This window comes from Aphis gossypii, chromosome X (assembly GCF_020184175.1).
Source record: "Aphis gossypii isolate Hap1 chromosome X, ASM2018417v2, whole genome shotgun sequence".
In the NCBI taxonomy this organism is placed as follows: Eukaryota; Metazoa; Arthropoda; class Insecta; order Hemiptera; family Aphididae; genus Aphis; species Aphis gossypii.
The window spans coordinates 748,424-820,512 of NC_065533.1; the positions used below are offsets into that span (position 1 = coordinate 748,424).

General features: G+C 29.8%; 3 protein-coding genes and 5 pseudogenes across 3 annotated transcripts; 4 read left to right on the plus strand and 4 right to left on the minus strand.

Moving 5' to 3' along the window:
* Positions 1–15,033: 15,033 nt before the first annotated feature.
* Positions 15,034–15,911, minus strand: LOC126551718 (uncharacterized; annotated as a pseudogene).
* A 434-nt stretch (positions 15,912–16,345) lies between these two features.
* LOC126551719 (uncharacterized) lies at positions 16,346–16,849 on the minus strand. The gene has a single exon (XM_050205755.1). The coding sequence runs from the start codon at positions 16,847–16,849 to the stop codon at positions 16,346–16,348; it is 504 nt and encodes a 167-aa protein (XP_050061712.1).
* Positions 16,850–20,821: 3,972 nt separating this feature from the next.
* LOC126551720 (uncharacterized) lies at positions 20,822–21,645 on the plus strand (annotated as a pseudogene).
* A 2,352-nt stretch (positions 21,646–23,997) lies between these two features.
* Positions 23,998–26,261, minus strand: LOC126551721 (uncharacterized; annotated as a pseudogene).
* An 8,758-nt stretch (positions 26,262–35,019) lies between these two features.
* On the plus strand, positions 35,020–35,823 carry LOC126551722 (general transcription factor II-I repeat domain-containing protein 2-like). Its single transcript, XM_050205758.1, has one exon. It carries the CDS (start codon positions 35,020–35,022, stop codon positions 35,821–35,823), a length of 804 nt encoding a protein of 267 aa, XP_050061715.1.
* Positions 35,824–35,997: 174 nt separating this feature from the next.
* Positions 35,998–36,827, plus strand: LOC126551723 (general transcription factor II-I repeat domain-containing protein 2-like). The gene is made up of 2 exons (XM_050205759.1): positions 35,998–36,193; positions 36,301–36,827. The coding sequence occupies exons 1-2, from the start codon at positions 35,998–36,000 to the stop codon at positions 36,825–36,827; spliced, it is 723 nt and encodes a 240-aa protein (XP_050061716.1).
* Positions 36,828–37,642: 815 nt separating this feature from the next.
* LOC126551724 (uncharacterized) lies at positions 37,643–40,193 on the plus strand (annotated as a pseudogene).
* A 19,513-nt stretch (positions 40,194–59,706) lies between these two features.
* On the minus strand, positions 59,707–61,241 carry LOC114127747 (uncharacterized; annotated as a pseudogene).
* Positions 61,242–72,089: the final 10,848 nt, after the last annotated feature.

The window sequence follows — 72,089 nt, forward strand, 5'->3', positions numbered from 1 at the left end:
ATGTACGACTGTCACAGTGCCCCGTCTGTCAAATTTAACCGATAACCAATACTTATAATTACTATACATATTAATATAATATGTACTATACAATATACGTAACTATTATATAGATTTATACATTTCAAATGCGCGTATACGTTTTACTATAAACTATAATTGTTCATAAGAGTTGGCCAGGTAGTTAGACTATTGTTATGCAATGCTACTTGTGACAATACAACAGAGATAGCCATGGGTTGGCACTTGTGTCTAAAGAACATAGTAACCACGGACTATGTAGTATAAGTGATGGTAACGTAACAAACAATGTTGATAAACATTAAACCCATATTAACTATACTAACTTCTTGATAAAATAAAAATTAATGCAATGTTGATACCTTAGAGATGAGAGATAGCACAAAATAAATAATATAGGTACTTATTAAAGATATTTTAGACTAATTTCAAATTATTAGATAGTTAATTTCATTCCTGTATTCACTTTCGTTTAGAACAGTTCAATACGGACATACGGTATTATGAATTTTTAATTTAGATATTCTAATTTAAACACATGTATATTGTGTACCTATGGTATTTAAATTTACGTCTGAAAAGAAATTGGTGTAGAGACCTTCTTAAACAGAAAAAAAGAATATTTATAATTATGTATGAACAAAATGAGAAAAATAAGAAAACATTTACTAGAAAATTATATTATACACAGATTTCATTAAAATGACAATAATTAAACGAAAAGGTATTTAAGTTATAAACAATAGTTAACAAAAATCCAGTTAATTTCCAAAAATCAAAATTAAAAACAGTGCCGTAGCTAGAAATGTATGTACCCCGGTGCAAATTGGCCTCGGTACTCCATAAGTTTAAACACTATTAGAAAGGTTCCTTAGTTACTACTAAGTCCACTAAAAATTTTAGTTTTGACTTTTCAAATTGCGCCTTTGCCAATAAAATGTGTTTATTCCAATTTCCAACATCAAATTATATTAGTTTATTTTGGTATTTGGTATGGAATATATTAGAAAACCATTTTGTTAAACATAAAAGTAGGTAGATATCAAACGTTCAAAATTTAGGTATCTGTAAATTGTAATTACTTAAATAAATAACCATTTTTATAGTTTTCTTTTTACAAATACATGTACCTATTAGAATAAATATACGGAAACAAACACATCTACTCAAGTTTTATATAATTTATTTTAATATCAAATAATTTTAATAAGTTAACATCTTAAATGATATCAATAGTACATTATAATAATAGCTAGATTATATTAGGTATTCACTATTTAAAATTGTAAGATCACTAATGTTAATGATTCATGATTGTATTATATTATATTTATATACACACATAGAAAATTAAAACAAAATAGGTGCATGATATTATCTTATTAAAACTAATACATAGGTACATAATTTAAATTTTATTTTGTACAAATTTCAAAAAAAAAAAAAAAATTATTGAAATACTCATTATTAATACCTAATAAAATTATAGATATAGCTACAACATATATTTATACCACAGATATATAAAAATACTAGATAGCCGACTGCCATACATTATACATACAAAATTATGTCTCCAACAAAATGGCCGATAATCGTTATCTAAGAGGTGACTGTTTACAAATTAAACTGATATGATAAATGATAAGACACTATTTTGGAGGGATATAGTATTTTAAATTTGTAGGAACGAAAAACTTCAGAAAATTTCTTGTCTGAATATTATAAGCTCAGAAACTTTTATTGTAGAAAATGTATTTGCTTGGAACTGAAATTTGGAACCAATTAATATTTTACACTGTATAAACAATTCAATATTTTAATATAATATAATATTTTACTGTATGTATTTGAATAGAACAATAAAATGGTAATTGTGAGCTATTTATAACTATTAAGAATCCCAAACGATTATCAAAATGATAAATCTTAATAAAAATAATAATTAAATACATGCATTGTGTTATTATTTTATAACAATATAAACCTACGTCCTACATGCCAAACATTACTCATACACCATCATGCACATATTAAGCATATTGTTTTTTAATTTTATAAATATAATTGTGATTAATGTATAGGAAAGGTAGGTAGGTACAGTAATTATTAATATTTTTTAAATATATACCTATTACTATGGTTTATTATTGCTGTGCTTGGGGCTGTTCAAATAAAGAATACCAACAGTGGTATTCATTTTTTTGCGTAAGTATATTTATAAGAACTGACATCAATTATGAAACTTACAAACAAAATATTTCTAATATTTTCAGTTTCCCTTTAAAAATAAGAGCGTACTAACAAATGGTTAGAAAATATTAAAAGAAAAGGGTTTGTTCCAACTAAGTATATGTTATAAGTAGGTAGTTATAAACTTACATAATATATCTTTAAAACTTCATCTTCAAGAACACAGACAAAATATTTGATGTGTCCCTTGTAAAAGACATATAGGAAAATTTAATTCCACTCAAAAATTTTTCTAAAATGTTATACAAAATAATAATAGCTTTAAGTATTCACTATAAATTTAATTCTAAAATCTAAATGTTCATACCTAGTATAAAATAATAAATAATAATAACATCGTTCTTATCAATACTAAGAAACATAAACATTCACCTCTTAGATAAGGATGGCGGCCATTTTACTGGCGACAATAATAATACCCAAGTTGGCTATCTAGTATTTTTATATATCTGTGATATATACAGAGCCGTGTTAAAGGGGGACAAAGGGGGAAATTGCCCCCGGACGCCTTAATTTTATAAAAGTAAGGTTTTTTATTTTTTGTATTTGCGATTAATATGCTACCCATGGCCCAAAATGAAATTTTGCCCCGGGGCGCTGAATTACTTGACACAGCTCTGTATATACATACAATATTTAAATACTATTTGGTATAAAAAAACATCGATAAATATCTAAAACAATCCTTAATATCTGATTTCAAATAAAATTTATTAAGGCATAAGACTACTTTACCGAGCAAACTTATTTTTAAATTTTTTTTTTTTTAAATGGGTGTTTTAACGAGTTAAGAACGATGGTGCTAAAATAAATTGGCAGAAATCATTAGTTTTTAAGTTATGACGACTTCACGACTTATAAATTATTACTGTACATCGTATATATGGTAAATACCTCAGTAATTAATTGATTTGGAGATTTTTTGCAATTATTTTTACTGTTTTTAATGTTTTGAATTATAAAAGTAGTACCCTAAAATGCATTTTAACCCAATGCCTACTTGAGGTGGCGTTACATAGCAAGTCGAGGGATATTTTCGATTTGTGCGGAGCGGAACGACGACGCCGAGGAGCGTAGCGACGAGTGCCGAAACACGTGCAGTCACATTTTTTGAATTTGAAAAAATAAGATCGACGGTAAAGTAATTGTTAAAAAAGTGCAAAAATTAAATCTTTGTTCACGAAATTGAACCCTAATCTGGTAGTCACTAGTGTTAGCTAATAGTTACCTATAGACTACGACAATGGATTTTCGAATCACGTAATTATTGAGGTATTTAACGTATACCAATACGATATACAGTAATAATTTATAAGTCGTCATAACTTAGAAACTAATGATTTCCGCCAATTTATTTTAGCATCATCGTTCTTAACTCGTTAAAACACCCTTAAAAAAAAAAAATTGAAAAAATAAGTTCGCCCGATAAAGTAGTCTTGTTTCTTTAATAATATGAGTATTACAGATTATTTTAATATTTAATATATATTATAAACTGTGACACTGTCTTAGAACACAGACTTCTATACCAATTTCTATACTAATATTAATTGTATTCTAAATTCTAATTCTGAAGTCTGTGTCTTAGAAATTAGAATGTGATAATATGGTAAGTAAAATTTTGCTAATTGTTTTACGAATCAATTGACAATTATAATAAAGTTTGATTTAAATGTAACCATGGTCTTAGAAGATATTATCTAAAACCGTAAATAACCATGGTAACCATGGTTCAATTTGATCTATGGTATTAAACTGCCGCGGAACAAATGTTTTGTGGAACAAAATTTCCTTGGAATAAATATTTTGTGGAATAAAATTTCATGGGAAAAGTGGTTTGTGGAACAAATGTTTATTGGAACTAGTACATTATTGAACAAAAATCTAACGGAACAAGTGCTTTGTGGAACAAAAGGTAAAATATGGATTGTTATCTGGTTGGAACAAATATATTGTGGAACAAAAGTTTTGTGAAACAAAAGGTAGTGATCCGATAAATCTTGTTTAGAACTTTGCAGTTGAATGCTTAAGGTCTTGGTGTATGCAAATAAGTTTGCTACTATCTCAAGAGACACTAGAAATTCACTTCTTCTTACACTAGAATTAAAATTTGCTGCCTTATAGGATGTTTCTCTATTAGAATCTCTTTCTAATTCTTCAAGTGCAATTAAAATAAATTTATACAAATCATGAAACGTAATGATAGAGTTATGTCTTTCTACCCAGCGAGTTTCACACAATGCTTTAAGTTTAATTTTATTTGGATGAGATTCAGTACTATCATTAGATATTACCCTAATTAGTGTGTTATTGCGTTTTGCAGATGAAGATAAAAATACTGATACGGAACCTACTATTCCAAACATATTTCTTATTGTTGGTATTTCGCATGCTTTTGAAATTGCTAAATTTAATCCATGGCTAAAGCAATGGGTATAAAGAGCAAGTGGTTGTTCTTCTAATATAAGTGCTTGCACACCGTTATGCACACCTATAACCAATAAGTAACAACTAATAAGAACATACTTTATATATTTTAATAACATACTTTTATAATAAAACATACCTGACATATTAGAGCCACCGTCATAACCCTGGCCTCTCAGATTAGCCAAACTTAAACCAAAATCATTTAACTTTTTCAGTATAACTTGTTTAATAGATATGCCTGTTGTGGAAAATAATTCTGTGAACCCTAAGAAATCTTCTTTAATTACATATTTTTCCATGTCCACATACCTTAATATTAAAAATGAATGTTATTTGTTAGAATTTAATTTTTATAAAAAAATTACACAATATATAAAAACATTTAAACATTATTTACCTGACAGAAAATGTTATTTGCTCTTTGGTACTAATATCGGTTGTTTCATCGCGTAGTATAGAAAAATATTTTGACTTCTTAACATTTGTTACAATATTATTAACAAGAACTTCATGAACAACTTCAATTATTTCATTTTGCACAGTTTTGCTAATCATTGTAGCATTTTTTGTACAATTTTCTAAATGTTCACGTAAAATATCATCTCCAGAATCTAATCGAAAAGCCAATAGGCTGCGAAAAACACCTTGATCTCCAGTTATAGCAGAGTTAATTTCTAATTGTCCATCATCACGATGACCTCTTAGAGGAAGATTATTATAACCACAAAATATAATACTTTTTATTATAGGTATTAAACGTTTTTTATTTTTATCGATAATGGCCATGGATTTTTTATTTAAAATTGTTTTAACAGATTTACTAGAATTATAGTTGTCAATGAAAGCGCTACTTTTCTCAGCAGACAACAAATGGTATTCATTACTTCCATGTTTGTTTAATAATTCAGTAGCCTTTCTATAATTAACAAAAGGTGTTGTAATAAATGTACTTAATTTCTGAAAATTAAAATACATCTCTACTTAGTTTTTAGTATTTTTAATGTAATGTACATTAGAAATTATAGCAAAGAATAATGTTACCTGATGTGCTTTAGAAACACTACTTGGAGCAAAGCACACACAATATTTACAAAATCCTCCATTTTGTAGTTCACTGTAAGCTAACCAATTATAGCGACTAAGCCAATCAAGCTGAAAACTTCTAGTCTGATTCCCTTGTTTAATAGCTGGAAAACTATACTCTACATTTGGAGTCCATGTATTTTTAAGAATCATAAATTTCTCTTCATCCGATATTATATTCTTACCAACACCAAGACCAATATCACTTGCATTCATATTGACAGAAGCAATTTTATTTTCACAAACTACTACCTAATATTTTATAAAAATATAACAATCATAATATGAAAATACTAAATTATTGTATGTATTATATTGATGTAAAATGAATTAATTTATCAATATGATACATTAAAAATACTACAAAAGTTAAAGTTATTACCGAAGGACAAATGTTATTAAAGTTTTTATGTTCTGAATGTTCTGATCCTAAAGCAACTGTGAGTGCATTTTTTTTTAATGGTTCAAAATTTACCAGCTTGAAAATTTTCATAAGCGTTAAATGCAAAGCAATTTATTTTATTTAAGTATATAAAAATTAAAAAAATTAATTAACTTCAAACTTACTTCATTCTGTAACTGTTCACTATCAATATCATTATTCTTTTGTTTTTTTTGGAAATAAGAATGTATAAGATTTTTTCTTTTCTTTTGTTCCATTGTAAATTTTGTATTAAATAATAAAGTAATATTAATTAAGTAATAAATAATAAGTAGCTGGTATAACACAAAAAATGAACAAAATATTATTTTCAAATTTATGATAACAAAGCAATATACAAATAATACCGCGGATTTAAAATAATATAATCGGTATTCGGTATTCAATGAAAACTACTATAGGTAATTAAATATTATCTACATCATGGAAAATATCTTTGCTTTAAACAGTGTGACCCAAAACACAATATTTATGTTTGATACCCGTGGGTTGTGATATTGTATCGTTCCAGACTCCAGTCACTTCTGGTTATCACTTATCAGTATTGTTGAGGAAAAAATTATTATTTTATTTATTTTATTTTGTTACCAATTTTGTATAAGGTATAACGTAAACGACCTTCTGAAAAGTACATATAGCGTAAAATATTTGTTTTTAACCAGGTAGCAACACGCCAAGGGGGGTGCTATAGCACCCTAGCACCCCCCCCCCTGAATCCGCGCCTGCATGTTATATTGATAGTCTCTTAATATTGATGATAATGTCTATATATTATTATTTTATTCAAGGAGCAAAGGATACCCACATTATTATATATTGAAAATACTATACATAGAACTATGTATTCTTTAAACTAATTGACAATTATGTATTTATTTGAGTGAATAAACTACCTAGTCTAGCACTCTAGCTAGTCTGATGGCACTACCCAAAAGCTATGTGTGTTTACTTCTCATAATCTGAAGTATATTTTTAAATCCAATAAAAGTGGTGAAATGAATAGAGTTAAATAATTCATAAACTTTTTGCTTTTTCAAGTTATATTAACTAATTATTATAAATTGCATTAACAATAATAATAATAATAATAATAATAATAATAATATGTATTTCATATAGGTAATGATATAAAATCAAAATATTTTAAAGAATATAAATGTTTTAAAGAAGATACATTAATAAAACATGAGCTCTGTTTTTGAAAGCAGGGATTGTGTTGAAAATGTCTGACATAGATTTGTATTATTATTTAATAATTGTTAACAACTAAGAAAATGAACAAAAACAATTAATAATGATAATAGAACAATTAGTAGTAAAACAAGTTATTGGATCGTTATATAAGCTTAAGCACATTTTAACAGCATAACTTTAAGTTAAGTTAAAGTCTTTAACTTATACTATGGCTTATATACTGACAAAGAGTTTGAACATCTAGTAAAACATAATTTTATATAATAATAATGATGTTATAAAACGTGAATCTCATTTAAACTCCAACTAATTAGAAAAAATAATTTTTAAAAATATACAAATAAATTATAAACACTGGACAAGTTGATATAATAAATATATTTTAAAAAAAGAGTTTGTCACAAAATTAATTTTAACCAAAAATTAACAATTAAAACACTAGAAATAATTTAAATGTTAGGAATAAAATAAATTTAAAAAATATTTTATTTTGTAATACAAAAAAAACTAAATACTAAAAATATTAATTTTGATAGTTTAAAAGAAAAATATCTAGATACAAAACCAGAAAAAATGTTCAGCGTTTCAAACTGAGTTTTGAAATAATGCTGTTTAAATTGTACTGTAAGCAAGGCTGAAACAGAAATAAAAATAATAAGTCAGTGACCTAGTATTTAATAAAATAATACAAATATAATTTTGTCATTTTTTTACTAACTAGAATAAGTATGATATTATATTAACAATAAAATATGTACATAAATATTATAGTTATTATAAATTTGAATAATTTTATAAATATGTAAAGAACTGCCTGTTGCAGCTAGCAATCTGCCATTTCGTTATTATATAAATAATACCTATTACAAGCTAAGCACTAAAATACTTGTCTCAAAAAATAATTATGTTTACAAAGTATTTAAAAAACTATAAACATATAAGCAATAACCACAACCTCTTTATTTTATTAAGTTGTTTTAGCATTTGATATTGATAAAACATATAAAATAAACAAATTTTTTTCACACAAACATTTGTGTTATTATAAAGTTACAAAGAAACAAATAAAATTTATTTCATGAAAATTCATTTACTGGATGAATGAACACTATAATTTATTGGTTTACTAAATTATTTGTAATTGAATATGCTACCATTATTCAATAAGCAAATTTTATAATATATAATTAAACGTAAGAAGAATTTAATAATATTTAAAAATAACTTAATTACACTACCTAAGTTTTCAAATATTAAATATGCATACACAATTCATTTTTATAGCTTAGTAAGTTTAAATACTTTCACTAATATTAAAGCTGTTCTTCAATTAAAAATTAAAATTAGAATAGGTACTATAATAATATAATATTTACAATACAATAGTAACCCCTAGTAAGTATTTTAACCCTTTATAGGGCAGAAGGTGCTAGTAGTCCTATTACTTCAAAATTTTGTTTCATATAATGTTAGTGTTTGTATTCTATATTGACAAAAAAAAATTTTTTTATCTATCAAGTTTTGACTTATAGGGTGGTAAAATAATCGACCAATGATCGTCTAGGTCAGGGTTCAACACCTAATGATCGTTGGTAAAATATTTTACCACTTCCTTAAAAATAAGAAAACAATTATTTTTAATGAATAATAACAGTATATTATAATTCAAATAATGAAATTCTGTATACCAAAAAACAAAATCATTTTTAAAAGGTAAATATTAATAAAACAAATCAAAGTACAAAAAAAAATTAGAAAACTTTTAACAAATCTAAAAAAATTAAAAGAGACCATTTTGATAATAATTAACAATTAGTAAGTAGGTCTTTATTTATAAAAATAAATAAATATACTTCTTCAAATAAAATAAGTAACAAATCAACAAATAAACTAAAACAAATGAAATACTTTTTGAGAATAACAATAAAATATTAAAAAAACAAATTAATAAAAATAAAAAATCTTTCTGTATAATCAAGTATAAAATAGAAATATAATAAAAATAATTAAAACAATTTAGTCTTTTCTTTACATTTTATCACAATACTATTATTTATTTTGAACACTGACATGGTAAGGGCCAAAACACTCCTTACACAAAGCTTTATCACAATTTTCACATATTAAATTAGACCTTTTTTGATTTGTCTTTGTGCTACAATAAGCACACCTACGATGTTCCTACAATAGGAATATGCTTACCAACATCAATAAAGTTGAAGTAGTTTTTACTCTTTTTTTACCTAACTGAACAGAAGGTGTAAAATGTTTTCTTTTGCGAGAACTAAAATTACTTATTAACCTATTTGCAAGGTTTGATCTATACTGTAACTGGGTCATACATTTTTCTTTTTTTACTATTTTTATCATATTTATAAAATGTAACTATTGACAATGCAACAATCTAAAATATAATAAAAAATTTTTACCCACCAACGGCGTGACTTCCAGCTTATACTATAAACTGCCAACAACTGGTCAAACTTATCTACACCACCCATACATGCATTATAGTCTGAAATTGATTTTGAGCATGGTACAGACTCACGTACTCCTTTAGTATTTGTACGTAAGACATTCACTTTTTCAGAACCGTTATGCATATTACTTAGTAAGTTAACTGGATTTTTACCCCGGTCTTTCCACTTGGTAACTGTTATATCGCCACACTGTACAAAATCAAGATCACCTTTTTTCATATCTTTATCATTTTTTAAAACTTTTGATGGAAAAAATTTCTGTTTTTCCTAAACGTGCCACAAGCAATATGTTTGGTCAACAGTTTTTTCTATAAGTGGTATGCTACTAAAAAGTTGTCAAAAAATATGCAATATCCTAGATGTTCTAATGCCCGAGTTAATAATAAAACAACCTTTTCTCCTAAACCAAAATTTACTTCACCTCCTAGAGCTTTACCTGTATAAATGTCAAAGGAATACATGTAGCCAGATACAGCACATGCAATAACCCAAACTTTGAAGCACGTTTTATGGGTTTTAACGGCATATACTGTTTCATGGTTGTACGACCAGTAAATGCTATCATACTTTCATCTACAGATAGGTAACGGGATGGAGAATACATTTCTGGGAAAACTCGATTTAAATGTGTAATCATGGGCCTAATTTTATACAATCTATCAAACTGTAAAGATTCTCTAGGTGGCATATTTTGGTTATCATTTAAATGGATAAATCTAATTATTTTTAAAACCGTTTTACTGTCATGATATGGCAAATTTTAGAATGATGAAAGTTATCATCTTCTGACCAATAAAGTCTCATACTAGGCAAGACATTCATACCCATTATAATTAAAACTCCTATAACTGCTTTTAGCTCTGGGACAGTTAAGTTTAACTCTGTGTTCATTTGTGATGCATATAAATTAGATTCACTAACAATTAAATTTAAAAATGTTATATTAAAAAACAATTCAAAAAAGTTTAATGTATTTGAACTGTCAACATTTGCATTGAACCCATATTTTTCTTTAAAATTAAATTTAGCAAATTTAGTTGGTACACCACCTATTTTATCCCACTGGTAGTCACTTGAATTATTTGTAGTTGAGTGTTGTGTATGGGTTGAGAAAGACTATCATCACTATTTTCATCTGAACTGGAAGATATGTTAGCTTGCATTAGAGGACTTGATGGTAGAAAATTGAGGTCTTTATCAGAATCATCAATTTTCTTCGCTAGAACTTAAGTTATTATTTGAAAAATCTATATGACGCTTTGAACGTATAGGACGACTAGTTCTTTCAGTACAACTTGGACCAGCCAGTTCATTTTGTTGAGCACTATAAGTACTTGAATTTGTTTCTGATTGTACAGTTGAAGAATCAAAACTTGAACTTCTTGTGGTGGAGCGTTCGGTAGAATTTACCTTCAGTACTAAATTGTCTTCAGCATCACTATCACCACCAATATCAGAATCAAATGCTTGGTCATCAGTAATTGACTCTAACAAACTATATATTTCAATGTCTTTCATTATGAAAAAATCTAAAATAAAAAAAACCACAAATCAGTTATAACAATATAAGTTATGTATCAATTAATATACAACTATGATCATTATATTATACATTGTCTACATTAATAATTAATAATTATGATATACAGATTAATTTAACTAAAGTTCATTATATTTCAATAAACATAAAGTATATTTTAAAAATAATATAATAGTAACTTCATAATTTTTGGTCATAAAAATGTGTAGTAAACAATTTTTTAATAATAATTATATAAATTGGTAAAACAAAATGTGCCCGGAGACTATTATATTGGATAAAAGTGCAATTATTTGCCAAACCACATATGTTATGTATACATTTGTATATATATTATTACTTGTAACTAATTGTAAGTTGAAAAATCAAAAAATCAATTTGATTAATCTTATGAGTAGTTCAAATCAGAATGTCAAACTTATTAGATCAAAATATATTTTATTATGAATTTTTCTTAAACGTAAAAAAAAAAGTATTTCAATTGAATAAATATCTATTAACTACATACAATTATGTTAAGTACTTAGCAAGTAAAATAAAAACTTACCGTTGAAAGACTTGACACTTCAGACATAGGTGCAACTAATAACATAAGTTGACTTATCACGTTCGCGAGAATGAAAACAGATTGCGAGATATCACTGGTAAAACATTTTACCACTTCAATACATTTCGCGCGAAAACAGACAAATGATAACAATTGTGGCGTTCGAAATACAGGTTAACACTTTTAATGACATTAAATTTCCCATTGAACCGAGTAGTGAAATAAAATAATAAAATCTATTCCGTGGAAAAATAATAAACGCCTTGGTAAATATACATACCACTGACCAAATTGCTTATAAAATCAATCTAAACCTTAACATAAATTATATGGTATAAAATAATTTAATCAATGAATTAAAATTAAAATTAAATTAAAATATTAAAAGCTAACTAAACAGGGTTTTATTTTATAGGAGATTAAATTTCTCGGTATTAATTTTTGGAAAAATCACGATTGGTATTAAACTGATATTTAAATTTTTTATTTAATCGCTAGTAAACGATGTGGGAATTGGAATTTTATAGGTTGGTATGAGCCTTTTTTTTTTCTTATCAGGTTCACTGTTATCAGTTTTTATCAAAATCGGGAAATCTGTACCCGTCCCGTCTACGTACTACGTACAGTGTTGCCAGACATACGAACATGTTCGTTTTTATACGAACACTAGATGTGCCTCGCTCTGTTGTGAAATTCGGTCTAAGTGAAATTCGGTCTAAGTGATATTCGGTCTAAGTGAGTACCCTAGATCGAAGACGGGACTGTAAAGAAAATATCGTAAAAAGTCTAGTAGTCACTATTTTAGTTAACCTAACCTCCGGTGGTTTGGAAGGAGCCGAGGGAGTCCTAACCTAACCTTAGATGGATTCGAGTGAAAATCGTTTTACGGGGAATTCGGTCAGAAATGGTAATCAGGTGTCTAGAAAAGAGATAATTTACTAAAAAAGTACTTAAGTCGATCGTTGTGTTTATAAGTTATTACCTATAGTTAATATACCTAACTGATAGTAGGTATTATCATTGTTATCGCTCTCGGTGTAAAAGTTTATCTCGACATAATAGCCCGGCTGTTTTTGAAATGTGTAATTATATAATAATAAGATATATATTACATATACATAATATAAAAATACAAAAAATGGTAATTTTGATTGTCTATTTCTCCTCAACCAGTGTAATACGGTGTTCGGACGCTTGCCCGGTTCTTTTGTGTTTGTAAAACAAAAAACAAATGAATACGAAAAATTGCAACTGAGTGTCTAGCTATCCGTCCTCAACCAATATAAATCGATACTATTACTCCTCAACCAGTGTAATACGGTGTTCGGTCGCTTGTCCGGTTTTTTTTTTTTTTTTTTAACAAAAAACAAATGATTCCGAAGAATTGCAACTGAGTGTCTAGCTATCCGTCCTCAACCAGTGTAAATCGATACTATTACTCCTCAACCAGTGTAATACGGTGTTCGGTCGCTTGCCCGGTTTTTTTGTGTTTGTTAAACAAAAAACAAATGAATACGAAAAATTGCAATTGAGTGTCTAGCTATCGTCCTCAACCAGTGTATATCTATACCTGTGAAAGTGTGATGTTAGTGCTTAAACACATATATATTATATTAAAAATTATCGACCACATCATATATTGTACACAGGTATTTGAAAATCAAATTAATTAAAGGAATATAAAGTATTTTAAAGGACACTATAGTAAAGTATAATATTAACAAACAATAAATATATATTATTGTATATATAAAATTAAACTTTGCAATAATACGTTTAAATATTGGAGTTTATTCTTTTTATTGTTTGTAATGGTAAATAATTAAGAATATTGTATTTTTTTATGATATATTTGATATATATTTTGAACATGAGACATAAAAAAAAACATACAGTACAATGTGTATTATAATTATTATTACAATGTAAGTAATCAATGAAAATTACATACATAAAACGCTGTACATGGTGTGTGTTATAACAATTGTTATGGTCAACAGTGTCTGATTTGGTTACAAATCAGTAACTACAATGCTTATGTTGTATTATAACAATTAAAATGTTTGTTCAATGAAACAATATCAATCATTACTTAATACTTGTTATGTTTCTTAAGGACATTGACAAACAATATAAATACAAATTAAATGTGTAAATTTAAATGCATGCCCAACATAAGTAGATTATTAATGAAATAAAAAAATTAATGGAATACACAAATAAAGTGCTATACATGCCGTGTAGCAAATTGTTATGGTTAACAGTTTTTACTTTAGTTGCAAATTAGTAGAATGATAGTTTTATTATTATTGATTATGTTCACATTTGCATTGATATAAGAGTTTCCAACACGAATCATTACTCCTTATGTTTCTGAAACAATATAAATACAAACAATAACATACATTTGGTATGATATAATATTCTAAATATTTTACCAACTCATGTGTTTGAAGCAAGTTTAAGTACATGTTTGACATTAGTTACGAATTCACTACAAAGCGATTCGCATCCAGAGAGAACCACGTGGAGGTTGTCAAACTTTCTCTCCGCGAGTCACACTCATGACTGCGCATAAACTGTTGGTCACACAGACCACTTGGATCACACAGATCCCTTTGATCACACAGACCACTTGGATCACATAGATCCCTTTGATAACACAGGTCAGATGTTAACGATTAAGTTCTTGTAGGCTTCATTATGCAGTTGTTTGCAGGACCTCTCTGTATACAATGTTCTTAGTGACGAATCTACCATGACCATCACCACACATACCAACTCTTATGGATTGTGAGTTCCTCACTCGTGAAAAGGCTACGTACAGTTGTCCGTGCGTGAATACCGGTGAAGGCAGAAGCATCCAACTCTATCAACGTTTGTCCCTGTGACTTGTTAATGGTCATCGCAAACGACAAACGTACGAGGAACTGTACTCTTCGCATTATGATGGGCAGGTCATCTTCGCCACACGACGTGAGTGGTATCGCAGGTATGATTATTTCGTCCTGTGCACCACCAGACAACATCTTCGCCTTGGAGTTTATCGTCGTAATTCAGTGACAACCAATCTCGTACCGTTGCAAAGGCATCTCTTAGAATCTAGGTTCCTAAGCAACATAACAATCGAACCCACCTTTAGCGTTAAGTTGTACGGCGGCAGTCCGTCCGGTTCCAGAGTGTTGAGGAACTCTGTCGGATAATTGGCCACTTCGTCAGGGTCATCGACCACAACAGTGTCTATGGCCGTGTAGCTCCGTTGAGCTCCATCGATGCGTTGTAACACCGTGCGATTGGCCTTCCTGCAATCGTCGTTCTTGGGACATAAAATTATTTTCCGAGCAAACTCGTCGATGTTTGCCAACGACATTTGCTGCGGGAAAACAAAATCAATCAAATTAGCGATGTCACATACCATTTCTTGGGGGATTTCGACGCTGTCCCGAACACCGTCGACCGCTGACAACTGGCCTCCCGAGCTGTAGCAACCAAGTAGCAAAGTCCACATCGTTGTCGGCACGCATGTTTCGCGTCAGACTGAACTGTTCCATGTCGCACCACAGAGAGTTATATTTAATCTACGACCTTACAATGTCACTCCTTGTCCCTCTGCGCACGACAGGCAGTATCTGTCTGAAGTCGCCGGCGAACAGGACCGGTTTCCCACCAAACGGTAATTCCGATCCCATGATGTCCTTGAGCAATCTATTGACCACCTTGAGTTGTAGTCCCGGTGACATTGGCGCTTCATCCCAGACGATGAGTGCCGCGTCACGTATCCTCTGAGCACGCAACGACTGCATGGTGATGGTCGACGTTGAATCGTCAGTCAGTGTACCGAACGGCAACCCGAACGTAGAGTGCACCGTCATGCCGCCGTCCATCAGCGATGCTGCAATTCCTGTAAATGCAACGGACAACACGGATCGCCCTTAGTTGCGAAGAGACCATATGAGGCATCCGTATAACGTCGTTTTACTGATCCTCCGGTCCGTCGACGTAGAACATTTTTGAGCAGTTTCTGTTGTCGTTTATGGCCGCCATCACACGATCGAACACTGTCCGTTGTTCGTCATTCAAGCCGTCCAATTGTACAGTCCAGCGTACCGCCGCGTCTATTGCACACAGAATGTCATCGTTAGGGTCTTCTTCTAGCAATGCGACGTCCAATAGAGGTAAACTGTAGTCCGAGAGCGATTTCCCGTGAACCTGAAGTAACTGCGCGATGGCGTTGAGACACGCCGCTCTAGCGCGCTCGGCGTCTCGCAATCGCTGATTAAAGTCCTCCATCATATGAGCTTCGCTGACTTGGTACAACGCCAACGGGTTTGCGGTCTCGCAAAACAACAGTATCGTCACAATAGGTAACGAAGCTGAACTGGAGTGTCCAATGTTGCCGATTCTGCCATGCAAACCCGCAAAGCTCGGTCGTCTTCCAAAAGTCCCATTGCGACGGCTGCAGCCGCATAGGTTGGATGCACCACCCCGTCTACTGTCCTCATATCGCGGAAAGACTGTGAACCTCTCTTGTGCAGAAGTAGCAATCTCAAATGAAAACAATCTCGATCAAGTGGGTTGACGACGTACATTCGAGCCAACGTCTCGTACGTCATCTGTCTTTGCCGTCGCGCCCATGATCTGCGTGTCACGTTCCAAGTGTAGTGTACCGGTATCTCGTGGTACAGGTATTGTCTAGCCTCGACATCGATGGCGTTGAGCGCAAAGAAAGCCGTGAGTTTAGTTCGAGCCAGGGCGGCGTTTTGTACTCGCTCTAATACCTGTCCGGGTTCAAAGTACACGTTGTGATAGTTTTCCAGTTGGACGGGAAGTCTAACGATGGTATGACTTTTGTTATGCATTTCATACGAAAACAACCTCCAAACAGCTTCTGGCGGACTGACGTACCGCGAGTTTATGTAACTGAAATCAATAATATATATTATATCAAAAAATAAATATATTATATTAAAAAAAAAAAGTGTTAGGCAACAACAACATATATTATTATACAATTTATATTATATGAAATGTATATATATAATAATAAGTTTAAAGTGTAGTAGTAGTTAACTAATATGTGATACTGGTATGCCATATGCAATGTTATTGTAGTTGACAATTGTTTTTCTTGGTTTATTTAATACTTTATATCTAATTAAATTAAATTAAATTAAATTAGACATTGCTAATCATAATAATATATTATATATACTATATATATACATTGTTGTATAAATAATAATAACGAAGTTAACGTTACTGGGAAGATTGATACATCTTTACAATATGTTTAGTAGACTGTTCTAAGTGTATTGTATTGAAGTAGAATATTAGATATTTTTATTGCATAATCAAATAAATGACATAGAAATTACCCCAAACCCAAAAAATACAGATATAATACCAAAGTATATTGCAAAATATATACATATAATACGTACATAATGACCATAATGACATAATAACAATAACAAATAAGATTGAACAGTAATATTACCGTTAAATGATATAATAATTATGCTATGTATTCATATAGCATATAATGTAATATACTATTAAGTAAATAAGTATTTGTAAATAGTAAAAAACAAGAAGAACAAATTAAGTTAAAATTATGATAATTAGTGAAATGTAATTTTTACATTTTAAGTTTAATTCACTTACTTCTATCGTTTCATTTCGTCTATCCCGCAATTTCCAAGGTAGCCGCGTCATGGCCCTTGTATACGTATTTATACAAATACATTACGCTCTTCACAGTAGAGCACACCTCAACGTTTATGTGTGCGTCATACTTAACCAGCAAGTACGGGTTGTACGGGACAACAAACTCATTGCCGACAGGGTGACCTCTGACGTTTGCCACAAGTCCATTGTTCGGTCTGCGGTAAGTCGGGTAACCATTATCAGAAATGTACAGAGTCTCTTCAATATATTCTTTGGGATACTTCTTTGAACAACTGTTGTCCAACATACACGGACTGTTGTGGTTGAGTTGTTCACACGGTCCGTGAACCAAGTGCGATTTCACTCTGTTAAATAGTCGTCTTTCGGTTGCCAGTTCAGGCAAGTAGGCACACACAACGTTGTCGACGTCGTCAGCAGTAAGCAACTTGCTATCCTCGTGCAAGATTATTAGTATGTGTGCGTGTGGAAGACCACGTTTCTGAAACTCAACTGTATACACATAAGCAGCTATGTTACCAAACACTCTATGACCGTTATGTCATGCATTAGCTCCTTTAGTTTTGCATGGAACACCCCTCGCCACCAATCGGGCCTGTCGTTTGCCTTCAACCAACATGGAATGTTGTCTACTATTTCTGGCCACTTGGGGTTACATGTAAACATTATGAATAGGTCAGGTTTTCCATACTTACGCACAATAGCCATTGCGTCGTGGTAACATTGTTCATGTACCGAGGACCACCTACAAACGTCGATGGTAGAATCGTCCTGCGGCCTACAGGGTTGATTTCGTCAACGTGGAGCTGTTGGTTTATGTGGTCCACAAGGCCCCGATATGCATCAGCAAAAAGCGCTCTCTGATTGTCTCGAGTGGAGCGCAGATTGTTCGCTTCCATACGGACGTATTGATCACACACAAACTGCTGCAATAAAAAACCACCTGCATGCAATAAACTAAATGTATTACCTTCATTCCCATTGCTATTGTTTTCCAGTGTATCTAATGGCCAGACGGTAACATACAAACTCCCTGATGGTGTTACGAACCCGAACCCGAATGTTTCGGCGGTTGCCCTCTTGTAGTAAGTTGTAATGCCATCCGGTTCTCCGTACGGGAAGAACAGTGGATACAACATTGGATCCGCATGAGACGAACCTGCTAATATGCTTTGCATCCGGTGATTTGGGTTAACCTGGTTGGAGTCATAGATAATCAGATCTAGGTTCCCTGGTGGTTGACCATCTTCACCAACAAAGACGACAGCTACCTCGTTCACATGAGCAGCTGGTTGATTGTATCGCCGTGGATCATTGTTTCTCAATTTACAAATTACAATATTTTACATGATGAAGTGATGAACATTATAACCATAAACATATTTGACCTCATTAACTCAAGTCTCAAAATAATTTCTCTAATGTTTATGCTTACAGCTTACACCTAAATATGACGTCCATTGTCACGTGTGTGAATTTGGGTCCACGTCCATTGTCCATACATATCATTTGGCTACTGCGCTATAATTGTTACATTCAACATTGTAATAATCTATTTAATCTAATCTAAAACCGTTGCACCTGCACCGTGTTCGTAGTAAGTTCTTACTTCACTACTTTTTAGTTTGATCAAAATGGATCGCTATTTATTAAAAAAAATAAAAAATCTGATCAAGTAGTAAGTAATTTCTTCATATATCTAAAATGCATACAAAAACAACGATACACTGTTAACTGTTAATTAACACTGGGACGTTTCTACTTTACGTGACACCTCTTTTTTTGGTCATTTTTTGGGGGGACTTTGTCAAATTTTTGTTGAAAAAAATGATGGCAAAATCAGAATTTGGCGCACGAACTTATTTTTTAGTAGAGTAGTTCAGAGTATAAAAGAATAAAAAGAGGAGATGCAAAACGCCCTAAACATCGTAAACAAACTTATTCAAAGTCATGGGAACTGAACCTTTTATTCTCAAGTTGGTTAAGTCAAGATAAAAAATCAGTAAGTAAGGCAAAGTGCATTATTTGTAATACCACATTGGCCACTGAACTTTCATCTATAAATCGTCATATTAAAAGTAAAAAACATGTAACTAATTCATTAAGTGTAACAAAATCATCTTCTATTGAACAAAGTTTTAATCCAAAAATTACTCTATTATCTGAAAACGTTAAAAATGCAGAAATTAAATTAACAGCTTTCGTTGCTGAGCACAATATTTCATTTAATTCCATGGATCATTTTTCTGACTTGATAAAAAATTGTTTCCCAGATTCAGAAATCGCAAAAAAAAAACCTCAAACGAACCAAAACTACTGCCATAATAAAAAATGTAATCGGAAAGTGTCACAAAGAATATTTAATTGATTGCCTTAAAGATGCCAAGTTTAGTATACTTACTGATGAATCTACTGACATAAGTTGCATAAAACAGGCATGTGTAGTAGTGAGATATTTCAATAAAGATGTAGGAAAAATTGTTGGCCATTTTTTTGAGCTATCCAGTGTATTTGGCCCCAATGATTATAATAAAGCATTTGAAGGTGCAACTGGTAAAAATTTATATAATAGTTTAATTAAAGGGTTTACAGACAATAATATTCCTTCTGAAAATGTGATTGGGTTTGGGTCAGATGGATGCAATTCAATGATGGCTTCTAATAATTCAGTGGCCAGTCGTATGATTCATAATTTTCCAGGTATAACAATTTGGACATGTATATGCCATTCACTACATCTATGTGCTAGTGAAGCTAGTAAAAGTCTTCCCAAACGCTGTGAAGATCTAGCTCGCAGTGTTTTCTCTTTTTTCTCTATGAGTTCTAAGAGAAGTGCACAGTTTGTCCAATTTCAAGAATTCTGTTCAACGTCCATTCACAAATTATTTCACCCTTCCCAGACAAGATAGTTATCTTTACAACTGGTTGTTCATAGGTTATTAGAGCAGTGGGATGCATTGGTGATATATTTCAATGATAAGGTCTTAACTGAAAGACTAACGACAGTTGATTTAATTCATAGTTCATTAAATGATCCACTGATTAAGCTTATTTTTCTCTTTTTGGATTGGATTTTACCTAAATTTACATCCTTAAATTCTTTCTTTCAAAGTTCTAATGTAGTTATCACTCAACTTCACGATAAAATGATTGTAACTTATAAAGACATATTATTATCATACATGAACCAAAATTATATAAATACAACCGATGTTAAAGATATTGATCCAAACAAATCTGATCATTTCTTACTAAAAGCACAAATGTACTTTGGAATTAAAGTTCTCCAAGAATTGCAAAAACCTTTGATTTTTAAAAATAATGCTCTGTTGGATGATTTTTATTCAAGAACTCAAAACTTCCTTAAAATAGCTTGTCTTCAAATAAAAAAAAAAAATATAACTTTAGGGATCCTGTAATGCCAGCAATTAAACTAATGGATCCTAGGACAGCTTTATCTTCAGAAACCAGAAATGAATATAATTCTCTTTTTCATTTGATGAATTTGTTACCTTGAATAACATCTGGAAATGAACAATTGATGCAAGCAATTGACAGCGAATGGAGATCTTTGCCATTGTATGATATTCCATCTGATATTAAAGATCACTTAGACAAACCTGATATTTTTTGGTATAAACTTTCATGTTTAAAACAAATGAACGACGAAGTTCCTTTTCTAAATATATCAAATTTTGCTCTTGGTGTTCTTAGTCTTCCACATTCTAATGCTGACTGTGAAAGAATTTTTAGTAAGATTAACTTAATTAAAGTAAAAACAAGAAATAGGTTAAATACCGACACCATTCAAGGTTGTTTATTTGCTTCAGAAGAAATAAAAATGAATACAAATAATTGTGTAGATTTTCAACCGACCAAAAAAATGATAAACTCCATGACTTCAAAAAATGTATATGAAAAAGAAAATAAAGAATGTATAGAAGATGAATTTGATTTTGAATCTGATTAATTGTTTTTATCTTATTATGTTTCAAGTTTTTCAGTTATTTGTTTATTAATTTTAACTTTATATGTTGGTAATTTTGAATTACATTATTAACAGTTGAGTATTTTTTTTTTTTTTTTTTATGTAATAGTTTTGTTTAATAAGAATAGAATAGATCCTTAACTGTTTTATATTGTTTTAAAGAGTATTAATATTATATTATTTTAAGTGGGTCTAATAGGTGGGAGGGGGGGGGTATTTATTGACTCAAAATAAAATTGCCATAGGTGTTTCAAAATACATCAGTGCCCCTGTGACACAGAGATACATTGCAAACAATTTAAATTTAGACTAGTTTAGAGTATAAAATATCACATTACGATGTCAACATTGTAGATAGGATGGTTGTGTAATTAATATTTTAATGTTAGTTAAAGATAGAGACTAGAGAGACAGAGAGTATACTAGTATTCATTAATAATATAATATATTTTTGTTTATAAGCTCTTAAATTATAGGCACTGAAGCATATAACAGCCATGGTAAAAAGTATATTAATATTTCGTTCAACCCACAATCAACATGTAAATTGTATATTTTTATTATTTAGTTAAATTTTTTTTACGTACGAACATTTACGAACATTTTGAACGTATTTTTTGAACATTTACGGTTAGAAATCTGGCAACACTGACTACGTAGAACGCGTACATAATTCGCAGTAAAGGTCCCCACACACTGGAGCGGTAGCGGTAGCGGTGGCGGTGGCGGTGGCGGTGGCGGTAGCGGTAGCGGTGACGATATCGCCGACTCGTTCACATTGAAGCGGTAGCGGGAGTGGACATTCGAGTATAATAATTATTTTAACGTAAAGACATGCCAAGGGGGCGGAAAATGGGGCAATTAGCCTAGGGCGGCAAAAATTGTAACATTTTAAAGGGCACTAATATGTCCAATAAGGGTGCCAGATATTATTGCCCTCGTGTGCTAATGGAAATTAGCACGGCCACTGCACAGGTATTCGTTCATTAATATTATTAATAATAAAAAAATAATATGAGACATAATTTTCCTCCACTATTTGACTACTTATTTATCGTGCAAATAAAATATTTTTACGACCCTGTTTCCAGTTTCAAGAATTAATAACTCAAACTAATAACATATTTTATAACAATAATAAATAATATAATTATATACATTTACCTACTTCCATTAAATAATAATAGTTTAGATATAATATTATTGATATGTCTTATTAGTATAGACAATATTAAATTATATTAAATTTACTTCTAATGAAATATCAAATTTAGAATTATCAAGAATTGCGTCTATTATATAATTCTGCACATATAAATAAAGTGCACCTGCCTACGTACCTTTACTAGTCTACGACACACGAATATAAACACGAGAGCAGTACTACACGCTATAGTGACTACTGACTAGTGTAGTTAAGTGACTTAGTGACATCATACTTTTTTTAAAAATGAATGTTTACTTATCGGAATCAGACGATGATGATGAAGTTTTGATTTTGGCAGCAATGCTTGCGGACGAAGAAAATGATGGGTAACTTATCTAGATACTTTATAAATATTAATATTAAAAATAAATAAATCAACTATATTCTCATAATTTAGAAAGATAAAAAGGAAATGTTGGGTCCACAATATTAATAAAGATCGTGAATTATTTGGCGAGTACAATACTTTAATGCCACAATTAAGAATGGATCCAGCAAGATTTTATATGTACTTTAGAATGACTCCTGAATGTTATGACGAAGTTTTGAGTTTGATTCAAAGTGAAATCCGTAAAATGCCAACACATTTTCGCAACCCAATTTCACCAACGGAACGACTTGCGATTTGTTTAAGGTACCTATTAGATATAGTATACAATATTAAGGATTTAAAAATACAACACTAATATTTTGAAAATTTTTTTAATAAATTAAATTATTAAAAATATTAATTAATTAATTTACCTAAACTAAGGTATACTGTATAGGTAATATTGCGAGATTGCAATTTGTGTAAACATAAATTGTTTTCAAAATACATAGTTTATTTCATAATATATTTAAATAAAAATTACCTATTATACATAGATTTACCTATTTTATATTTTCATTCAAAAAAATGTTTGATAAACAAATATGTATATAAATATTAAATATAAATACCGAGGTATACAACAAACTTAAATTAAATTAAAATTAAGAGATGCCTTGAGATAAAAAGTATATTCTTAAAAAAAAAAAATGTAATTTTAATTAGGGAGGTATAATAGGTAGTTAATGTTAACCCATACTTAGTTATTATTTATTTATAATAATAAAAAAAATTATAATTGTGTGTATCTATTATCAAAACTGCTATTATTACTGTATTTGTCTCCAAAATGATTTTGTTCAACTGTCAAATTGATTGCATTTTGTTCGCTATCTTGAACAGCAGGATATAAATATGGATCAGGGTCTTGAGAATGTGAAGGAATTCTATGGTAATTTTCAGTATGACTATAATAACGTTTGTTTTGTTCGTTTTCAGCAATTTCTTCAATTTCTAAATCAGAAATTATTTCTGAAATTTTTTTTTTTTGCAATAGCTTGACGTATAGGTGAAAATGTTTTTATAGTTTTAGCGTAACTAAGCATTAACATTTCAACTGGATCGAGTGCTGTATGAGTGATTTTTTGTTTTTTATTTAAATGCTCCAAAATCTTATCAATATTAGATGCTGCTGCAGGAAGTTTTTTATTTTTTTCTCTTTCATTTATTTTCGATACTGAAACTGGAGGTGGGTCGGATAATTGCGACTCTTCAATATTCTCAACATCTACTTGCTCATCATTAGAAGTGTCATTATCATGAGAAATATTTAATTCATTACTTGTACTTTCTACAGGTAGAACATTAGATAAAGTACTGAAAAAAATGTTAATAACATAATAAATTAAAATTTTCGTCAAAATATGAAGTATTGTTGCGAATACATGTACTGCTATTATACATCATATTAAACATATTATACACTCACGCAGCAAATTTCAAATGCGGCCTTAAAAATTCTAGATGCTTAGCCCAAATCCAATTTTTATAAGGATCCAAGTGCTTTCCTTTAGAAGCTCCTGCAGCCTGTCCCGTAGTTGTACTATTTGCCTTTAAATATTTCTGGTAAGAATCCCTTAAGTTCTTCCATTTATTTTTTAATGTTTCTCCTTTAAAAATTTAAAAATAAAATAAATACATTTTAGTGTAGGTGCCTATCTCAATAATTTTATTACATACATTATTCATTATTGAATATTTTAATTTTAAGATATTTAGCAAGTGGTGATTCCCTTTCAACTATTGGACACAGCTATCGTGTTGGTTTTTCAACAGTTAGTAAAATAATTGTAGAAGTATGTGAAGCGATTATCAAGATAATGGGACCAATGTTTATGCCTGAGCCTACTACAGCAATTTGGGAAGCTTCGGCTCGCGGTTTTTACGAGAAATGCAATTCCCTAATTGTATTGGTAGTGTTGATGGAAAACACGTTACCATAAAGTGTCCGGATAATAGTGGATCTAGAAATTTTTGTTACCTTAAAAAATTTTCTGTAGTTTTGATGGCAATTGTAGATCCAGAATATAAATTTATTTGTATTGATGTTGGAGGTTACGGACGAAATTCTGATGGAGGAATCTTAGAAGAGTCTGCAATGGGTAAGCGGCTGGAATCCGGAACTTTAAACGTTCCAAAAAGTACTCCATTACCTGGTCAAGTGGAAAATACGCCAATGGTTCTTATCGGCGATGAAGCTTTTGCTTTAAAAAGTTATTTATTGAAACCATTTCCACGCCGATTATCAAGAAATGACATTAGACTAGATAAATATAATTATAGACTGTGCAGAGCAAGACGTGTAGTCGAAAACGCATTTGGTATCTTAACAAAAAAATGGCGAGTTTATAAAAGTGCGATTGAACTAAAAGAAGAAACTACAAAACTAATAATATTAACAACATGTATTTTACATAATTACTTGCGTATAAAAAATTGTGATATTGATATGACTGCGGATTTAAACGAAGCAGGAGAATTAACTCAAGGAGCCTTATATGAATTTGAAAATACCAATCGAAGAGGAACGAACGAATCCATACAAATTCGTGAAAAATTTGTAAATTTTTTTAATTCATAACTTTAAACAATATTTGTGCACTGAACTTCTTTATTATTATTATCCTATACTACAAGTTTTTTTTAAATTAATTTAATTGATTTTTGTATTTATTACATTATTTCATTATTTATTTATTATTAATACCTAGTTATTTTGTTATTACTTACTATTAGATTTTAGTCGGTGACTATGACAGTTTAACAATTATTTTGATAATACACAATTAATATTAATTCAATATGTAAATTATTACTATATTAATTTACTTACATTTAAATAATGTACCTATACCTACCTTTTTCTCCGTTCATTTCTGGACTTATGATATTATCCCAGATATTATCCTTCTGCCTTGCATCTTTGAATTCCGACAACGTCATATCATACATAATAGGATATTTTTGCACCACAAGAATTAATTTCTCAATATTTTCTTTTTTGGAAAGATACGGCGTCATGATTATAAAAGTAAGGTAAAGTAAGGGTCGGGTATGAACACACAATGACAGTACAACACCGAATGTCAAATGCAAACAAATTGTGTAGGGACGTATCCTAATATTTATAAGAACAAATATTTTTAAAAATATATTATTTCAGAAGTGCAGTTTCTTGTAACTGTTCGTACCTATATTATAACATTTTAATTATATCAAAAGTCCTTAATTAAATAAAAGTCACTATAGATATATTGTGTAGAATTTCTGGAAATATTAGATAAAGTACCTACTTACTTGGTACCTACAAACATAACTTAAAAATAAAATATATACAACATAGCAAACGAATAAGCGGAAATTTCGTTGAATTTTTATAAATAATTAAACACTAACTACATAGACCTCTACTATTTACTAGTATCTATTTATATAACTCTTACTTCATTAGGTAGGTAGTTAATTAGCTACTTATCAAACGTTCAATTTAGTTTTGACAGAAATAGTATTATACTATTTAATTATTATAATACGGTAGGTATACATCACTATAACCATATCGCACCACGGTGCCGGTAAAATTGTAGCATGCAGCAATTTCCCGCAGCGGTATTTTACCGCTGCGTTATCGCCAGCGATTTTCGCTCCGATGTGGGCACTTACATTACAATACATTTTGCCAATTATATCGCTACCGCCACCGCCACCGCCACCGCTACCGCTACCGCTCCAGTGTGTGGGGACCTTAATCCGTGTGCGACGCGACGCGACAGACGAGTAGTATAAACAGTGTTCATAAGTTCAAACCGTTTACTGCACTGTGTGTGTTGACGTTCTGTTCGTGTTCGATTATTAGTTTTTCTTGTACAAATTTTGAATATGGAAAGAAAAAAAAAGAAAAGTAGAAGCTGAAAATCGACAGTTTCTCGCAGAATGGACTGATTTATATACCGGGTCTAGGACATTACGCCGCTACCGATTCGCCGCAGCCATTTCGCCGCGACCGTTTCGCCGCCGGACTATTCGCCGCAACCGCTTCGCCACCGGACTATTCACCGTAGTCGTTTCGCCGACGGACCATTAGCCGCAGCCGTTTCGCCGAAAAGAGAATCTCCTCATGATATATCTCATTAAATATTAATATAGAACAACTCTAAGAACTTTGTAATAACTTTGATATGTTCCTCAATTGAAATCAAGTACATTTTATTACCCCCATGGTCTCACACTTGAATTTGCAGCTTTAATTTCCGTTTGTGCATAAGCAGCCATGCGCTTTGGGGAAGAAGACTTTTTTAGAGTGCATTTAATAGGCTTAAATAGTACTTTAAGTTAGGGGGGGCTAGATTAAAATGTTTTATAGCAAATATTTTTTAATTAAATTATTATTTATTATTTCTAATGGTGTTTACGTGTTTACAACTGACTTGAATGATTATACAATTATACTATTTTATATTGTATTAGGCAAAAATAAAGTTAATACTAATATAAAATATACTAATATTTTATTATATTTTATAGTAAAATAATACTAATAGTACCTATAATAAATATAAATATAATAATATAAATCTATTTCGAAACACGATAAAATACATAAAAATTTAAAAAAAAAAAAGTTAATATGTTAATAATTTTTTTGAGGAGGAAAGCAGGTTTTAATATCCATTAAAATTTTATTAAACGGTTGATCGCTACCAAGGTTTTGTCGCCAAACAAATTCAGTCAGGTATGAATCTAGATGATGGCGAGCTGTTCCCCTATGTTTTTTGTTTCGCCACTTTGCCGATCCCCAAAGGCGTTCAATCGTTTGGGTGTGTGCTCCTGTGGTTGGGTTAACAAAATTGTATGTATGATTGACAGTATAGTGATTGAAGTTGGATGATTTTAATAATTCGGTGTTATATGCACGCCAACAATCTGAATAAATCGTGGTACCTTCCTGAATGTTGTTTTTGATTGCCGTAAGTAGAGTTTCTGTTTTTCTATCAGGTACTTTTAATAAAAATGACTCTTTTGTCTCGCGACAAATTCCTCCGAATATCCACTGTTCGTTAAGTACCCTCCCAACATGATTTTTTCTTTTCGAAAACAAACTTTCATCAATTTCGACAATTTTCCCCGGTCCACCTATTTTCCCTTGTGGTTTATTTTCAATTGCCATTGCACATACTTCACGTAAGTAATTGTTCCAGTCAATAACTGTATTTTCACTTATATTAAGTTCTTGTTCACACCACTTAATACTAGTCATTTCATTTGACCACCCATATATAAATCGCACAGCAGTCGTAAACGATATTCGTGATTTCGCAAACCAATTACCATTACGTATATTTACCTTTTTTTGGCATTTTTTTACATTACATTTCCAAAAAATTTCTTTTCCAAAATACAATTTTGCCAAGTGATTGTTCGGACAAATCCGTGCACTAGGCAACACTCCGCGTTCTTGCAGAAAATAAACAGCCTCTTTCTCGGACGATGGCAAATTAAAAAAATTCATATTGACTGGACGATATGTATAACTAGACGTAGCGCTAATATGGACAATAGGACGATTGTTGAATGACTGACGAAATAAAAACCAACATAAAATGGTTAAAATCAACTAATTGGCTTATAGTAAGTACATTGTACATCGAAGACAAAATTAAATTCTACATTACAATGATATAGATTACAACGCGGGAATATATATTTATTAATAAATTACGGTCTACGGAGGTATAGTCGAGATAGAATGACTGACGAAATAAAAACCAACATAAAATGGTTAAAGTCAACTAATTGGCTTATAGTAGGTACATTGTATATCTAAGAAAAATTAAATTCTACATTACAATGATATAGATTACTACGCGGAATTATATATTTATTAATAAATTACGGTCTACGGAGGTAGTCGAGATAACCCCGGTGATTCTATCAGGTAGTCTTGGAAATATTTGGGTAGTCGAAATAACACGGAAGTACCCTAATATGTTTTATGTTTATAATAAGCACATATACAATTACCCAACAATTCTGGGAGGGCTGAAGCCCCCCCCCCAAGCCCCTCCGAGTTACGCTTATGAATTGTGCATAATATGAACAAAGTCCCGAAAAACAACACTTTTGGAAAAAAAAAACAACATAATAATATATTGTATGTACGGCCTATGTTTACGGCTTAATATTATGGATTTATGTAATAAACACTATGAAACTATTACAGGTTTAATTTTCGTTTTTAAAAAAATGTTTTTAATTTTTAAAATGAAAAAAAAAATGTGGAAAACCTATTATTTTCTAGGTTATAAAAATGAATATTCTAAATGGAATCTAAATTATCACTGTTAAATCATTGTTTAGAACATAATTAATTAGGTATACGTATTTAAGAATAAATTGATTAATGCATAGTGGCATAAAAGACTTCTCTTAATACCAACATTCAACATAGGTAAGTCGTAGGTAAGTATTTATGATTTATATTTGGTGACGAGGTAACCCATTGACCGTGGTTGGAACGTAATGGTATCATAATATATTACATAAATCATTATAAGATAGGTAGGTATTTATAAATTATAAGTAAATAAACAAATGAAAACACAAAAAAGTTATAGGTAGTAAAAACTAATGTTGATGTCGAAAGTTAAAATAATCGCGTCGAACTCGGAACTACTATAATACAACAGAAACTATACTGTTATTTGTTCGACTTAATATAAATTATAATGTATAATTGTTATTTGTTCCTAGTTAATTTTTCCCACTACTTCATATATTATTATTTATTTATTTACTATACATATTACATATACCTTTGAGGTAATTATTTTGTATTGTCGATTATACTATGTTATATAATTATATATACCTAGGTTTATATTGGTTAATTACATACGTAAGTAAATGTTATTAGTTTAAAATTAAATTGTATTTGCTAATAATCATGTACACATTTGTGCAAAAACAACAATAACGTTCATTATTTAGTTAATCGAAAAATAAAAAAAAATTTAATTTTTTTATATACCAAATACATAAATATTTATTTATGTATATTAATGTATTCTCTAAACAGTAAACATAGAATATTAATAATATATTTTATTTATCATACAGCCATAACTATTTTGTTACCATTAAAAAAAAATTTACTAACGATTTTTACGGATAATTTTTTATTATACTTATTCATTTTAACACAATAGTTACTTGTATTTTTCTATGTACAAGGAGTAATTTAAAACTTTCAAGAAGCTCAATTGGAAATTATTAATGGTATTATTGGTATTAACTTTCAAAGTAAGTATAGTTTTTTTAATTTTATTATTTATTTTTGTTTAACAAGGTGTTATAATTTTTAATAGATTATTTATATTTTGTATTTACAATTTAGATACTGAGTACTGACGATGCCAACAATTTAAATAGTATTAATAATTATTTAAAAATTTTTTTTTTTCTGTAATATAGAGATAATTTTTTTTATCATAATTAAAGTTACCTATTTGATTAATTTACACAAATCACAGGAAGTAATCAAAAGAAATGCTTTGTTTAGTAATCTATATATTATATCTTAAATTATTTCATAGATATATCATATATTCAAATTAATCTTTATTATATTTTTATGTCTATGAACTATAAGGTCAAAATTACGGAATCTTTATTTTTTACTTGTTTTGGTTTAATCTCAGAAGACAATCACCATTGGTATGTAACCGATTTTCATTTATTAATTTATTTGCCGGAGGACGAAACTTTAATTGTGATTTTATCTAAGTTTTGTTGTTAGTTTTTTTTTTAGATTCTGAACAGAGTGATGAATGTATTGATTTTACAATGATGTATGTTTTTTTAAAATTTTTTTTTTGTGTCTGTCATCACGTTTTGGAGTAGTAATAGTGTTTTGAATTTTGACTTCAGTCATTCTCTGAAAATAAAAATGAATCTAGTTGGTACTTTGGGGGATCAATAGTAAAAATTTTCCAGTAGTTTTTAAAAGCGTCAGGAAAAACACTAAAAAATTAACGAAAACACCGGAATTTTTACGCATAATCAGTTTTCGACGAAATCGATTTTTTTTGTTTTGCTGTAACTCAAAAACGACTCATTGTATATTACACTTGACATTTTCACAAAATGTTTATATTAGAGTTATCTATTAAAGATTAAATTTTCATAATGTTTTGACTTTTTTTAAGGTATCTATTGACAATTGAAATTTTTAATTTTTCTAAGTTTTTTTTTTTTTTAAAGCCGATAAAGAAATTTGGTATGTTGAAAAATCGTTAAAATTTAATACAAGGTATATATTATAAGTATAGTACCTTTCGTAGTAAAAAAAATAATAAAAAATCGTTAGTCACAATTTTTGTTTATAAGCATTTATAGTTCAAATATTTACGAAATATGTCAAAATTGCGAAAATTTGCAAGGAATTTTGAAGTTGCAAATTTATAAAATTGTTGTTATTTATTCCTTGGGTTAAAAAATACAAGGTTTTCCAAAATTTTTTCTTCAATTAACTATTAAAATACTAGCGTCAATGTAGAAAAATGTTATGGCCTTATGAAATATAATTTTTTACGAAATCTCTTAAAATAACGATATCAGGGGTGAACGCAGGGGGGGTGGAGGTTTTACCCCCTCCTGAAATAGTAGGTACAAAATAGAAAATATCTGACCTACAAATGTATTACTAATAAAATTTCAAAAAAATTAAAATAAATTATTAGTTAATAAAAAATTTCCCTAAAATAAATAGTTAAAGTATAATACAGTATAAATAATATGATATTAATGAATACCTATTTTAAATTTTTTCATAACCCCCCTCCCCTCCCCCGAAATTTTTTCCTGCGTTTTCCCTACACGATATATTATAATATTTAAATAGGTATAGATAAATTATTTAACTACCTAAGGTAATAATATAATATAATATCTTAGATTGACAAATCATCTCCTTTCAGAATCGTTAATCTTATACAATGATACCTTGAAATGCATTCTAATTAAACACATCCATTTAAATGACCTAGGGTTACAACATAATAATATATTGTATGTCCACCTCTTTTTCCAAGTTCTCCTTCACTACAGTCTTCACTTCTTCGTCTGAATTCAGCTTCTTCCCTCCCATACGTCATATTATTATATTAAGCTCTCAATATTAATTTAAATTTTATAAAACCAGGGAGACAGGGACTTAATCGTTGACAATGTGAAATGTGTATAAATTTCGGTATTAAAAATACTGTGAGTATACTAAAAAAAATTAAAAGTAAGAGCAACAAAAATGATTGATCTTACATAAAAATAACTTTACTAAATTGTTTTTAACATTATAAGTTGTTTTCTCTTACTAATAGTTTGATTATTCTATTATACATTAATTGCTTACCTACCTATAAATATTAAAGGCATATTTTTTCATTTTATATATCATATAAATTCTAGCCCTATAATAATTATCATTGCACCTTCACTAACTATTTAGCTGTAATGAAAAACACTTTTTAGATAAATACTTTGTACATAACATCTATAATTATAGAATATATATTACGTTATATAATTTCATATTTAAATTGTATATATAATTTTAAACATCTCTATTATGTAGTTTTAAATGATTCATCGTGATATAAATACACACGAAATTAGCAATTATTCGGACACAGGATTTACCCCGTCGTGTATGTCTTGTCGACGTCATCAAAGGATTTAATATAAGTCCTTAATAATTATAAATAGATCACTGCGATATATTTGTAATATTTAATGAAATAATTTCGATCTCTGATCATTATTGTTTAAGCCTTGGACTTGTACAGATATTCTGATTAAGCCAACGTTTTAAACTAACATTTTATTTAAATTTGCGTTTTTGCTCGAGATTTTGAAATGGAAATTCAGACTAATAGATCAAGAGACGTTATTTGTCATGAAGGATTTTAATATATATTTGATAGAATGAGTGCAGACAAAATTACAAAATACTATAGATGTCGAAGGAGAGATAAATTGTAAAGGCCGAATCCACGTATATAACGGAGAAATTTTATTAAAAGGAAACCATGGTGGTCATGACGAGTCTCCTGTGAATGTAGAGGTAAGTTAAATTATAATCAATATTTAAAGGATAGATCTATTTTATTTTATACATATATTATGTGCTTGATGAATCAGCAGTCGGCACTAAATATTCATTATCTATAATCAGTTAAATTTTAACATTTGTGTATTTCTTTTTTTATGTATTATAACAATAAAAAAAAAAATGTAAATTGTTGTTTTGAAATGAATATAAATTATTTAAACATATATATTTTCAATAATCATAATGATTTTTAGAGATTAAAATTGTTTACTGAAAAAAAAGATTGTAGGTATAACAAAATATTTTCAACATCAAAAATATCAAAACATTTTTTTTTGTCATCTAACTAGTTATGTTTTTACAATTAAATTAAATAAATATTATTTTACACCCAATTACATTTTAAAATTTTAGGTTGTGGTACAATTTCTCTCAAGCAAAGAAGGGCTGGAATTTAATTATTTTTTTCACTAAGTTTAATATAATTTCATCATAGTAGTATGAAATAGCCGATTCTGGATCCCTCCGCACTCCTCTGTGAACCCCCTAAACCCTCCCCCTCCCCCACCTTCCCATCCTATGTACGTCACGTGAATCGGTTGAACCCTCCCCCACCTTCTCAGCCTATGTACGTCACAGAATCCCAGGCCCCTCCCCCAAGTCCCAGCCTGTGTACGTCACGCGGCCGGCCAACGCGGCCCACTGTACGCCGCCGAACCCCCTAAACCCTCCCCCTCACCCAAATTCCCTGTCTACGTACGTCAAGCGGATGGCCCCGGCCGCGGACCGCCGGTGGCCGGCCGCCGCCGCCGTCCTAACCCGGCCCACGCGCGTCACGGGGTCCCGCCGTCCCCCGCATGAGGCTCCCCGCCATGGTATTCAATTTTCATATACTATGTATAATGTATATACTCTATACAGTAAAGTATATACTTTTCATATACTATGTAGTATGTATATACTCTATATAGAGTATATAGTATATACTTTATATATTATATACATACATTATTATATCACATTTGTTTATTTGTATACGCCTACTCATAATATATCTTTATTATCATTGATATGGAATGTGTTTATCAGGCGACGGAACATCCTATATTCCTATACGTATATAGTATAGTATAAAATAGTTTATGCTATATACTGTATATATATAATATATACTATACAATATATGTATTATATATGTATATATAATAATGTTAACTGTGGGACGGGGTGGACGAGTGGGTTAAGGCGTCGGTTATAACGCGTGACTTATCATATACTATACCAGGGGTGGCCACAACGAGGCTCGCGAGCCACATGCGGCTCTTAAATCAGTTTCGTGTGGCTCTTGAACTAAATTTAGACTAAACTTAATTAATATAAAATTTCGTTAGAAACGTTAGATAGCATTTTTATTGCCGTCGATTTCGTTATCATTACAGTCGTTATTACGACCACGTCAGACGACGACGATAATTTCCAGCGATAATTTCCGTTATCGCGTTGCTGCGTTAATGTTTTTAATTTTTTTCTGAGTGCTGTTTGAATACAGTTGTAGCCTAGTGTCCGAACAGTCGCGTCCGAACAGTTGCCGCGTTAATGTTATAAATATTTTTCTGCGTGTAGTTGTTGTGTGCTGTTTGAATACAGTTGTAGCCTAGTGTCCGAACAGTTACGATGTTATCTAAGAAGCGTAAATATGAAGAGGAGAATCGATCTTTTAATACATACTGGGAGGAAGAATTCCTTTTTGTAGAAAGAAACGGTAAGCCAATGTGTCTTTTATGTCAAGTAACTTTGTCACAGTTCAAGGCCAGTAATCTAAAACGCCATCATGACAGTAACCACCGTGGTTTTAATAAAGATTTTCCTGTTGGCTCTCAGTTAAGGAAAACCAAACTGAAATCACTCAAAGAAAAACTTCATGGTCAGAGTAGAGTTATGTCAATGTTTACCAAGGAAGCAGATTTAACAACTGAAGCTGGCTTCATCTTGGCTTTTAATATTGCAAAAGCAAAAAAGCCTTACACAGAGGGGGAGTTTATTAAGAAAAACATGGCTCAAGTTATTTCTGTTTTAGAACCGGAAAATAAAAAACTGCAGAAATTAATAAACGAAATGCCTGTTGCTAGACACACAATAGAGAGGCGAATTTCTGTTATTAGTGCCGATATTTTAAATAATTTACAAACAAATTTAAGCAAGTGTTTAGCAGTAAGCCTGGCACTGGACGAGTCTACTGATATTAAAGATATGCCACAACTTGCCATATTTGTGAGGTATTTGTCAAAAGACTTAGAGGTGGTGGAAGAACTCTTAGAACTGGTTACTTTGAAAAATACTACTCGGGGTTGTGACATTAAAGAAGCCCTGGATGGGGTTTTACAGAAAAACGCAGTGCCCATCGGTAATATTGTCAGCATTGCTACCGATGGTGCACCTTCTATGACTGGTACAAAACAAGGGCTTATTGGACTATAAAAAGCTGACACATCATATCCTGATTTCCTACCTGTACATTGTATTATTCACAGAGAACATTTAGCAGCAAAATATTTTCAATATCCGCATATTATGCAGATAGTTCTAAAAATTGTAAACTATATTCGCTCAAGTGCCAAAACACACCGACAGTTCAAATCTTTTATAGAAGATATGAACAACTATGAGTTACCTAATGATGTATCTTGGTACTGCTTAGTGAGATGGCTATCAATAAGCAATGTTCTTGGCAGTTTTTTTGAGTTACTTGATCCAATCAAACAGTTTATGGAAGAAAAAGGAAAATCTTTTCCTGAACTTAATGAACCCCAGTGGTTGTTACATTTGGCTTTTTTACAGATGTGGTTCAGTATTTACAAACTCTAAATAAATCTTTACAAGGAAAGGAAAAACTTATTTCTGATTTGGCCCAGACTGTATTTAGCTTTCATAATAAGTTAAAGCTTTTTACAAAAGACCTTCAGACAAAAACATTTGCTCACTTCAAATGTTTGAAGAAAATTAGTGAAAGTTTTCCCGACATTCCGGTGGAAACTGAAGAATATATGAATAAGATGTCAGGCCTTGCTGAAGAAATCAATCGCAGATTTAATGATTTAAGATCACTTAAACCTTCATTTTCATTCCTGGAAAATCCTTTTGCTGTTGATGTTGTGAGCGATGGATGTCCTATTTCATCACCAATAACAAAGGATACAGCAGCTGTAGAGTTGGAGTTACTAGAACTGCAAGAAGACGAAGGACTAAAAGGACTTAAACGAAGTGGCGTTTCAACCATAGAATTTTGGAAAAATGTCCCAGAAGAAAAATACCCACAAACAAAAATGTGTGCTATGAAACTTATTTCAATCTTTGGCACTACTTATGTGTGTGAATCATTGTACTCAACTTTAAAATTCATTAAATCCAAATATCGATCTGAACTAATTGATGAACATTTAAGTGAACTTGTGCGAACTGCGCTTACAAATTATTATCAGTAAAAAAAGACTAATTATCATTACCTTCACAAAGCTCACAGAAAAAATGAACACTCGAAAAAGCACTTCTTATAAATAAATCAATAATAATGTTAATAACTATGTCAATAATAATAATGTTTTATGTAGTGTAAAAAATAAACGTTCTGTCAAATCAATAATAATGTTAATAACTTTGTCAATAATAATGTTTTATGTAATGTAAAAAATAAACGTTCCTTCAATTTGAGTTCATTTTTCAATGTGTCTTCATTTCAAAAACATCGCTTTACAATGTGGCTCACCTCAAATTAGCTTTATAAATTTGCGGCTCCCAAAGTTAAGGTTAGTGGCCACCCCTGTACTATACTGTATCATGCTATATGGTAAGTTATAACCGACGCCTTAACCCACTCGTCCACCCCGTCACCCAGTTAACATTATTATATATATATATATATATATATATATATATATATATATATATATATATTATACGTTTACACATTATAATTATATTTTTATTAATTATATCATCGGAAAGTGTTTTATTATCAGGCTAGGCAACCTATACTCTAGAATATGCTTAATATACAGATTTTATCGGTAATATTAAATAATATTTATGTTTTAGTAAATAGTTTCGCTACATATTAGCGCGTACCGCGGATGATCTATTAACTAAGATAATTATTTAATCGCATCATGGCACGCTTACTAAAATATATGCAATCACAGATCATTGCAAGTGTAGCTGTTTAAGATACAGCAAGTGTGTGTGTGTTTTGTTTCATTTCGTTTTAAAAGTTAAATCCCATTTTATTATTAATTTTATACAAATGACTCAACTCGGCGTGCAAATAGCAGATGTAAATATGCCACGTCCGCACGATACTCGGTCACCTCCCGATTTAATCGATATCGCTAATTTCACCATAGACTTTGCCGGTCGCAAGTCTATCATCATCGGACTCGATCCATCTAATGATTTCAACATATCCGTACAAATAATTACACCATCACGGTTCGTATGCTTGTCAACTGATTTTTTACGACGTATTTACTCGTTGATGGGGAATATTCTATCGATTATATGCGAGCCACCGGTTAAGAGCCGTGAAAGGCTTTTCCTCAAAGATGAAACAATTACACTGTCTAAGACGAGTTATCGTGGTGAAAATATGCTGGTAGTCGAATCTTATCTCCAGCAAGGATGTCGCGTATTATTGAGTAGACAGAATCTACTGAAACTTCAAGACATGCAATGGATAATCAACGAAACGATCGCATTGAAATCTAACATTATACGTGACACGGTGGTTAATCAAATCGATCTTGTCGCGACATATTTAAACGCTAATGTACACGTGGAAAAAACCTCTACCTTTGAAGAAATTATAGCGATCGTACAAAAATTCATAACGATTTAGCGATAATGAACATTGTCCCAAAAAATGAATGCAATTTTACAAAAATAAAATATGTTTGCATACAAACAACTCGCTCAACGTTGGTTTAAGAAAATGCATGAAAATAGTGAAGACCGTATGACTACTAACGATGTCGGCGTCGGCGGTACCGGTGTTGATGAAAGCAATTGGGTAATATATTATTACATTATATATATTATATATATATATAATTATTATATTATAAATTATAATACAACATGCATTATTTTTACAGCCGATTACACTCGAGACGATCAATGGTTCGACGATGCTCTCTTATACCAACTATTGATGTACAGCTGTTTCCTGAACATTCTATTCACCCATTCACTCATCGATCGAGAATAAGAAAAATTGCTGATTAAACGAATTACAATATATATATATGTAAACATTAATTATATTGTTACATGACATAACGTTCGTGTTGTATGTTATATTATCATAAAATACGATTTTTATACATACACAGTTAATATTACTATATGTATTGTATATATTATTATGTATAATAACATCTATGATATTATATTATATTATATTATAGAAAAAACAAAACGCATTTTATTTATTATTAGTATTAGTTTATTCATTCAAAAAGTATAATTATAAATATTGTATATCGTATGTATTACATATTCTATATTACATATTATTATTATTGTTCGAAACTCGGCGCCTTTACATAAAGACCCAGTACCTATGGCTATATCGGGTGGAGGCCGGTCAATGTGCAAAGGCCTAAAAGCGTAACGCCGTTGCGATTACGTCGCGCGTACCGCGACCGGTGACCAGTCCTAACTGTGCCGGGCGAGCGAACGGAGCCGTCTACTTTCGGTGTCGCGTCTTTAGCGTCCGCGGCCGTTTTCGTCTCCTTTTGGTTTTTATTGTATGCTACCGCAACGCCGCACACAGTGCCGCTTCTGGGTGTCCGTCTAAGCTCTGAGGCTCTAAACGGTTTTGTGTCGCGTCCGAGCTCGTCGTGGGTTGAAGCCGGTCGCAGTGAACAATTATATTATACGTAAACGGTCTGATCGCCGCCGCCGCCGCGAACCGAAGCCATACGCGTGTACACGCAGTTGCCGTCGCCGTCGGACCGACTCAAATAGACCGGCTATCGGTCAAGGTCATCGGCCGCCACTATCTCCGCGACTCTACTGTCTCGTCGTCGGGTATCGTTGCTGTCTTATTATCATTTGTGTTATTATTATTTTATACGCCGTTGTCATTATTATTCTATTCCGTCTCTATGACCGACGGTCTTATGTACTATTATTGATTCCATTTTTTGTTGGTGTAAGCCGACGCGGAGAGACGTCTCCGCCGGGCAACTAATATTATATACCTTTTACCTACACCTAAGTCACGACTTTTTATTATTATACCATTATTACCACTTAACTTTGTTCTGAAGCTTATTTCTCCTTAATCCTCGTCACCCGGACATCGCTAGGCTGACCGCCGGTTCCGTAGGAACCCGACGGTGCCAAAACAATTATTATAAAATAATAGTATACATTTTAAAGAAAAAACAAATGCAAACATATTATATATATACATGTATTATAGTCTTCTCACTTCCCCCGTAAACGGATTGTATTGAACGATGCGATCGTGTATGATTAAGCAGTAGGCGGCTGTATTGGCTGGGAAATTATTAGCTGCCTCTATTTCAACGCGTAAATCGATGCTTGAAGTTTTAGCGTCATCATTTTGAAGCGAACAATCTATGCAGATAAATGGACCCAACTCTTTATATTTTTCTCTCGTCAGGCACGGTTGAGCGTTAAATCGTTCGTAATAATGTTTTTGAAAATCTGCATAATTTTGATAGAACATAGTGAACAGATTTTTATCGAAACTTTCGTTGAAATCTTCGTACGGGTATTCGACCGAATTAATATATGCTTTAACGTTCGTCAACGAGCACGTATCGTAATCAACGTTATAGCCGTCTGATACGATGCCGGGTGAATTCGTGAGAAAAGCGATTATTATACACCTAGGTTTTTCTACTTGCGAACATGTTTTCACCATCCAAGAGTGTTTGTTCATCTGCGGCAGATTTGGATACTCGCAAAGCTCCCAATTTCTAAAAGCACAATTTATATTTTTTTTGCTATCGACGATTTTCATTAATTTTAATCTCTCCCGATCATCGACTTTAATAATAGGTATTTTCCACAGCACTCGCGTTAGTTATACTTTGACTTTTTTCACCAAGGCCTTAACCGTCTCGGTGTTCATGTCTCCTCCCACGACGCTAGTGAAATGTAACGAACTCAAATCCGACATCGATCTATTCAATATCAACTGTTGGCTACAATTCACAAGTATTCGTTTGTAGTCCTCGCAAAAACCGAAAACATGCTTTAACGGTATACATCCACTGAACGAACCGTCTTTAATGAAATTAGCATTGTGGCCAGTGATATCCCAGGCAGCGTTTTGCAAAATATTCGCGTCGGCAGGCGAATACGAACAATATCCTTTCATCGCACTACCCTAATAACATTTTTTGACGAGGGATTAAAAAGGGTAAAGCCGTTTCATATCTTATTTTAATCATGTTTGTGGATATCTCTAAGGCATCTTGTAGATCCCTATGCGATATCGAGTTAAAAATAAAATAGAAAGTACAAAATAGGACATCTTTAGAACGGCCAAATGATATCTTAAATTATGACATTTGTATTATCAAGTTTTGAACGAAATGCTATCTATAAGATATCCCGTAGCGATAATGATAGCACATTATTATTTTATTTATCATTTACGTAAATTAGATATTTCACGCACGTGACTTCGTGATTCGTGACTCGCGAATCTGCCAAGTTAACTTATTATTATAATTATAATTATAACTTAATATAATTATAATAACAATAATATTCGGAATTCGGATAGTTCAACGGCAGTGTTACGACTTACGATGGAAGACCACCACAACAGGTATACCTACGTGCATACATTTCTTGTAGTTTTTCATTTACAGTTCAAGAATTATATTATGAACGTTGAAACAACCAACCACTCATTACTGACGATATTAATAAATTGAGATTAATCTATTATTGTTGAGTAGTATTTGTTTTAATAAACAAATATTTGTTATTTGTTTGATACACGTTATTTAGTTTGTAGAATTGTTCACACTGGAGCGGTGGCGTTAAATTAACGCTGGACACATTTCACCGCTCACCGCCGCGGTAAAGCCAAGACAATAGAATTTAGTATTTACTGCCACCGCTCCAGTGTGCGGGGACCTTTACAGTGTTAAATAATAATTCTATAATAATTAGTGAACTGTTATAATTTGATTGTACCTATAAATAAGATGATAAGTTATAACACAGCTGTTCTTAATTTATTGTATTCATTATTTTAATTTTTAATACCTATTATAATATAATTATATAATAAGGTAAATAATAAAAGTTCAAATGTACATATACTGTGAATATTAAAATGAAACATAAGTATTACCACAGACTATATGCATTGTTCGTATAGTCTGTGGTATTACTATGGAATATTATATAATGTATATTATACATAGGTACTATTATAGTACAACATAGACAGAAGTCTATACAGTAGCATATTATAATAATTTAATATATCACTATTATTTTAGTAATATTACAAATTCAAAATTTTATAACATAATTAACTAATAAATTAATTTATATATAATACTGTACACTTCCATGGTCTCTATAACTGCTTAAAAAAGATTTATTTTGTAACTTTTTTCTATTTAAGTTATAGCTATTGTAGGTATAAGTATAATTAATAAATAAGGTGACTATAGTCTATATATATATACTACTATATATATAGTCTTATAGTTTCCTATAGGAAATACAATTTGAAGTAGATCCAAGATAAACTATATAATTACACGGGTAATTACATCAATAATAAATATCATCTTAAAAATCATATATTTTTTCTTTGAAATATAATTCAACTAAATAAAATACTGTTCTATTTTCTCTTTTATTAATTTCAGAAATAATTTACGGTCAAAAAAATCACTTCTTGATTTGTCAAAAAGACAAATTCAAAATCGTTTAAAATTAGAAATTGAACAACTAAATAAAATGAATCAATTGAAATCACAATATGATTATTCTTCTGGTATAAATGTTACTATTAAACCTTGTAATTATATTCACCAAAATAACAATAAAAATACTGAAATAAAGGTTGAAGTAACTCAAAATATATCTACTGATGCCATTGCTATTGTTGACGAATCATTTGATTCAGAACATGAAGTTTCTCAAAATGTACATTGTACAGAATTTAGTAATTCTATTTCATCATTTCATGAAATTTCAGTAGATACTTCAATGAATGAATTCACTAAAACAAATTTAGAAATAAACCATAGTATCCCATATCATGAAGACATTTTCAGGGAAACTTTAGCATGTGTATCTCAAACTAATAAAAATTTTGAAATACATTTTGTCAATAATACATCTCGTTGGAAAGTCGAAGAGAACATATCTCATACTTCTTTCACGAAATTACTAAAGATTCTTAGAACACACAAAGTCTTGATTTTCTTCCCAAGGATTCTAGAACTTCTTCATACCCCCAAGTTTACAATGATTAGAAATGTTAACCCAGGTCATTATTGGCACAGGGGAATTAAATTAGGAGTTCAACAATTTTTAAAAAGAAATGCACCCTTTACTGAACCAACTATTGAACTAGTGATAAATGTCGATGGACTACCAATATCAAATTCGTCTCAAAGTCAGTTATGGCCTATACTCGGATCTGTATTAGGCTATAATGATGTTTTTATAATTGGAATATACCACGGAGATACAAAACCAGCTGATAGTATGGAATACCTTAAAGATTTTGTTGTGGAAGCTAAACTCTTGGTTGAAAATGGTATAACATTTGAAAGTATGCATTATGCTTGTATTATTTCAGCAATATCAGCAGATAGTCCTGCAAAAGCTTTTTTGTTAAACATAAAAGGACATTCAGGATTCAACGGATGAAAAAATAACTACTTTTCGGCGATTAAGCGTAAAAATTTCCGATTATCGAGTGTTAACGATTTATTTTTATTATTATTATTATTATTTTTTTTTTTAATATTATTACTATTAACTTTTTTATGAACAGCGGCGGTGATGTATTGTAGTGTGTGTCTGTCGGCAGTCACGGCTTTAATGAGTGCATTACCATTGTCCGTATTATATTTATCGAAATTAAATTTCAAACCCATTTTTTATAAGAAGTCTGATATTCACGGCTTCACCACGGAAATTAATTAACTTCTCGTTTTGATCTGTCAACGAAACTCGAATGAAATCAATCGTATTTGTTTTCAATTTATATAACACGCTATATTTCGGTATTTCAACTATTTTAAAGCCCGGCGGTACGATCGGATAAAATTCGTGTATCGCATGCGATTGTAGTCCGTTGTCGAATGAGCCTGTGACCAAGTTACATTCAACTTTTATCGTGTTGACGTTCATAATTTTCACCACGCTATCGGACTCATGTCTATGATTTCGGAGTAAAATACGTTTATCGAAACCCAATAACGGCGCAATGCTATCTTCGACGTTCAAATCGATATCACTATTACAATGCATGGTGCATTTCAATGTACTGCTATTAGTTGACAAATTAAAAAAATTCACTCCGATGTCCTTCAGAAGTTCACGTATTTTAGTTTCCAAAACAATTATTTCATAACACCCAGTAGGTATTTTAATTTTAGTGGGCAGCGGATGATTGCTGTGAATAACATGTAGAGTATCACATCCAATTTCGACGTTAGGAATGGAATTGTATGTCTGCATACTTAGAAGTCCGATTTCCGATTTATTTCCAACTTCTATGAGCGGAAAAAAATGACATTCTAACTCGGAGCTGTTTCCACTCAGTGATAGTGTTTGAGACGGCATGATGTTGATGATGACGATGACAATACAACTTGATTAAAACTAACAGAACCTGATTGAACGATGGCTGAATATTAACTAAACTGTCTGAACTGGAATGAATTCAATAAAACGACTTTTATCTATAATTTATTAAAAAAAATGAAATTACAGTGTAACCTGAATGTTTAACTTACAAGGGAAATAAATAGTGTTGAAGTGTGTATACACTGTTTAAACTTTATGTGTAACAGGGGAAAAAATAATTGGTTAAAGGCGGAAACTATACCTTAAATTTTAAAAATCTCCACAGTCAAAAGTGCGCAGAACATACATTATGGTTTTTAAAAATCAGTGTTTTTTTACTGGTGCAGCGGAGAAAAAAAAGTTTGAGGGGGAAAATCCACCTAAAAATTTTAAAATCACCGCAGTCTGGTAGAGCGGAGAAAAAAAAAGTTTGAGGGGAAAAATCCCCCTTAAAAATTTGCAATCTCCGCAGTCAAAAGTGCGCAGAACATACAAATGTATACTACTCTCTGCAGCAGATAAAAAATCACTGAATGTTTGATTTCCATGATTTATATTTGGCTGCGCATTTGAATTTGTTTTTACACTATTTCCACATGACAAGTCTAAAATTGTTTTTAATCTTCGTTTTGACATATTGTTTGTCTACGAAATAACAAAAATATATTTACTAAAAGTAATTTAATATAATGACATAGTGTAGCATATTAAGACAAATGTCAATAATTTTGTAAGTACCTTTTCTGGCGATCTGTGATACCACGTAAGTATTAAAAAACAGTTCCCGCGGATTATGTCAATAACACGTATCTGAACCTAAATTAAAAGTCACAATCCAAGCATAAATTTACTATTTAATAGTAAAATTATTATTCTAAATATCAAACAAATACATAAGTAAATTATTAGACGCGTAATAATATAATTACCTGATATTAATTAATTAATTTTAGACGTTGAAACGAAGTCTTCGCAAAACGTAATGTAAAATTGTGCACATACGTGTTATCACATACACAAATGAGATACGCTGTATTACTATTTTGTAAATTGGAGGGAAATTATCAATTATATCACAACAAACACATGAAAATAAAATGAGCGCAAAGAGATTACAAATAATTTGATACCAAAACCCAATTTTCGACAAATTTGCAAATACCATGACAAAATAAACAGGTATGCTGGCAACTCGAAACAACATGGCGGATGCTATCATAGTTATTCTTATCATCATTTGCCCTCCTGAAATTTTGTTTATTTGATTATTTCATAATTCATTTTAAGACGTTTAAAAGTCAATTTTATTGTGAAATTGTAAATTGTAATTTTTAAATTTTTAATTGCTGATTGAACTCAAGTTTTATACCAATACAAATGCCGTTGTGTGCCTTCAGTGGTTGCTATAGTGGAAGTAGACGTAAAGATCTTGTACCTGATCCAAATGTACACCTACACAAATTCCCGAAGGATAATAAATTACGTGAAATATGGCTTAAACAAATTCAAAAAGGTTCAAATATTCAATCAGTGAATTTTGAAACAGGTATAAAACAATTTTATTATAAATGGAATTGTTTTGTCCTATATTCTAATAATTTTCAGCTGTTATATGTTCGTTACATTTTATGCCTACTGACATTATTGAAAAAACATTAACCCAAAAAAGTTTTGGGTATTCACCTAAAACATCCCGAAGACTTAAAAATGATGCTATACCAATGAGGTAACTTTTTATTAAATATTAAATAAATGTGTCCATAATATAAAACAAATAAATGTATTTATGCTCAGTATGAATAGATCTCCTTATATAAGAAGTCCTGAAATTATAAATACATCAGAAAATATTCCAAAAATTAAAACACCAGTAGGTGTATTTAGTGTGATGAATGATGTTAATGAGGCTAGGTATAATTTATTCAATTTTATTTTAAAATTTGAAGAACCAATAATATATTCTGTATTATAATTTAGCTTGATAGTTCAGACACCTACTAGTCCTAAGTGTCGCCGTAACTTATTTGGTATGGATAAAGTTAATGAAAATATAAATAATCATAAAGTCTATGAAGATGAACGCTTTGAGAAGTAAATTTAATTAATTGTTTATATGTGTTTTATAAATGTAGCTATTTTGAATGTCAACTGTACGGAGTTCTGTAGAAATGTTTTTCAAAGTTTGCTGAATAAAGTACTGTAGAACTGTGTTTGGATGTTTGCTGAATAAAGCCTGTGTAAACTAAAACAAAAAAAGATCAACAGACCTCAATATTTTGAATGAATAATATTTGTTCTCCTTACATACATGGGTATTAATTAAATAACATTGTGAATTAAGAATAAATGTTAAACATTTGAAAGTCTCAATTTAAGTTTAATAAAGTAAACATAAGACCATCAAAAAGTTTTTTAAATTTACACTAGTAATTTTATTTAATAACTATTGTTATTTTTTTTCGAAGTTATAACTGTTTTTTGATTATTTTTTTTTAATTATTTTTAATTGTTTGTACAAAAATAAAATATTTGTATGTGTTATATTATATTATGGAATTATTTAAAAAATATATTAATATTATTATTATTATTATTATAATGTCTTCAGACTGAAAAATAATTATGAAAAATTGAAAAGTATAAATAATGAGTTGGTACAACAAAATTCAAAACTAGAAACAACAGTTCGTAGTCAACAAGATTGAATAGTTAATGAAAAAATGAGGTTTGAAGGTCAGTTTAAAGTAATTTTATCTGATTATTTCTCTCCTACACAAATTAAAATGATTCTCAATCCAAAGAAGAGAGTATATAAATGGTTACCATCTGATATAGCATCAGCTATTACACTAAGAAGCGTATCACCTAAGGCATATCGGTATCTCAGAGAGAAAAAAAAGTACCCCTTACCAGGTTAATTATTTTTGTTCTAAATAGTGGTATATATACATAGTTGACAGTTATATGTAATTTAATTTTTTCAATAGGACTTTCTACTCTACGTAATTGGGCATCAACATTTTCTGTTGAACCAGGTTTATTAAAAAATATTCTTACTCTGATGAAGGTTAAAGGTAATAAAAATGATAAAAATGTAATTTAAATTTAAATTAATACTTTAATTTATAACATTTTACCAAAAAGGTGAACAATTAACACAGATTCAAAAAATGACGGTCTTGTAATTTGACGAAACGTATATTTCTAAACGTATTTGTTATGACAAAAAAAATGAACAAATCATTGGACCACACAAGAGTGTCCAATGTGTAATTATACGAGGTAGACTTAAATAAATTTAATATGATACAAATAATTTAAGCAATAAAAAGTAAAATATTAATTTTGATAAATTAGGTCTTACTGAAAACTGGAAACAACCTATTTTTTTTTTGATTATGACACACCAATGACAATGGAATTGCTATTTCAAATTTTAAAGTATCTTCAAGAAATAGGTTTTGTAGTTGTGGCAATGGTGGATGACATGGGTCCCACAAATATGAGGTTATGGAAAGATTTAGGTATTACATTTGAAAACACTTCATTTCTTCATCCAACAACGTGCAAACAAATACATGTATTTGCAGATATTCCACATTTGTTAAAGTTGGCACGAAACCATTTCATTGACAAGTAAGATTGTATTATTAATACAAAATAAAAATAATATTTAATTAAATTAAAATATTTAAAGAGGATTTGTGTTGCCCAATGGAAAATATGTTGGGAAATCGATTATTAAAGAAATAATTACAATTAATGATGATAATGATTTCAAATTTGCATATAAGGTCAGTGAAAGACACATCTCATTAGAAGGGCCCTCTAGGGTGAATGTGAAATTGGCCGCACAGGTATTTTCCAATACTGTTTCAAAAGCAATCGCTTTCCTTGGTGATAAAGGCCTCCTAAAAACTAATAATTGGAAAGATGTAAGTAACATTTTCTTCACATAAAAATACTAATATCTATATTACCAATTGGTTTATGGTTTTACATAATTATTATATCACTTGGTAATATAACATATTCAATGCTTTAAGAAATTTGATTTTTACATTTTTGTTTTGTTTAGGCTTCTTAAATGATTGATTTATTTAATACTCAACATAAATATGACAAAGTGTCAAAGGGTTTTGGTTTAGATTATGAGAATCAAGAACAATTAATTAATAAAATGACAACATTTATACAAAATATGAGAATTCACGACAAAAATACACTACTTCCTTTTCAAAAAGGTTCATTTATACAAATAGGTTAAATAAAAATGAATATAAATTTTTGTTAATTTATACTTTATAGGAATAATAATATCGAATACATCACTCTTGAATTTGTTTAATGAACTTAAACAAATTGGAATTTCATACATCATTACAAGGAAATTAAACTAAGATATTATTGAAAATATGTTTAGTTATCTTAAGGGGATGGCTGGATCAGCAAGTAAAAATAATACGAGTATTACAGCTTTAGATTTCAAATATTGGTAACTATAAGTTTGATAAATAATTTTTTTTAATGTAAGCAACTCACTTTTAAAATTATTTCTTTTGTGTGCATTATTTAGTCTCCGATGGTATATTTTGGGTAAACATTCTGATTTTGTGTTTACAAGCAATACTAATACAGAAACAGTATTAGATGATAATTTTTTTGAAAACAATGAGTGTTTGACAAGTCAAATAATTAAAGATTCTGATATATTAAATAATGAAGAATGTCACAAAACTAAAGAGGCTATACTATATTCTAAAAATTCTTCAACCAATGTATCAGTTCAGAAAGAAACTTTTGATTTGTTAAAAGATTTTGAATTTGAAGTACATTAACCATTATAATATTTTTAAATATTTAGCCATTAGGTACCTTTTTATAATTTAACACTTTTTTTAGATGAATACAGTAGATGCATTTGATAGCATTGAATTGGAATGTGTAGAGTATGTTACTGGATATGTCACCAGCAGATATTATGAGAAATATCCACAGTTTATAGTTATTGAAGAGGAACATACCATGTGTTGGACGAATTTTTTATCACGGGGTGGTTTAAAAATTCCTAGTAAAATGTTACTCGACGGTATGAAATTATTAGAAACATGTTTTATAAAATAACATGGAAACAATGTATCTAAAATACCTGGAGTCATGAGAACAATAACAGACATCATGAAAAAACAACTCACGGACTATGAATTGGAAATTCCTGATGAGATGTTAAGTTGTATAGTCCGAACTAGGACATTATTTTATTCGTATAAATAACTTAAATAAATCTATATTATATAATAGTTCTTTACAAAAACCAAACAAGAAACTAAAAAAATTTTTAATATAGTACACTTAAAAATAATAAAATAAAAAATGTATATAAGTACGTCAATTTTGTAGTTAAATAATTTATATTTTGTCATAGTATATTAGTATTATTCATGATAACATTATTTATGATAAACGGAGAAAGCATCCGCCATGCTGTTTCGAGTTGCCAGCATACCTGTTTATTTTGTCATGGCAGATACGAGGTATTGCCGTTAGTGTAACGAATTATATGATTTGAGGAGATTCCATTTAAAAAAAATCTGAAATTACAGGTAAATATTTATTCGTTTATTTTTTTATTTTAAATATAAAAAAGGTAATGTAAAAACTATATCTCATTTACATCACATCTAAAAAAAAAAAAATGTATTTTTTTTTATTAATTTGTACCACTTTTCAAGTTTATAATTCACACCAAATAAAATTTTAAAAAGGGGCATTATCTAATCTGTACCTACTAAAATTATAATTTGTAACATTGTTCACCTTATTAAAATTATAGTTATAATAAAATGTATATATAAGTAAAAACTATGTACATCAAAATAAGTAAATTTTTCTTTAGTAATAATTCATAAAACATATAAAATCAATCATACTTTAATTATAAATAAATGTATAAGTAAAACAAACTCTATGTATATTAAATAAGTAAATTCTTGTTAAGTATATTATACTATTTTTTTAAAAAATAAAACATAATTTATAACTATTTATAACAACTAAAATCTGTGTAGTAAACCCAATGCACCTGCATTATATTATATTTTATTATATTATGTTGGATTATTAAATCATGTAGAAAATGTGTATTAATTTAAGTAATACACCTACATTGTAAGCAATAGGACAGAGATCAGAAAAACATGTTCTCTCCGCCGATTGATTAACATTAACTCAGCGGAAACACCTCCCGAGTAGCAATATATGGGTTGTAGGTCGGTTTATCGGTTCATTTGGTTCGCCAAACACAAGATTGGTGTAATATCAGTTTAACCGTTTAAATAATGTTAAGTATTTGAACGGTTAAAATAAAATGATGGTTCATAGTCGGTTCGTTGGTGCATAAGTGTGTGGGGAGTTCACGGTTTAATTTCCCAACCAAGAAAAATCTATTTTTAACTATAAATAATAATTTCTCCAGTTCATAATCAGTTCATTTAAACCATGCTGTTTTTGTTTATACTTTTATTATATTATAAAGTGCATAGGAAGTTCACAGTTAAATTTCCCAACCACTAAAATCAATATAATATATATTTTTAACTTAATCAGAAATTATATTACACTGTAGATCACCGTCGGTTCAATTGACCAACACGCGTTGTTATATAAATAGTACGCTGCAATAAAACCCAGACACCGGTTCAAAGTTTTATGTGTGAACCGTGGTCTTGGCGCATCGCGCATATAATATTATTTTACATCAATGTGGTTTTACCGTTATCACTTATCAATTTCAAATATTATTATAACAATCCGTGTTTAAAAATGTCGTAGTCGTTTTAATTTTCATCACTTAAATCAGTGCGTATAATATCCGATCATCGCAGCTGAATGTGGCAAATGGTTTATAATTTAAAGAAGATCGAAGTATAATATTTATATAGTTTAAAGAAGCGAACTGTCTAGCAGGACCTGCGTATAATACAGCTATAATGTAAGTATATTATATGATTTATTACCTATATAGTTATTTTGAAAATTCTCAAAATTTTGAAAATCTCAGATCATTAAGATAATTGTTTGTTAAAGGTACCTAGGTACTTTTTTATCCTTTTTTTACTGCTCTGATATTCTGTATACATTATATACTGAAATAATGCCATAATGGGTATATTGCACAATTTGTGTAACTACCTATACCTAACTATCATTACTTCCATACTGGTTCAAAATATTTCATTTAGTACCTACCTAGAGGTACCTAGTACCTATTTAGTATTTAGTAGGTAACTACAGCAACTATTTCAATAATTAGTATAGGTAGTACTAACCTAACCTATTAGGTACCTACCTACGACTCTAATAAAGATTATCTCATAAATATAGAAATTTGTACTTACCTACACCCATTGAAAAATAACTTAACTTTGTTTTAATTTTTCTATCTCTAAAGTGAATATTTGAATGTACTTATTTAATATATTAGGTACCTATATAAATATTTTATAACAACAGATTTTATTATAAGACTGTTTAATAGCAAACAACAGTAAGGTAGGTAGTTTTTTTGTTAAAATTAAAAAAAAAAAAAAGTTTAATGAAATAAGTTAGGAAGGTAATTACCTATTTAAATAAACAAGTATTATGTCAGTATATTGAAATTTAAATAACATATAAATCGTATACATGATACATCTTAAATTCATAATATTTTTCTTAATATTTATAATTTATATAGGTATACCTAATTATATATTTGATTACAAAGAATTCTCAATTCTTAAACATAATAATAATAATATTATTAAATTAGTTAAATTTAAATTGATACTTTGAGATACTTTTAATTATTTTATAAAAATTAATTCTAATATTAAACTTTGCAGTGTATTTTTTAAAAACTAAAGGGGAACAGATTAGCAAAAAAATACTATTTTTATTTTAATTATTAAATCTCTTAATTCAAGTCCTAATTATTTATTTAGATATTATAGGTAGGTATAACGCTAAAAAAAGAATGTGAGTTTTAAATAAAATACCTACTATTATTGTACTGGGTACTAACATTATAGGGATATTGTATATGGGATAATGTATAATAAATAATAATATATAGGTACAGGGTGAATCTTTTATTATGAACTATACTCATTATATCAAAAAACATTTACTATTTGAATATATTTATATAAGTTCAAGTTCTTTCAAAGAGGATGTCAGCGCACTATTTGTTTACTTTTTCTGGCCAACGCGCAACATAGACAAAACGCATTTACGCAGAATCATTTTTTCTATGTTTTTAAGTAATCTTAGAGTAAAATCATCTATTGCAAAAGAGATAGAGAATATTATTTTTGAGGGAATGACATATCAATTTGTCTAAATAATATCTCAAAACAATTTAAACATAATTTAAATTTACAACATTTTTTTGTTTATTTTGAAAGTAGAATATAAAATCAAATAACAATAAAATATAAAGTTGATATGTCATTCCCTCAAAAATATTATTCTCTATCTTTTTTTTAATGGGTGATTTTACTCTAAGATAACTTAAAAACATAGAAGAAATGATTCTGCATTAATGTGTTTTGTCTATGTTGCACGTGGGCCAGAGAGAGAAAACAAATAGTGCGCTGACATCCTCTTAAGATAAATTGGGTTTTTTTTTTAGATTTAAATTGCCATAAATATGAGTTCAAATAAAAAGTTGAAGGTTAGTAGAAGCACTCGTTATCGTCGAAGACTAAATGCAGCTACTTTAGCTACAACTATGTTATGTGATTCTTCTGATGATGAACCTTTAGCTACTCAATTAAGTGATTTTACTGATGATGAACCAATGGATATTCAATTAAAAGCTATTGAAATAGTACCATCATTAAATAATGAACTAATTTGTGAATCAAATTTCAATCATTCTACAGATTATAATATTATACAGTCCGACGATACCAACAGTATTGATAGTAGTTTGATAAGTTCTCCTTCTCAATGTCTTAATACTGCTGGCTCAGATACCAATTCTGATAGCATTGATTTACAGTCATCACTTAGTCCAAGTCATGAACTATCTATCTGGGCTTTACATCATAATATAACCCATATTGCTCTTGGAGATTTATTAAAATTCTTAAAAAAACATACCAATTTAACTATGTTACCAAATGATCCACGAACTCTACTTAAAACACCTGCAAAAACTCAAATAACTAAAATAGATGGTGGAGATTATCATCATTTTGGTTTAAAAAATGAAATTGAATTTTTATTGGAAGTTGAGCCCCAATTAGTCCCATCACATTTATCTCTTGTAGTTGGAATTGATGGCATTGCCTTAACTTCTAATCCAACTACCCATTGTTGGCCAATATTAGGCTACTTTTCAAATATACCTTATAAGTACCGTAGTGTTTTTATTATTGGGCTATTTTTAGGTTTAACAAAACCTAAAAATTGTAATGAATTTTTAATGCAATTTGTAGTTGAACTCAAAGAACTAATAAATACTGGGATAAAAGTTAATGATAAATATATCACTGTAAATTTATATGCTCTAATATGCGATGCACCGGCAAAATCTTTTATTCTAAACTTTAAAGGTCATAATGGAAAAAATTCTTGTTTACGCTGTATGTGCATTGGAGAACGAAAAGATAGTCGAACATATTTTAGTAATTTAGACGCACCATTACGTACACATGCTAGTTTTATTACATATACAGATTGCGAATTTCATATTGGTAAAACTATAATTGATGAAATTCCACATTTTGACATTATTCTATCAACACCTTATGATTACATGCATTTGATTTGCATTGGAGTAGTAAAAAAATTAATGATGTATTGGATAGTTTCTAAGAATAAACATCCTATAGCATTACCTCCAAATTTAATAAATGCATTGGAAAATAAACTTAATTCACTAGTAAAGTATATACCAGAAGAATTCCAAAGAAAATCAAATGAAAATTCTCGACAACATCCTTTAAGAGATGTTCAACGGTGGAAAGCAACTGAACTGAGGCAATTCCTTTTATATACAAGTTTTGTTGTTTTACAAAATGTAGTTAGTTCAGAATTATCTAATAACTTTATGTCTTTATCAGTTGCAATACGAATTCTTTTAACTCCATCTAACTGTAATGAATATATTGATTATGCTGATCAGTTACTTCGGCATTTTGTAGATTCTTTTATACATATTTATGGTATACAATATGTATCACATAATATTCATGCTACAATACATCTAGCAGATGACACAAAACGATTTGGATCTTTAGAAAACATTTCAGCATTCCCATTTGAAAATTTCATGCAAGTTTTAAAGAAAGATGTTCGCAGTGGACATAAGGTCTTACAACAATTAGTAAACAGATATTCCGAACGTAGAGCATTACAATTCAAACGTTTTAAACAATGTTCAGATGTAGAAGGGCCACTAAAAACGTTTTGTAAGAATACAAATAGATCACTCGTACCAGGAGTTTGTAATCCACAGTATTCAGGGTGGAAAACTACTAATTTTAAAATAAAACTTAACACAGCTGATAATTGTGTCAAATTAAAAAATGGTCAAATTGTCCTTATTGAAAATATTGCAACGTCTAGTACTACTAATGAAGTTGTAATAATTGGACGTTCATACGAAAAACTTGAAGATTTATTTTTAACTCCATGTAATTCATCACTTATTGATATTTTTAAATGTTCAGTACTCGGGCACCTTAATTATTGGCCAATTGGTAATATCAAAGAAAAACTTGTTCGTCTACCAATAGATGATCAAAAATATGCCATTATACCATTTATTCATTTATTTGCATAAAATATAAAATGGATATTTACTTTGTACATATTGTATTATAATTATATATATATATAAATATTAATGTATCATATTTATTTTAATTGTATATAAACATTTAAGGTCCTGGATTATAGTTATATTCAATGATACTAATACAGTTCAGCATGTGCCACATACTTGGTATTCATTACAAAATAATCCGGTTAATAATGAAAATACTGAACGTTGCTGGTTCCCATTTTCAAAAAGTGAAGCAGCATCCGTCAGTTTTAGTAGTCAACAGATTTACAAAATGATTCTGAAATGTTCTGTACCAAATAATATTGATGGTTGTTGTTATAATGTAAAACAAGTCGCTGGGCCATTTGGTAATAACTTATTGTTAATATTTATTATATTTTAAAAATTATTATATATTTTCAATTATTAATGTTTTTTATACAATTTTTAGACTCTGAATTAGTTGCAAGAAATGCCTCTAAATGTTGGTCAGGTGTGAGTGAAAGTGATTATGATACTAGAAGGCATGGAGTTGTGGAAAATAAAGTTCGAATTCGAAAAAAACCTAAACGATATGCATCTGAACGTATTTCTAGTGTCTACAGTAGACATTCAACAAATTCTACAGAATCATCATACACTCATATTCCTTGTCTACCAACTCCTCCTAATAAAAAAATTAATCAACCTATAACAAAAGAAAATATTGTAAGTATAATATTTTATTACTAAGATCTAATATATATTTTACTTTATAAATTAGGCTAATTTTAAACTTATTTTAGGCTAATTCCAAAATCAAAAAGTCCTCCAATTATTGTGGTGAATATTCAGGTGGTTACAGCAGTGAACCAATGTCACATATCACTACTGAAAAATCTGTAAGTTTGTTAATTATAATGTATTTTTTTTTTTTTGTAATTCATTTTTGAATAATATTTTAGTTTCATACACTCCAGAAACCGTTGGGTACTATGAAATGTAATGAAACAATTATAGATTCTTCATATTCTAATAATTATGAACATTCACAGAACATATATAATGTTGTAAGTTATAGTCCATACATTTATTGAAATAGTACTTACTACTAACTATATCTTATAAATATTATATTTTAGACACGTGAAATCCAAAAGCCATATTTCAATCATAAAAAAAGTAATCAAAATGTTGAATACTCCTCGGATTATTGGCAATATTCTACAAATTACGAGATTCCAAAAAATAACAGTGATTATGACATTGTAAGTTAAATAAAGGTTTATGTACACATGTACCTATATTGTTTAATGAGTAATAATGTATTGATAACAATTTAATATATTATAGCCAAATAAAGTACAAGAACATTTGCAAAATAGTGAAAAATGCAATAAAAGTATTGTGAATTCCACGTCCATTGAATATTCTACAAATAATTATGAGATTCCAAAAAATAATACTGGTGACATTGTAAATTAAACTTTAACACAGATTTTTGAATTAGTAGTTTACTATAATTTCATATAATGTTATTAGTCTAAGGTGGTTCAGGAACAGTCGAATGTTGAAACTACATTTATTGAAAACATTGCAACAAATTCCTCGTGTTCCGAGTATTCCACAAATGATGATGAGCTTCCACAAAATAATAATGATGGTATTATGGTAAGTTATTAAAATATGTTAAATCCAAACTAATTACAGGTAATAATAATACTTAATAATTTTAGTCCAATGAAGAACACGAAGAAGAACAAGATCAATATAATAATTTAAAACTTAATCACCGAGCAAGTCAAACCCAAACAGCATCACACAAAAGCTGTTCAGGTGAGGTTCAGTTATAATATATAACTGCGTTTTACTGTTAAAAATAAAATATTCTTATCAATAATTGTTGATTGAAACCAATACAAAAATCATATTTATAATTTCTAGTCTTATTGTATTTGTTTTAGATACCAATAAAGAATGCTGTTGTAACACTTTAAGACGTTCAATAAAAAAAAAAGAAGAGGCAATACTTACACAGATTTTATTATGCAATACTAATCAAACCAAAATATGCACCTATTTAGAAAATCTGGACAAAAAAATAAACAAACTTCTTGAGATGGATAATCGGTCCAATTCTGCATTTCCTCAACCAAAATTACCAGCATCGTTTGTTGATTTATTGCCAATAGGCTCAAATGAAGCATTAAATGCTGTGGAAAGTCTGTTACAAGTTGAAGGTTGTATTAAAAATAAAGAAGAATTAGTAAGTTATTATATAATAATTACATGATTGCTTTATTAGATCTGATGAATATTGTGTTTCTTTGTCAGTTAATTATATTATTTTGTTTAATGCAGAAGACCTTTTTATTACTGAAAATTGGCAACCAACATAATTCGTTAAACAGTGCAGTTACAGCTATTTTTGACTTTTGTTTTGTAAGATCTTACGTATCCATCTTCAGCTATCACGGGAGAACTAAAAAGTCATTCAAATCTCTTGGAATATTTCAAGTTATGCAAGGTATGCTAGTCTCTAATAATTAATAGATGTATTAAATAATTTTTATTTTGTCAAAACTAAATCAAAATAAGTATTAAATATGATCTTTACATCAATTGAACCAAACTCTTCTGCTCCTTTTAATTAGGTCAATAATAGAATAACTTCCATACATTTTAATTCAAAATTATAGAACAATGTGATAAATAATATTTTATTGTATATAATTACAATTTTTATTTATCCTTCAGATACCCTTTCTGGTCGTGTAAACTCACCCCAAGACACAGATACAATAACAAAAGTCATTATCAATATATTAAAACATGCAAAAAAGTAATTTTTTTATGATTTTCATACTTGTTATTTTTTACTATACCTACTTATTAAGAAATGAAATGTATTAAAATGTATAAGATCAGTCATTTTAAATATATTAAAACATGTAAAAAAGTAATTTTTTATGGTTTTCATACTTGTTATTTTTTTACTATACCTACTTATTATGAAATTAAATGTATTAAAATGTATAAGATCAGTCATTTCAAATATATTAAACATGTAAAAAAGTAATTTTTACGGTTTTCATACTTGTTTTTTTTTACCATAACTACTTATCAAGAAATAAAATGTATTAAAATGTATAAGATATTGGTAATTTTCTATATATTAAAACATGTAAAAAGTAATTTTTTTTGGTTTTCATACTTGTTATTTTTTACTATATCTACTTATTAAGAAATCAAATGTATTAAAATGTATAAGATCAAATACAAAGTTTAACAAATTTTATTATAAAATTCTTCAATTCTACTATATTATTAAATTTTGATTAGTAATAAACTTAAAAAGTAAAGTCAATTAAAATTTATATTGAATTCTAAATTGTAGGTAGGTATACCTATTAGGTACCTACGTCTAAATAATAATAATTGTAGTTATTGTTATTATGCATTTATGTAAGTACTTATGTTGAGCATTTACACCTAAATAGTGCCTACAAAATTAAAGGTTTTGTTTTAAACTATGGAACTTAGGATGCACGGTTTTTAGTTGAACCTATGCACCCGTAGTGCACTGATATGTTTGTAAGTTTTGATCTAAACTGTTGAACCAATATAACACGGTGTACGATTAAACTTTTAAACCCACATAGCCTTAATATAATATAATATTATAGAGGTTTTTAAATAAACCCATGCACGGTCTAAATACTTACGGTAAACTTTGATGGCACTCGGTTCAATACATGTTATATTTTGTATTCAAAAACGCTGAAAGTCGGTGTCATGAACCTATTTTCGACTGAGTTTAGCACTGTGGTTTTAATATAAATTGAACGTTCTGAGCACCTAAATTGCTACTCGGGCTGGTTATACTTACATAGGCCAAAGATCACCAGAGATACGTGTTTTCCACAAATAGTAAGTTTTAGCCACACTCAGCGGAAACAACATGTTAGATTCCATAATTATGTAAATTACCATGATAATATAATACCACTCTAAATCAGATCTAATTAAAACGATTAATAATACTAGCCCCCTGTACGTCATTGAGAACTCATATAAATACGAGTAGAGGACTTAGTATTATTCAGAAGGTAGTTAACTCCAGTGTAAGACTATTGCTCGTCGTGGACTTTGTCACAGCCACATCGCCGTGAGTTTACGGTCACGGTAAAGCACGATTCCGTACGTTTTACCTTTTTGGGAACACGATTCCGTACGATTTTGTTCAAACAATAGATTGTCAAAAAGGCCCCAAAAACAACACGATTGCGTACGATTGTCTGTGCAATGTTGCCATTTAATATTGTCAATTCGTGTAAAAAAAATTTAAAAATTTTAAAAATGTAAAAAAAATAATTATATAATACTTGATAAATATCTTATATGTCGCTATTTAATATTAATTATAGTCAATTCGTTTAAAATATAAAATTTATATAATAATAAAAAGATAAAATTATACAATACTTAATAAATATTTTATATCAATTCGTATAAAATATAAAAAATTTTTAAAATTTTAAAAATGTAAAAAAAATAATTATATAATACTTGTTAAATATTTTATACGTCACAATTTAATATTTATAGTCAATTCGTTGTTTAAATTATAAAAAAAATATATATAAAAAAAACTGTAAAATTTCTGTAAAAATCTAAAAAAAAAAAAATTATAATTTAATTCCTTGGTATTTGTTACAAATACTTAATAAATATTTTATTATATTTTTATGAATCAAATATTTTTTGTATTCGTTAATTGTGTGGTCTAAACGTTGTTTGTCGGCTAATGCCATTTTATTGAAACGCCCTTTAGATGCTGATATAATTTTGGTGCAGGTCTCTTCTTGAGTTTCCTTCAGAACTGATATAACCAAATGAATAGAAGGGTGTGGATTATGAAATTGCGCATTGTATGTCCTATGGAAACTCTCCTATCCATTTATTGTACTAACAACAATACAAATATATAAGAAAACAGGTTAGGTTATAGTATCTATACTATGTTACTATGTATAGTTATTTAGTATTATCGAGGATTTTCTGATGGCTCTTGAGCCCAAATTTTTGGCGGAAATAGACAATCATCTTCTACGTACGCATTTAATAAATAATCAGAAAATAAGCATCCTATATCTATATTTGGACATATTGATACAAGTTCAACGAATGCATTTTCAATCTCATGTGGTGGTAGGAATGGCAACCCGAAAAATAGTTTCAACCATTTTCCTAACTTGTCGTCGTTAGTATATGCTGTACGGAGTTGCTGCATAGAATTTATCTGTAAAGTTAATACGTTTAATGTTATAATTTTATAATGTATATATTTATAATATATTTTAAGTATAATTACTTTTCGCCACCAACACTTTCCTAAATGGAATCGACATGCTTGAATTTCAATACTTGGGAATACTTCTCGACATGCTTCATGGGCGCTTATTTCAAAATCTAAATGTATTTTGCGAATAACAAGTTTTTTGAAAATAAGTTTTTCACACAAATCTTGAAGATACAACCACATGTCAATATAGGTTGATTTAGATTTTTCTGGCAAGAAAAAATAAGCCACGGGTATATAAAAGCCATTTCGCAAACAATTAATTGTATAGAGCTGAATATAATATTTTGGTGCATAATTAAAAGTACTATCGGCAAAAAAATCTGATGAATGAACCATACAATTTAGATTTTGTTCTGTAGTAATACAAACGAATAATTTGTGATCGGGCACAAAAACAAATTGGTCACCTTTAAATTTAAGTACATCATTATTATCCATACTTTTAAGTTGTTCAATCGACTCTATTAGAGATTTAAGAAAAGCCGGATATATTTGTCGTCGTTTGTCGTACATGGCTTTTCTGATTGACCGGATATCCCTATGTTCAATTTCTGAATGTACACTATTTACGAGTTCTGTTCGAATTATTTTTATAGGTCGAACAGAAATAGAACCACTTGCTTTGCGTTTACAGTTTTCTCTTATAATTTGTCTTTCAATACTTTGGACTGAATTTTCACTATGATTATGTTCATTTGTCGTTTCGTGGAGTAAATTTCCATTTGTTACAATGCTACAGTAGCACGACTTTTGTATACACAACCATTTTTTAAGACCATCTTTTCGTGTTCGTATAAGCCGATATTTATACAAATTAAGTAACGCAAGTGGTTTTCCTTTTTCATAAATAATAAACTTCACTTCGTTATTGACTTCCATATTATTGACTAAATTAATAAAATTGTATTTGTTTAACGCACCGCACTTTAACACTACACAAAATCACAAAGTTGTCGACTGGTGACTTAGTAAAATGTATAACGTACAACGGTCAACGGGGATACCTAATTAAGATAAGATATGATATGATACATCAAAAAGTTATTTGATAGGTATATATCACTGTTGTACATCAAGTTTATAAATGTTACTAAATAGACGACTGGATTTACAGTCCGATTTTTTATAAATAGAGTTAGATTGTGGTAAATTGACAGTGCTATTTTTCGCTGGAATCAGTAAGTTCACCTAGTACGCCGGGCGCCGGCTCCGGCATACTGTACTTGGAAGAACAAGGCGGCCGGCTGGCAAAATATAACCGTTTGTTGGACCCTTACTTATAGTTAAGTATACGTGAAAACGCCGCGGAATACGCAGCGTACGAAACGCGGCGGAAAACGCCGTGTATAGTCACACATATAGCGGTTGAACCTCAACATGACACGGTCGTACGCGGACCGCGTATTTGTGAACGCATATCAGGCGGTTGCATTTAAAATAAAAAATTTTGAAATTTTTTGGCGGTTCAGCCGCTGCGGCTCAACCGCTATGTGTGGCCCCGGCCTAAGTCAAATAGACAAATCTGGCAACATTGCACTAAACTCTTGGGTACAAAACGTACGGAATCGTGTGTCTTAAAATGAACACGATTCCGTACGCTGATAAGGACCGTACGGAATCGTGTTCTACCCTTACGGTCAATCCCCAGTACCTACTTGTAATTTTACATAGCAGTAAGCTATTTTCAACTTTCTTTTCTGTCATTATTTAATATTTTATTTATTCAAACTTAATAAAACATTTATTTTATTTCAATTAAAACAACAAATGTTTTAATTTACAACATCTACCTTTCTCACAACTCAAACTCAACCAAGGAAGGTGCTACGTCGTTTAAATAATAATTGGTACGTAGTCACAGTGTCCTGCACAGCGATCACTACATCTGCAAGAAACGAGAAAAATCTAGTAACTATTTTTTGTTTTTATATATACCACAGAATATATTCCGTGTATATACCGCACATTTACTACAACTAAGCTGATAATAATAAATAAAGTCCGGATTTGTATGCACTAAAAAAGGCCAAAATAGTATGCATTTATGCATCAAAAAACTTTAAAATATGCTCTTATACCCAAAATATATGCATTTTAATATATATTTTTTAATTTCTTCCATAAATAATAATTTAACAAAATTAGATGAACTTAATTTTTTAATTATAGACATCAACTTTAAACATGTTTTAAATAACAGTAAATATTTAAAAATATATTCAACAAATAAAACAAATACTTTAATTAAGAATAATAAAAAATGAAAAATGTATTAAATCCTCTAATACCATATCTTTGGTACATATTTATGAAAAAAATACAATGTAAAGACATTTTATATAAAAAAAACAATTTAAACCAATAAAAACATAATTTTGTTATTAATGAAAAATATTTTGATAAATAGATACAATGTATGATTTTTAATTTTTATAAAAAGAGTTGACAATAATATATTTTTCCATATGCTCAGGTGTCATATTTGTCCTTCTATCACTCAGTATATGTTTATATAGACTAAACGATCTTTCCACATCTACTGATGTCAGTGGTGCATATTTCATGTTGGCTACGGAGCAAGGGTTGAAGTTTTCTGGAAGTTGTATTTCATTGTTACCTGATATAATTTGTCTAATTTGTTCCATTTCTTGAAACCCTTTATTTTTTTGATGCAATTGAGTTGTTTAGTTTTTATAATAGAACCTTTGTCACCCTGTTTATTTGATAGTTCTGAAATGATATTTTTCATAAATTTGTAATCGCCTGAATGAGTCCAGAAAAGTTAATTTTTATAAATGCTAAATCATTTTTTACTGTAGGCAAATTGAACATTTTCTTACAACTCTCAACACTTGCTGACAAATCATTGTCTAGTTTTTCTACTACAGTTTTAATACCTTCATAGTTATTTGCATTTAATATAACTGCTTCTATCCATGTACCCCATCTTGTAATTACTGGTTCAGGTGGCAATGGCAAACCGGGTAGTGTTTCTTAATAAAGTTGAATACGGGAAGGTGACTTTTAAAAACATTTTTTTACATTGTTAATCAATTTGTTTACATTAGGAAACAATTCTCTAACTTTTTCCGCTACTCTGTTTAACATATGCGCTACACATGTTACGTGAACGATATTTGGGTAAAAGACCTTTAATGAATCTCCTGTTTTGACCATATATGGTGCTGCATCTGATAAAAATAACCGTAGGTTTTCATCGTTTCCCTCTGCAGGCCATAATATTTTTAAGCTGTCATTAATGAACTGAGATATTGTAGAATGATTGGTTTTAGGCAGTTCTTTACATGCTAAAAGATAGGGTTGACTTGGTGTATCATGTTTTAAAACGCCAACTATTAAATTTGCTATGTAGCGGCCGTTTGTATCAGTTGTTTCGTCAACAGCAATCCAAATATCTGAGTTGCCAATAACTTCTCTGACTGCAATAATAACATTATCATAACATGGACCAAGATAATTTTTCCTTAATGTACTCTCGTCAGGAATATGCTTACCTGTATACTTCTCCAAAAAATTCTTGAATTCGGGAATTTGAAGTTTATTCCAAGGTATATTAGATACTACCAAAGCTGCACAAAGATCCTCATTGAAAACGTTACCGGATTTCGGTTTTGCATCCAATACAAATAATTGTTTTTTTTTTTCATTTCCTCTACGTTTTAGAGCACTATTATGTAAAGCGGTATCAACGTGTTGTTTTAATTGAAATTTTTTTGAGCACACAATTTTTTTGTCACACAATTGACAAAATACTACAGCGCCGTCCGTGGTAAAAATAGTTTCGTCTGTTGTATTATAAAGAGCAATCCAGTTTTTTATTAAAGTTGGAACAGTGCTTCGACTTTTTGGCATTTTAAAACGTATAAATTGTTATGAAATAAAAATTTTAATTTATAAATTCACGGAACGCGGATCACGAATGATATATGGGCATTGGGCACTAGTGCACAATTGACTGACGATTATGCCCGACAACGGCAACGCGACAACACTACGCGGTGTGTTTACAAAAAATAAGTCTAATAATAAAACCAGTATTGTTGCCGATGACCGTGTTGTGACTTGTGATAAACGAGATATAATTTTAACATTAACTGTCCAAAAATATAACATACGGAGAATAACATTTATTTCCCAACAATACGTTATGAACTAATAATAATTTCTACGAGGAAATTGAAACAAAATAATTGGCTTAATAAGCTTTTATACAAAATATGCTTGAATATGCAAAAAATTTCAAATATGCAGTCACTTCTAAAATATACATTTATATGCAAAATAAAATTTTTTCTATGCATTATCTGTTACACAAATCGTCCACATTTCTTACTCCCATCGAAATGCATACACTCATTACAAGTATGTAAATGCATACAAATCCGGACTCTAATAATAAATAATAATAACTATAATAAAGTGTATAAGACGTAACAACACAAAATATTGTTTACGATGTATCTGTGTATATGTGGTTTGGAAAAAAATTATTAAAATATTTATTTTTTTTTTTTAAAAATGTGAAGATATAAAATTATACATATTATTATTATTATAAATGACATACTTTTAAATGTTGTACTACACACTAATCTTTTCGTACTATTCAAAATGTCTCGTACTATACTCAATTTTAGGGCTGGTACAAATTACATATTTCATTTCGTTTTCTGACGTGGCGTAAAAAAATACTAAAAGTAATTTATTTATGTAACGCAAATACATGTTATATTTTTGATACAAATTACATATGTATTTAAATGTACCTATTTGTGGTGCAAATTATACAAAATACCATTTCCTAAACCATTATTAAATGGAATCATTTTTATAGTGGAAAATTATAATAGTCAACCGATTCAAATAATAAAACTTAAATTCTACATAATAATAGTAAATATTTAATTTAAAGCTAGTTAATAGTAGTAAAGTAATAGTATTAATAAGTACTTACATTTCTGTTAGCGTGGAGTCAACGTATATGGAAAAAATGATTTATGGCAGGCTGATTTGGTTGAAATGATACCGTATTCAAAGAAAAATAAAGGTTACAAGTATATTTTATGCGTGATAGACTGCTTTACTAAATTTGCGTGGGCCGTGCCATTAAAATCAAAAAGTGGGAAAGAAGTCACAAACGCAATGTCTAAAATATTAATAGATCGCTCGCCTAAATTCTTACAAATCGATAATGGCAAAGAATTTTACAACACTACTTTCGACGCATTGATGGACAAATATAATATACACAAATATTCAACGTTTAGCATAATGAAAGCTTGTATTGTCGAACGATTTAATCGTACTTTAAAAGAAAAAATGTTTAGAGAGTTTACAGCGCGTGGCTCACACGAATGGATTCCGATTTTACCGTTGCTGCTTAGCGAATATAATAACTCAAAACATAGAACTATAGGGATGACGCCAGTACAAGCAGATGCTGAACCAAAGTCAGTGGTATTAAGACAGCATATAATTAACAAAGAAAAAATTAAATTCAATGTTGGTGATAACGTTCGTATCAGTACACAGAAAGGAGTGTTTACAAAAGGTTATTTACCCAATTGGTCTACGGAAATATTCAAAATTAACAAAATAAATAAAACATTACCAGTCACTTATCAGTTACAAGATTACATGGGTAAACCAATAGCTGGTTGTTTTTACTCTTGTGAAATTCATAAAACCAAACATCCAAACGAATATCTGATCGAAAAAATTATAAGTAAAAAACAAAATAAAATGCTTGTCAAGTGGCTTGGATTTGATTACACGCATAATAGTTGGATAAATACATGTGACGTTAAAATATAGTGTCAGTCTTTTTATAACTATGAACGTGTTTGGAGGTTCTCAAGCTGGTGATACTAAAAAAATTATTTCAGATATTCAGACAAGTTACAAAACAATACAAAATGAAATAAAACTTCAGCAGAAAGAAATTGATTCTTTAAAAAGTAATATTACCCATCTACTATCGTTGGAAATTCGCGTGTCAGAGCTGTTTAATAATTATTTAGAAACTAATAGGTACACAGCAGTCTTTTATAATTCATACAATAGACAGTGTAAAAACCGAAATAGATCGCATAACAAGAATATTTGATGAAAGTTCTTTACCGAATCATGGATCATATATTTCGGATTTAAATTCCCGTTTGAAAATCATCGAAGAAAATTATATTAAAAAAAATTAATTTTTCTTTTCATACATTATACTTACTAAATATAATTTTAATTATGAATGTGTTTGGTGGTTCTCAAGCTGGCGAAACTAAAAAAAAAACTATTTTTAAACTCGAAGACTGTAAAAATAATTAAATTAGAATTAAATGAAAAAATTGTTAAAATTGAAAATAACACTAAAACTCAAGTTATTGAATTAAAATTATTAGCTATTGAACAATTAACCGAAAAATTAAAATTTAAAGTATCTGATCTGGAAGATAATGACAAGTATATGAAATCTAAAATATCAGACCTTAAGGAAAGTCATACAGAAAATACGGATCCTAAATAATTAGACACATGGAAACACTGGATTTATCTTCAAAAAGACATCAAAACTAACAAGTAGCTGGAACATAATTATTTCTTACAATTTATGATGTAATAATGTATATTTATTTATTTATTTATTTTTTTTTTTTAATAAACTTAATAATATTATAATTTAATATTGTTTTACTTTTATGCTTACCTAATATATACTTATACTACCATTTACATAAGTTATAAATATCTAGTACAAATTAACATTTACAACCATTTGTCACATAATAAACTAAAAACAAAACAAAAACAAAAAAAAAAAAAAAAAAAAATCTACAATTTTATAACAGAGTATTTTCAATTTTAAAATATTTAAAACTTAATTACAAAAACAATGATATAAAAAAAAAAAACAATTGTTATAACATTAATATCCTGCATCATCTATCATTGCTACTAGCTCAGCTTCTATTCTTTCAAGTTCTTCAATTTCCCTACAAAAAAAAAAAAAAAAAATCAAAAATAATTAAACAAAGTTAAATTAAAAAAAAAAAATATATTTATTTTAAACGTACTGTATCTTGTAGTGGCCATGCGCATAGGTATGTATATTATCTTCTAGCACTACTCTTTTGTCATCAAAACAATTATAGGTCATTTTATTGGTGGTAAGTGTAACTAATTGGTGACGAAATGATCGGATGGATACATTTTGCTGCCTACATGTTTCCAAATCTAGTTCGCCAAACAAACATCGTCGATGGTGATCGAATGTCATGTGGTTTTTCTCGAATACCTTTAGCTTTTATTTTTTCTTCACCATTGATTTTGTAGGCATAAGATTTGGCCCTCAGAGCGCAAAACTCCGTAATAATCAGCCCATCAGTTTCATCAGAAAAAAATCCTGGTATTTTTCTACGTTCAGCGATGTAACATGGATGGGTTGTGGGGAGATTTGATGTATCCATCCTATCCAACAATATTGGGTTATTCACTAAATCGTTATAAAAATTGTCGGTCATTATATGGTATACCAGCGAATCTAAAATAATTATATTAATTATTAACAGTATAATACAATTAGTATTGTTAGTTTATTAATTTACCGGTGTCGGTGTACATGAGATTAGCTTTATTTCCATACTGTTTCCGAATGACATTATAGTGGTAATCGTACATTAAAGTTTTAGATATATCTAATACTGCAAGACCTGTAAAAATAATTAATAAAAAAAAATGAAGCTATCGTCTTCGTAGTTATTTACTTACCAATATAAATAGGTTTATCAAAAGTAATAACTTTATTTTCTAATGATACCGCTGACAGTGTTTCATTATACGCCGTAGCATATTTAAATGTTGTCAAATTAATAAGTTTTTGTATTCTATTTTCACTCGACACCAATTCCATTTTTATTCTACGTCGTACTTGTTCCATAGTTTTCCCTAAAAAAAAAAATAATAATAATAATAATAATAAAAGAAAAGAAAAATTATTTTAATGTCAATAATTGTTTAATTGTGTTTTATTTTTATATAATCGCCGTATTGTTAGGCGTTTACCTATTTATTGTTATAATTCATGTTCATTACTACTAATTGTGTTGTACTATTGGGCTCTTATAGCCCGTTCACATTTAAATAAATAAATAAATAAATAAATAATATAATCACCAAAAATACTATTATTCATCAGTTTGAAAAAATCCTTCTCGAAGTCATTCAACGCTTTTTTTCGCATTTCAGTATTCAAATTTATATAATCAGCTAACCACGCCGATTGGTTAAATTGAAGAACTCTATTCACCTATAATAGTAATGATAATAATAATAAATATATATATATATATATGTTATATTGTATCATAATATTTACTTTTTCGACTATCAACCCATTAGCTATTGCTTGCTGTAGACTGCGATAATGAACTATATAATTCTTTTTCGTTTTAAAGGTCGCCATCAACTTATTCATTTTTGATCATTTCGGAATAGAATTCTGAGGCAAAAACGGTAAGTCGTTATGCTCATCATGCAAGTTTTGTGGATATATCAACATCATATATTCGTCCTATCGGCGATGGATCAGCGAGATCGTTTATTCCTTCTAGTGAAGGTTTAACATACTTAAATCCTCCGTAAGGAATGTATTCAGACATTGCCCAACCATATAAATTATTACCTGAAAAAAAAAAAACCATTTAAAAAAAATAATGTATATATACATATAATATTTATACTTACAATCTTGATATACAATCCATGATTTCTCTTCCGCTGCGTCGTAATTTAAAGTTTCTTCATTATTCGCTTTAGCGTACCGTTTGCTCGCTTGAACTAATCCCCCTCGTATACCTATAGGAAAAGTTAAATTCCAATTATTAAAAAAAAAAAAAAAAAAAACTTACCATTTTCTATCATCAATAGCATATCGTAGTTAAAATAGCTCCAATTTTATAGATGTGTGTTTAAGCATGCAGTCAAAACTGAATCCAGGTGCTGTATAGTAAAATGCTGGATCCAGATTATATGTTTTTAAACACAGATCACGAAAATTTTCAAATACATCTGACAACAAGAGGATATCGATTTTTAAATATAAGTCTGAATACTCGCCAAGCGTCTGGCAACCAAAGTGGTTCCATACGTTTTTTGCGTGTTCATATCCTTCATCGTTAACTTCAGACTCTGTAAGAGTACTGTAAAAATCTTCTTTTTCAGGTAAAGTAACGATATCTAACTTTTCCCATCGGTCTGTGTACTCGTATCGATAAACACCTTTACGTGTTACGAGTGGCATATCGACGGTGGAAAAATGTTTAGCTGTCTCTCTAAACTTATCGTATCCTGTTGTCATCAGATTATTTGCGAGTGATGATAAGCTTGACGCCATAAACTTTATTGTATCAACGAATCTTATTGTGAACGTATTACTTATATATTTAGAAAATGAAATATATTTTTCTTCGGTATTTGGGATTACATCAATTGTTTTTGTGTCATATCCGAGTTCCGTTAAAATGAAATGCGCATCGTAACTTGACAGATTATGAAAAAAACAAGGCACACATTTGGGTTGCTGTAAGGTTATATTGCATTTATAGCATAACGATTAGGACAGAACCTTCCGATAAGGTGACAATGATCTCGGACTTTCTCTACTGAATTGAAACTCTGTTTACAGAAATTACAGTGCGTGTTAGCATTATGTCTACGCGTATCATCGTCACTCATAGTGATTGGTACATTTGTTTTTAGTAGTTGTTCAATTTTTCGAGAAACTTCAACAATACTTTCAACAAAATGTTTTGCGACATCCTGTTCGCCAATGTTGCCACGATAGATGACCGGTGAGGTAGGAATATTAAATGCAATAACTAAATCTAGCGGTACATCATCTGATACCTTAACAACAAACCCATAGCTCATAGGTTTATGATGCTGTATTATTTTAGAATTTATACCTTTATTTTCGTTGGTTTTGAAAAGCAACGCCTCGAAGTCAGCATAGATCGTGAATGGATGACGATTCGCATTTTCCCATGATTTAAATTGAAGTGTTGTGCCGACATCAGGCATTTTGGGAAGTATCGGCTTGTGCGATCCACATATCAATCGATGTTGTTCGAGTGCTAACTGGCCATTTAGTTTGTATTTTAAATTTTGTTGATCAAAAGAAGTAAAACATCGTTTGCAGAAATAAACCGCATGACCATGCAATGTTGATTGTGACCGTATTAAGCGAGAAAAATTTGATATGTACACATAGTGGCTCTTTTCCCCGTCATTAAATAAAATTATATCAAAGTGATCAGTTTTCTCGTCATCTACAACTCTTAATGGGAAAATGTGGTAATTTTTACATTTTGGTGTAGATTGATCTATTTTTTTAATACCATAAAGATTTACAGACACATTATTATTATTTTTTTCAAAAATCTTGATCTCGTCCCACGGAGTTGGATATGACAATCCTTCAAAATTATATTTATTTTCATGACGATAATAATTATTTCCGACACGATGTTTATTGGAACCCGTAACATGTTTTGCCAAAATGGACCATTTAAAACACTGCTGGTCGCTATTTTGAGGGTTAATTGTTGCTCGTTTCTTTTCAATATATGTAGGTAGTTTTATATAAGACGAACCACCAATGGCAAAATTGTTTATCCCACCATTATCATTGTAATCTTCGTTATTATCTTCATTATTATCAATATCATCAATATCATCGCCACCTCCATTATTATCATTATTATCAATATCATCGCCACCTCCATTATTATCATTATTATCAATATCATCGCCACCTCTATTATTATCAATATTATCACCACCTCCATTATTATTATTATTGTCATCCTCATCATTATCATCTCTAATTATGGGTAATCTAATGTCAAGTATGTCACCGGTGGGTGTATACTTATATACTGTTAATAATAAGCCATCGATACATTGAAACACATAACCAGATCCTTTACCTAAATATACTTCTTCCTCATTCAACAATGCCGTAAACGAATGTTCTATTAAATTATTTATTTCCGAATCATTAAAAATTGGTTTTGCAGATGTTTTAAATGATCTGTTTTCCATCGAATTTTCTAAATGAGGTATATTATAGGTCGCCTCTAACTTTAGGTTGAATTTAATTGGATTAACAGATACATTTTTTTTTAATAAGTCTACAAGACCAGATTTTAATGTTTCGAAAAATGATTTATAAGTTCTAACGTTTCCGGAATTTTTGGCATAGTACCAAACAATTTTTCTATTAAATGCCGATTTAATCTCCTTAAAACCTAAACCTTTAATCATATTCATACGAGCCCTTTTCACTTTAACACACGACGCGTTACCCCCTCACATGTTGGCGTTTACTTCCTACAATTATTATAAAAGAATCTAAAGATTTAAAAAAAAGAAAAAAGAAAAAAGTTTTAAATTAACGAAACCCCGCTTATAATATTAAGATAAATCTTACCTTGATTTTCACATAGCCCGACATTTTCAACAATATCCAACACTTCAGCACATAACGCATCACTGGTATCGTCGCCCCATTGTTCGTTCTCCCCAAATGTAAAATTATTTTGACTGAATTGATGAGTACTTGATCATCCAGCTGGTATATCTGGCACAAATATCTGTGGCGCGATTTCAATTTCCTCATGCGAAGGCTGACGATTGTTTATTGGTGTGTCGAGT

What these genes read in the sequence shown, in the direction of transcription:
- LOC126551723 (XM_050205759.1), top strand. Translation starts at nt 35,998, where the DNA reads ATGAACAACTATGAGTTACCTAATGATGTATCTTGGTACTGCTTAGTG. An exon ending in TTTTTTACAGATGTGGTTCA is followed by an intron (nt 36,194 to 36,300) that starts GTATTTACAAAC and finishes TTTTTACAAAAG; the next exon opens with ACCTTCAGACAAAAACATTT.
- LOC126551719 (XM_050205755.1), bottom strand. Translation starts at nt 16,849, where the DNA reads ATGCATAACAAAAGTCATACCATCGTTAGACTTCCCGTCCAACTGGAA.
- LOC126551722 (XM_050205758.1), top strand. Translation starts at nt 35,020, where the DNA reads ATGTTATCTAAGAAGCGTAAATATGAAGAGGAGAATCGATCTTTTAAT.